At 42.8% G+C, this 71,859-nt stretch overlaps 1 protein-coding gene across 4 annotated transcripts; it reads left to right on the top strand.

Annotated features, from left to right (window-relative positions):
- The first annotated feature begins 14,368 nt into the window (after positions 1-14,368).
- LCP1 (lymphocyte cytosolic protein 1) lies at positions 14,369-64,590 on the top strand. Of its 4 annotated transcripts, none has more exons than XM_058045225.1 (17): positions 14,369-14,429; positions 43,643-43,732; positions 45,623-45,774; positions 46,468-46,597; positions 47,571-47,703; positions 48,303-48,384; positions 50,446-50,611; positions 53,662-53,804; positions 55,459-55,485; positions 55,835-55,930; positions 56,433-56,628; positions 57,086-57,164; positions 57,365-57,479; positions 58,321-58,454; positions 59,429-59,552; positions 61,643-61,767; positions 63,146-64,590. In XM_058045225.1, the coding sequence occupies exons 2-17, from the start codon at positions 43,666-43,668 to the stop codon at positions 63,276-63,278; spliced, it is 1,902 nt and encodes a 633-aa protein (XP_057901208.1). In that variant the 5' UTR covers positions 14,369-14,429; positions 43,643-43,665; the 3' UTR covers positions 63,279-64,590. The 4 variants fall into 4 exon arrangements, with proteins under 4 accessions (XP_057901208.1, XP_057901209.1, XP_057901207.1 ...); XM_058045226.1 differs by lacking the exon at positions 14,369-14,429 and adding an exon at positions 34,108-34,256 and having other exon boundaries at positions 55,462-55,485; XM_058045224.1 differs by lacking the exon at positions 14,369-14,429 and adding an exon at positions 34,108-34,256.
- Positions 64,591-71,859: the final 7,269 nt, after the last annotated feature.

Genomic DNA, 71,859 nt, shown 5'->3' with positions numbered 1-71,859 from the left:
AGTCTGCCCAGCTGAGCAGAGGTTGGAGCACTCACCAGGAAGGGAAAAGCCGAGGTGCTTTCACTCCCTGTGACCCTACTGGAGCAGAGCTCACCAGCCACAGGTCAGTGAGAATAAAGTGATACATGCTGGAAAGCAGAAAGGGTGCTGGGGACAGAAATGGGAGCTACTAGGCTGTTGAGTTTGTGAGGTCCCCAGGATGAGGTGAGAGATGAGGAATCTGACTCCATGTTCTCAGAAGGCTGATTTATTATTTTATTATATTATATTATATTAAAGAATACTATACTAAAACTATGCTAAAGGAAGAGAAAGGATACTTACAGAAGGCTTAACAAGAATGATAATAAAAACTTGTGACTGACTCCTCAGAGTCCGACACAGCTGACAGTGATTGGTCATTAAGTAAAAACAATTCACATGGAAGCAAACAAACATTAACAGTTGGTAAACAATGTCCAAACCACATTCCAAAGCAGCAAACACAGGAGAAGCGAATCAGATAATTATTATTTACATTTTTCTCTGAGGCTTCTCAGCTTCCCAGGAGAAGAAATCTTGGCCAAGGGATTTTTCAGAAAACATGACAGTGACACTAGGCTACACAGCCATCATCAGGCCTGCAAGATTTGTGGGGCCAGAGAGAGAGGTCAGCAGAAGGCACCTGCCTTTTGTGGCCCAATGTTTAGACAAGCAGGAGGCCCATATGTAGGACTCTGCCCTTGATGCAATTTATCCAGCAACTCTTTTGGGATAAATACTGTGTTATTTAATTACTGATGCAATTGATCTAGCAACTATTTTGGGATAAATACTGTGTTCCCATTACTGGGACAGGGAATTACATCTGTGCATAGGAGTGTTTGGATACAAAGAAGACCTGTGTCACCAGTTTTTCATCTCTCCCTTAGCATTTCCCTCTTCTGTCTCAGAGTCCCACCTGCATTTATAATGCTGTGTATCCAGCATCTGTGAAAAGCCATTTCCAGACTTTTCAGCCTCAAGTCAAACAATATTGACTGTTGAGACAATTTACATTATTGACAATCAAGACACATAACAAAACCAAGGCACTTCCAGCTGAAGGTTATGAAAACACCAGGTTTGGACAAGTCCCATAGGGCCATTCTGGGAAATCCCTTTCTCCTGTTCAGTCCTGGTTGTAGCTGCAGGTGTTCCACAGCCAGAGAAGACTCAGGCACTGGATTCAGTGCATCAGGGCCCAAAGTCTGTTACAGACCTATGGTATAAATCCTTCAATACAGAAAATGTTTGCCTTGGAGTAGGCAAAAGTACAATGTTTATTACAGAGATCAGAACAAACCCGTTCAACTGTAGTTGTGAAATAACGCTGGGTCTTGAAATTTAACCAAAGATATGAAAATCTGTCACACTTAATAATAATGTCTTGTTAAGTGCATTGTAATAAGATCAGAGGATTTTGATTTCTTTAAATTAAAAAATCATTAGAGTTTCACTATGTTTGTGTGTTGTACCACTGGTACAGATGCCATGTAGGAAACAACAGGGAGAACCAATAAACTCTTACTGAGCAGTACAGTAGCAGATCAGAAGCTGGAGCTCTGATCCCTGTTCTGTTGCAGGCCATCTTCATCATCAAGGCACTTAGGCAAAGTGCTTTTGTTTGTTTGAGGTCTTGGAATGTAGAAAAGCATCAGACATTTCGGATTTGGGGACTGCAACTCATGAAAAATTCAGGTTTTCTTCCTATAATAAACCAAATGTATTTACTAGAAATGCAAAGATTTATTTGCAAGACCTTCTAAAGTTTGCAAAATGTAGCAGTTTTGACAAATAGGTCCTATATGTAATTTGTGGTCCAGGAATAAAGTAATTGTTTTGTTTTGTTTTGTTTTTGCTTTGTTTTTTATTGTTGTGGGTTTGGGGTTTTTTTGTTTGTTTTTGTTGTTGTTGTGGTGGATTTTTTTTGGACAAGACTTATTATGTAAAATGACATAGTGCTAGCAGGAAAAATCTGATCCCTCTCCAAGTATCACTGGAGGAAACACAAGGTCAGCATATAACTTCATTGATTTTACATAGGGCTGAGTCTGCCTTTCCTTTTGATTCAACAATAAATACACTGATAAAAGAGACCTTTCAGAGCTGAAAGCACTGATACCATCACTGCTCCAGCTGAGTCCCAGGTTGTACAACAGAATAACATGAGATCTTGTATTTTTAAACTATTTTATTCCATTCACAGTTCCTCTGCTGCAATCCAGATCACTTTTCACAAGGTACAGGAGACAAGACTCAGTCTGAGACGTGAGGTTTCTGCAGTATGATGATGAGCAAGTGTGGAAACAAAAGCAAAGTCTTCCAAATCTAAGCATGTTCCTGAAATGATGAGCCAAAGCCCTTTGCCATTCCAAGGTCCACTGCAGCAATCACAGACAGTAAAACTCTGCTGGAGAAGAAACTGGGTCAAAACCTTGGCATCATCCTTCTAAAATTATGTACACACACCCACAGCAGCTCAACCTCCTCACTCATAAATGCAGATTAAAGAAATCATCTGGCCTCAAAATGGCTGTGGTTCATCACTAGAGAAGGTGCTCAAACTTTCCAGCTCCACTTCAGTGTGGGCCCACACCACTGCAGAGGAGTAATTACTGTGGCCTCAATGCACAGTCTGCAGGGCTCCCGTGGGGAAGGAGGCAGGCATGCCAAAAATAGAAAGATGTGCTCGACAGGGCTGTGAGGTGAGGAGAGAGGGGAGAAAATGATTCTGCAGTTCCCAGAAATGGAGCTGACATAATTTTGTCTCAGCTGTGAGCTTCAGGTCCATCCCCCCTCTGCTGGCAGACTGCTTGGCACACGGCCACAATGTGAAGCTGCAAGGCACATTTGTCTGGAGGACAGGTGGCAGTGTAAAATCCTAGGAAACCTCAGACACACAGAAATATTTGCATGCCTGATAAATCTCCCTTAAAAGTGATTTCACATTCATTCAGTTACAATTGATACCTGAATTTGAGCAAACCATGACATGCCCCATACACGATACCCCTCATCAACGTTAATTTCATGTGAAAGAGCGGACCACTTGTGAACTTCCACTCTCCTAGTACTTGTACAATTACTGATTGGGGGTCATCTCTGCATATTTCTTGCTCAAAATACTCCTTGGAGGAGGCAAGAAAATGGGACATATTTCTGTATTGCTCATCTATTTTTTTTTTTTTTGTTTTGTTTTCTGTCTTTAATGTCTAGGCATTTTTCCTTTGGGTTCTTTCTGGAGAAGCAAATGGTAGCCACATGACCAAGCATCTCTGAATATTCTGAATATTATTATTCCAGAACAAGGGGTGCAAAAAGTAATTTTTTGTTTGGAGGAATTCAAACAAATTGGAAGATTCAAAATCCCAGGTAGCAAAGCAGAGAGCCGGTTCTCTTCAGTGTTCAAGCACTTGATTTTTAAGTAGCTTGAGGAATCACTAGGCATTTATAGGTTCTTCACACCGTATCCAACCTTGACCACATTATTGTTCTCCTAATTCCTATTTGGTGAATCAATAAATCAAGCTAGTATGTACATTAAAAATGCTATGTGTTTCTCATAGTGCACTTTACATTCTAGACACAATTGTATGTACAGTACTTTTCTAATGATACTTTAAGTACCTGGATTACCTGGAAAAACAGGAATGTGAGCATCTGAATGTATTAGACATGTATATACAGATAACATCAACATTAAGGTCAGCAAAGAACAAGTTTCATATTAATATTTTTTTTCCTACAGATTCTTCCACCAGGTGGGTCTCCATTTCAATTTTTATCTCGCCAACATTTCACACTGCTTGAAAACAACCATACATGGTTTAGAAATACATCTTCTCTTTCCTTGTCATATAAAGTAACAGTATGTAAATGTGTATGGTCAGTTAAGAGAATGGTTATATTTTGCACAGGAATATTTGACTTATGGCTATCATCAAGGTTCTTGCAAATAGTGGCTGTTTCTGGTATGCAGTTATCATCTACTGGTTTTGTTTCAATGAGACTTTCCTATAGGACAGGAGTAAGAAGAGGGAGAAGGGGGCAGTGAATCTTTCCAATGTATTCAGTGGCATAATTAATTTCCAGATATGGTACAGAGCATTATGATGTACATATCTATTTTCATTTTCTTTTATTTAGGTACCTGAGGTTCTTGATATCATCAGGAATAAAGTTAATATCATTATAGGCAACATCCAAATACTAGAGATCTTCCAATAAAAGCCTACAAGGAAATAAAATAGAAAGATGAATTAGAAATTAAAAATAGAAATTACAGAGAACCATGGAGTCAGAAAAATATAGGCTGAAGGGGACCTCTGAAGTCATCTAGTTGTGCTCTGCTCCACAAAAAGAGAAGTGAAACTTTTCAAAAGAGAAGTCTGACTGCTAGTAATACCTTCATTTAAGTCACTTATCTGACATTTTGTGGCCTCATGTAATTAGCTGCATACACATGATGAGTCAGAAAAGTAGGGAGGGTGAGGATCACATTTTTAAAAAGTTTGGGAAAATACTGGATTATTTCTTTAGGTCAAGAGTCCCGTGCTCCTGAGGGAGATATCTGAAGGTCTAAGCTGCTCTGAGCAGGCTTGGCCAGAACTCCATTCCAGCCTGCATCTACAACTCTGTTGTCCAAAAACAGTCTTTGCCCAGGCAAAAGCCTTATATCTAAGTATATAACTAAACTGGGAAATTTCAGCTTTACATCCCTTCAGTGAAGTTATGGCAAATAAGCAGCACGGACCTCTAGAGGAAAGAAGAGTAAGTTACTGGCAGACGAAGGTAACTATTAAAGGGGTGGAGTCTGGAAGGTGAAACAGAAAGTAGGCCCAAAAGAGACATATAAATTGAATCAGCTTCATAAAGTGACACTCTCCCATGTTGTTCAGCTGTGCCAGACTTCCCTCTGCCACCTTCCTAAGGCATACTGGGTATATTCACTCAAGAAGCCTAGTCAGGTTCTGCACTATACTCGTCCTCTAGAGAAGATCCAAACCATTCAAACATGCAATCCAAAACATCTCCAGAAACCAGGCAGGGAAACTCTTTTGTTGCTCTTTTATGAAATTCTTTCTTTCATTTCTAACCTAGGAAGCTTTATACAAACTCCAATAGGAGAACACCAATTCTGCATTCTTATTATTGTTACACACACTGTCTCACGCTACATGGGTCCTGAGATAATATTTAACTCTTGCCTTATATAATTTCAAACACTTTAATATATAATCTGCCATCCAGTTCCATATAAACCAGAACTTAATAATTTTCACAACAGATACACACTAAAGTGTATCTATGCAATGTACACTACCTATTAATCACTGTAATATTATCAAATATGAATCCAATAAATATTACAATATTAAAGGTTATAATAAATACATAGATGAGTGTAAATAATGAAGAGGACTATAATGAAAGAGAAGTTACATACTGCATTGGAATTCAGAATTTTCTTAGATCCCTGGCATCTGCTTTGCAAGGAAAACAATCCTTCAGTGCTGAAGATTTCCCAGGGTAGTAACTATAACTATAGTCAAAGTAAGAAAGCATTGTCTGTATTTTGTTAAAATTAAAAACCCAAATGAAAATCCTTTTATGTGAAAACAAAAACCTACAACGTGATTGTAAAGATGAAAAACATTTCCAGCAAAAATGAAAATCCAATTCAGACATTCTCATAGGTAGCTGTGAAACATTCAAGATATGTAGTATGAACAAGACAGTCTGAGGAAAAAGTGATGTCTAGGTCCCTAGTGGAAGCTCTGTGTTGCTTCTTGTAGCAGAAAACTGCTTTTAGCCTTCAGGGTACATTCCTTAAAGATGCAATGCTCATGTTGCTGTGTTCAAGAGTCAACAGCAGCTTTTATTTAAAGTATATTTTGGAATTGTAACCTCATTGACAGTAAAGTGATCTTGTGTTTCTTACCCTGCCACTGCATGAAAACAAAGTGCTTAGAATGATTTAAAACTAAATATTAATGACTTAAAATTTAGTATTAGAGTAGCTGTGGGGATAACTGATTTGCATGGGGTTTTTTCCTGTAGTATCCTTGCCTTAAATTTTCTATTGTTTATTTCTTCTTTCCTTTGTCTCACCTCCTTTTGCCATTTCCTCTGTAGCTTTACTGTCTCGTGTTCTTTCAGATGCACCCTGAATAATTTTCATGGCACTTGCCCAGCATTTCACCTATTGTGAAATTGTAATTCAACCCAAGTTATGTCAGCACCATTCAAAGTAGTTGGTTTGGCATTTTGTTGCCTGAGTAGACCAGAAGGCTTGCAGCTATGCCTGGCAAATACCAACATCCAGGATTGTTATTCTTCTGAACTAGATCTGGGAAGAATCCATCATCTTTCTGCTCTGTTGGGAAATTTGCTTTGGAAGAATCAGACCTCTCATTAATTCATGCAAACCTGTAGTTTTTGGGCTGCAAGTGTATTTGCCCATGGATATCATCTTGGCTAAGGAGATATAGGCTTATCTTTGTTGGAAGCACATAAGGCAAGAACAAATGTGGTTAAACAGGCTGTGAATTGCCAGGGTCCAGCTGGGTCTGAAGAAGGGTCCTTTGAGCTGGATTTGCATTGACCATGGCAAATCTGTTGAACGGTCTGGGTTGTATCTTTGCATTGGACTTTGAAGGGACTAAATGCTCATTGCTGAGGAAAGTGTCTGTTTGCCTGACTAACCCTTGAGCACTGCCAGACCCTTCTTTTCCATTTTTATTATTTGCACTCTTTACTGCTCTAGCTGGATATTTGTCCAAAAAGCCTTCCTGCTGAAGACAAGAGAAAGAAATGTATTTATAATGGGGGATCCTCAGGCATCCTTTTTGATTAAAAGATCATGTGACAAATTCTTCATGCCCTATATGCATTTTTCTTGTTCAAATTCACCAACAATTGAGACCAAGCATCTCAGTGTTGGCAATCACAAAATGTGTTAGGGTTTTTTTCAATACAAGTGCAGTTCTCCTGCACACTGTTCTGATTGATGTGCTGTATCCAGTAGAGGAGCTGGCTCAGAAGCAGGACAGAAAGGACAGGTTTTCAGAGGTACCTTGTGAGTTTAATGAAGAATGAATGAGCAGTGTTTGTTCTCCTGTGTGTGAAATATGGCCACTTGTATCACTGACAAGTCCCTGTTTAGGGATCCTGAATCCATTTGCAAGGTGCCATGTGCCAATACAATGAAATCTTTCACCTGAAGTAGATGGGGCTCCTTTGGTGAGTGCTCCCTCCCCTTATGCTCCACAGTGTTCCATGTATCACCTAAGCCTCATCCTACATGGATCTCCTAATCCTACTGAATAGGAAAGGCAAATCAGACAAATACCACATGAAAAAAGCACCACGGAAGGGACATGTTTGAAGTGTGATGGCAGAAGTGAAGTCAGTTGTGGTCAAGGAACAGGAAATTGTGAAAGGAACAAAGGAATAATCTTCTAGAAATTGTCTCAACAGTGTCTGCAGGACGGGACACTTCACAGAACTTCAGCCACAGGCAGCTTCACAGAATTTCCTGTGCTTTTTATAGGTATTGTTTGCATGTTTGTGGTCATGAGGTGGATGATGCCTTAAATAGTCAGACATGACTTAAGTCTATGAAGAACTGATGAGGATGATTGGGACAAACTTGAGCTGAGCCTCTTGCTCATCTAGAGCCTGGCTCAAGCAAGGGCTGACAATGAAACAATGCCTGCCTGGAGTGACCTCTGACTGAGATCACACAGGCTCTACAGCTGCCTCAGCAGGCAGAGGATCATCAAAGTGTTCTTTCTGCCTCTGGTGGCAACTACAAATTCTGGCAGGAAGTAACAAACATCCTCATAAAGCTCTATTTGCATACAAACTTCTGCTCCCATAAGAATGCAAATGAAGAGAAAAGTGACCATATATTTGAGACCACAGTCACCAAAACCCCACCTATAATATGCGATTCTTCCACCTAATTGGGAAGGGCCAAAAGGTATAGTACAGGCAAGAGGAGTTCCAGGACCAGAAAAAAAAAGAAAAAAAAATGGAGGGCAGGGGCAAAAACCTCTGCCTGCTTCAGATTGGTCAAGACTGTGTCTCTCCTCTGCCCCTGAAGGGATGCTTAGGTGAGCTTTGCACCTTCCACTACATTGGAGTGGATATATTATACAGGAATTATATATATATGTCACTGATAGATCTGTTACTGTGCCTTGGGTAGCAACATCCACTAATATTCTGTGGTTAGTGCATTTATCACTGACAATTCTGAACCTGCTTTCCTGTTGCTTCAATAAACTGCACTGGTTTTGAACCTGGATTGTACAAGTTCTTACTGAATTTGACGAGGCCATAATCAGAAATTAAATTGGCTATAATCAGAAATTAAACCCAGCCACACCCAGCCCCTCTGATCTCTGGGGACCAGCTGGAGTGCAAGAGGCTTCATTTTCTGCTAAACTTCTATATTCTCAATGCAACAGTTGGCACTGAGCCCTGGTGTCCCACACCACTGGGGGGGTTGACCCTGGCTGGATGCCAGGTACCCACCAAAGCCAGTCCGTCATTCCCCTCAGCTGGGCAGGGGGAGAAAATATAACAAAAGGTTTGTGGGTCAAGGTAAGGACAGGGAGACATGGCTCACCAGCTACCATCACTGGGAAAATTTGACTTGGGGAAATGAACTGAACTTATTACCAACTGAACCAGGGCAGAGTAAAAAGAAAAATCTCAAAATCTTAAAGCATCTTCTCCCCATTCCTCCCTTCTTCCTGGGCTTAACTTCACTCCTGATTTTTCTACCTTCTTCCCCTTAGTGGTGCAGGAGGACAGGGAATGGGGACTGTGGTCAGGAGCTACCACAATCACTGAAGGGCTTGGCCTTGGCCAGCACTGGGTCCGTCCTGGAGCTGGTTGGCATTGCATCTGTCAGAAGCAACGGGAGAAGCTTCTGGCAGCTTCTCATGGAAGACACCCCTTTATCCCCCCTTCACAACCAAAACTGTGCCATGGATGCCAAATGAAAACACTAAATCAAAAGTTCATTTCATTCACCTCTCACTGGAACTGGGCTCAGGGCTTTGCCACCAGGGCCATCTCCAAAGGCCTCATTTTAGAGGACCATTGGGTCCTGAGCTACTCCTTGGTTTCTGAACACCACTGCAGACAGAAGCCATTTAATTGTGAACATTTTTATTAACAAAGAAATACTTAGTAAATTATCCTTCACTCAGTCTCTTTAGCTCCACAGTGTTGATGCTCTGTTTCCTTAATGAGGGATGCTCATTTCTTGGAACCTGCTGAGGGAGAAGTCTTTACACATCTCTGCCACAGCTTAGCTCTCAAAGAAAGCTGGGACCATTGGCTTATCTCCCTGACTTTCCTGCCCTCAGCCCCAGTGTCTGATGGCTTCCAGCTCTCAGGTGGGCACAGTCCACCTTCCATGACATTTCTGCTGCCTTTTTAATCAACAACCTCATTTTGTTACAGCCCCACTTTCTACACTCCTCTGTGAGGGAAAAGATAGTGACAACACAAAATATTGTCTTTTTTCCAGCCCAGGGCTTCTGCTCTTCAGTCTCAGTCTCACACTCGGTGAAGCACAAAACAATTCCATCCACCAAGATGATGGAAGTACCACTACTGAAGAGTTGCCTGCTGATCAATGGGCATGCTGCTGTATAAATATCTTTCAAGTGTGATAGTTCCATTTGGAGAAATGATCCTTGAACAAACTTTACTGCCAGCTCTTAGATTCCTGTCATGTTTACTATATAAATACACAATCTCTAAATAGCATTCATCAGTAATATGTACTACTAGAATGAGAGCCAGCACAGCAGAACTTTGATTCCTGATAAAAGATTTTTCTATAATTTTTTAATTGGCTTAAATCATTGAATCACAGCTCTGGTAGTGAGCCAGAAATATTTACATCTGTTTGGGCAGCTTCAGACTGGAACTGTATTGCACCTAAACAGATTTTACCAGACTTTCAAAATAATATTAATCAGGGATTAATAATATTAAGGGATATTATATTATCTGACTTTTCATCCTTACTTCTTTAACTGAGTTTTCTTTCCTGTTTTTCATACTGTTAGAAAGGTATTACTTTTAATATATAACTGTCACTCCTTTTAATTTAATATTACATAATGAGGATCAGTACAGTATGACAGTATTCTAACAAAATGAATATTCAAATTGCTTACCATTTCTCTCAGACATCAAAAAAACCCTTTCAATGTAATTTCTTTCTCTTTGCCTGCTTCATAGACTATGTGAAGATTGAGGAGTTTTACCAGATTACAGAAGCTGGATGGAAAAAAACCTAAACTTGATTTGGTCTCTTTATCTCAGTCATAGGGACATCATTGTTTTTCCATGCTACAACTTATTCTACTGAGCTAATCTGTAAAAAAACACTGTAAAATTTCTGCATTCTATTTTTTTACAGCAGCTCCTGGGGCCTGAAGTTGTTGACAGAAGTCAGTGAACCTGCACAGATGCCAGGGTTCTTCTCCACAGATCTGTTTTCGGGAGTGGTGCCTAGTTTCCATCTCATTCATATATTACTTAGGTTAAAAATGTTATAATTAGAGATCATGTTATTGTTTTTCACATTTATTTTTAAAGGTTGTTCCTTAAATATTTAATCAATAGCTACTTTATAGAAACTGGAAAGAGCTTTTCATTCACATATATAAGCAGCACACAAAATGACTGGCTATTTCTAAAGCATACTGCACAGAAAGTTCTTTGTTTTAATTAGAAATCCCTGATCCCTGTAAAATAATATAAGTCAAGATACTTCTTTTCACAGGATTGCATATTCTGAGAAGAGCATGCCCATCCTCCAAAATGTAATTTTTTCCATTTTTTCTGAATCCAAGCTGTATCTCACTTCCCCTATGGTCCGACTCCATGTGATCCAATTTTATTTTTCTTGACACCAGCAGTTTTTCCTGCTATGTCTCATATTTTCTGATGAGCTAAGGAGAATGCCTCTATTATCCAGTGGGTAGCATTCAAATCTGATAGGTGGAAGGCTCAACTCCCAGGACCTGCCAAGAGGGCTCTTCCCCAGTTCACGTGAGGAGCCTCCCAAAGAGCTGCAGGTCATATGGGTCATACTGCACTCTCCTTCACACTGCTTTGCACTAGGAGCTGAATTGCCAATCTATCTTCCTCTGTGTTAATTTTAGAGACACATGGCATTTGTAACTACGAGCCACAGAAACTGTCTGTGCAGTTTACCTTGGTCAACCTTCTCCCTTGGTGCAGACAATTTAGACAGCAGCTTAGGAGGCTATGGATCTGTGGAGCAGCTTTGGCTGCTCAGCCATTTCCTGCTTGGCCTTTGTTCCTGATAGATAAATGAAGATATTTCAAAAACCAGAACAAATCTCACAACACAAAACAAAAGAAACAATCACCTCTAGTTTAAGGTGCTGAGCTATGAACATCTGCTAAGATAAAGCAGGTGATAAAAGATGAGAAGTGGCCAAAAAGGGCATTTGTTCTCTTAGTGATAGATTTAACAGGTTTTCTAGTTGTCATTAGTGTTTCAGGAAATAAATCAGCGACACTAATTAAAAAAAACCCCAAACCCAAACCTGTTCTATTAACTCCAAATGCTTGCATTAAACAATGTAATTCAGCACTTAGGGTGATCCTGTGCAGGGCCATGAGTTGGACTTTGATGATCCATGTGTGTCCCTTCCAACTCAGGACATTCTATAATTCTATGATTTATAATTCTATAGTTCTATGACCTCTGTCACAAAAGGTGAGGATGCAATCAGAGTTTTTAATCTCTGAGCCAAAGGAGGAACAGTAAAATACAGAAATGCCCCATGACAGACATTGCAAAAGCTCCCAGAAACAGTTTTCTGCTGGATAAACAGATTTTATAAGAGCAACTATTAACCCTGGGAAAAGGCCGAATCTGCTTCTTTCTAGTTTCCTATTAGTTTATGAATGCATACAATGACACTAATTTCAATCAAAGAATCTCTGATTTGGTTTCAGAAATTCTCTTATTAGTAGCCAATTTTAGCAAATCTCTGAGTCACTGTAATTTTCAAGATTATCTATATCCTAAATTGCAGAATGTGTTGGTTATATATTTTTTTCTTTCCTGTGGGGCTGAAAACATCTTAGAAATCATACAGTATAAAGACTCAGTCCTAAAGAACTGGAAATCAGAAGGAAAACACAGAAGAGAGAGCACTGATGAAGGTGACTTTGAAGAGAAACTGAAAGTGCCATCAGGAAGCCAATGGCTTACAGAAAGATTTAGAAAGATTAAGAAAACTCTCACATACACCTAGAAGCATGGACACCTCTAGGCAATTTTTCCCCCCAGTAATTTGATTTGAAAATAGATAAACTTGAGACTTCAGTACAATTTTGCACGTGGACAACATTAATTTAAATCAAATGCAGCATTATATAAAACCGTGGTGGAAAGAAAAACAAATACTGTGATGAAAAGAAAAAAGATAGTCCCGAAGCGAATAACAGGTTCAGACCTGACATTTAGCTATTGGGCTTGGATGGCACTTAAACAAGGAGCTGGGGAAGGGAAGAAACAGGGGAAGTTTAAAAAGGAAGCCTGGAGTTCAATTATAGCCCTGCTGAGTTTGAATAAATGGACAAACATTGCAACAAGATGAGGCACAATGACACAAAAATGGTTCCTGATGTTAACCAGAGGTTGGGGACAGTACCCTTTCAATAGACAGGAGGCACAAGAGGAAGAATATATATTATTAAAATATATATAATATTAAAAGACAAAACCCAAACCAATTGGGTTTTGTCTCTTCTACCAATTTTCCCAATGCAAGACGTCTTAGAGACGCAAAGAAGTTGAATTTGAGGATCAGGAACAAAACACTCTATAATTATGTTTGTACTTGATAGAGCTTAGCATTCCAGTCTTTTCCTCTTTAGGGTAGCATTCCTGGCACCTGCCACATGGTTATGGCACAGGGAGTAATTCAGCTGGGAAGGTACCTCAGGAGCTCTCTGGTCCAAGCTCCTGCTCACAGCAGGGCTGAACTATCAGCTCTGAGCAGATTACTCAGATCTGTAAGCAAGGATGGAGACCCCACAACCTCCTGGGCAACCTCTGGGCCTCCTTCCAACCCTGATAAAAGCCAAAACATAGAGTGCACACCTGACTAGGGCACACATTTAAAGATAAATGAACTTGTTTTCTCTCATTTATAGGTAACCTCTGTGGAAACTGGCTGACAGATCAAGGATGGTGAGAAATTATCAATGCCCTGAGGAGCACTGCCTGCAAAATTCCAGGAGGAAGAACAGACTGGAAAAGAATTGAGGGCTTAGGATGGAAGTGGAGTGGAAGAATTCCTGCAGTGAATGTACACAGCACAGCTCAGAGACGGGGAAGGAGGTGAAAACACAAGAGGAAATCTGAAGTTACAGAGGTTGATGACAAGAAAACAGGAGGCTAAGTGGGGAGAGTGGAGGAAATACAATGTAGAGAAGAAACCCTAGTGCTTCTGGCAGAGAAGAAAAGTAGAGGTGTTCAAGCTAGTAGAGATGGAAAGGATAAAAGCACATCAGAGGGAGAGGGAACATGATTTTCTCATGAGATGAAACTGACCATTATATTTAGTGAGATTTTAGGTAAAAATCAAAATCACATAATATTCTGAGTTGGAAGGGGCCCATACAGGAATTGAACCCAGTGCCGTGGTGCCACACAAGCATGTCTGTAGTTGCTGCTGAACATGCAGTGCAGTTCAAGGCACCAGGCAGCTGAGCCACCAGAACTCTTAACTGCTGCAGGCATGAGAACAGAAAACTGCTACTGAGGAAACTGAGCGTGGTGAAGGATGCAGGAGCAAAAGAAGGATGTGTCTGGCATGGACCCTGCCAGTTTGCTCCTTACTCTGGGAAAACAGCAAAGTCAGGGTTTGAAGAAAGGGAAAAACCAATTCCCAGCAAACATGTGCATCAAGAGGAACCTGGATACAGCTGTATCCTACTCTAACCATGCACAAGCACCAGGAACTTTCTGCTGAACAGTACCAAACCCGGGCTAACACGGATGAGGAGAAAGCACCTGCTCTGTGCACCAGCTTGGAGCAGAACCCCCCAGAGGTACCCTTGGCAGCTTATTCCACCGAGCAGCGCACTGACGGGCAGCGTCGCACACCAGGCCGCCCCTGGGGACACTCCAGTGCCGGGGCGTGTCCGGGGCGTGTCCGGGGCGTGTCCGGGGCGTGTCCGGGGCGTGTCCGGGGCGTGTCCGGGGCGTGTCCGGGGCGTGTCCGGGGCACGGGCGGCGGCGCCGGCGGGAGCGGGCGGAGGGGCTGCGGCTGCGGGAGCGCGCCCGGCCCCCGGCCCGGCATCGCCTGTTGCTGCGCCGCTCCTCGCTGGTAACTATCCCCTGTAATCGTGGTTCTGCATGGAGCAGGTGGTGATGGTGGTCCTTGTTGTTATTATTTTTATCGTTATTATTGCTGCTATTATTATTACTTTTATGTCCCCACGAAGAAAAGATTAAAATTAAAGTTGCTGTGACGCGGGCTCCTCCGGGAGCAGTCACCGCTCTCTCGGGGGGAGCGGCAGGCGGAGGGGCGCGGTGGGAACCGGGGCCGGTGCGGGAATCCCGGGATAACCCTGCGGGGAGCGGTGCGGAATTCCCGGGATAACCCTGTCTGCTGCGGGGAGCGGTGCGGGATGCCGAGATAACCCTGTCTGCTGCGGGGAGCGGTGCAGGAGTCCCGGGATGACCCTGCCGGCTGCGGGGAGCGGTGCGGGATGCCGAGATAACCCTGTCTGCTTCGGGGAGCGGTGCGGGATGATCCTGCCGGCTGCGGGGAGGGTGCGGGCAGCAGGTGTAAAGCTGGTGCTGCTTCGTGGGAACCAGGTCGAGCTGAGCCAAACCTTTTCAAATTCATCTCGGCTATATAATTACTTTGGGAAATAGGCCCGGCACCGCAGTCCTGATTCAGGCAAGTCCCTTTTGATAGAAATTTTAGCTGGGTACAAACTCTTTTGAGAATGAATGACACATGCGGGATAGGGCAAAGAGAGAGACAGGAGAGGGCAGGGATGAGGGTGGGATGCTGAAGTGGAGGCAGTTTTAGCACCTCTGATAACTTAAAATATTCTCTTAGGGACTGCTGGGTAGTCTGCGTCCGTATTCTGTGAACACTGACCACCCACTACAGTTTTCTCTCTCAAAGAATGCTTGGCTCATACATTTAATTTTAGTATTTATTTTTTAAATTCACTTGTGTCCACAGGGTCCCACTAAAGACAACTCCTTTATAGCTGTAATAGTTTTGAAAATTTCTGAAGGGCACTTGCTGTGCCTTGCTATGGAGATGAAGAAGCTGGTTTGCATGTTGCAGATGACTCTGCTGTTTGGCTCCTGCCTGCAAGGTTAGCGTTTCCCTACCAGGCTGGCAGCAATCAATTTCCCTCTTTCCTCTGCTTCTCTCCTTCCTTTGCATGTTTTCCACTGCATAAAGTGAGTGGAATAGGCTGAGGGGAAAATTTGGATGTCTTTCCTCCAAAGAAGCTGCGTAAATGAAATTAAAGGCATGGCTGCAACATGCATAATAGGTAGCAGAGAGGAATTATTTAATACACCAAAGCATTTACATTTTTCTTTATGTAATTGTCATTCCAGGATCAATACAGTGCCCGAGTGATTTATTTCATCATTGGCTTTTGTGCTTAGCGGTGCGAGGTGGAAGGGAAAACGTCACCACAAACAAATCCAGCCCATTATCTGTGTGCCATGTGGAACCGGGGCTCTCCCCTGCTGGGCTGTGAGCCCTTTTGGGCAGGAGTTGCAATGCTTGTGTCTGCACCGTGGAGCTGCCCTCCCCTGTGTGGTGCTTGGGGCTGGGGTGCACCTCACGTGTCCCCACCCTGACACCCCTGTCTGTGAGGAGCAATAGGGGCATTCATGTCTGCCTTGGGGTGAGCATCCAAACCTGGGAGCCCAGGCACACTTCTGAGTGTGCTGGTCAGATGTAGGTACATGCACTGAAAATAGCAGCCTCAGGAAGGCCAGGAGGACACCCAAAGGGTGCCAGAATTCTCCTAATGAAACATTTCACATGTGTTCCTGCCATTGACAGTGAAATACTGGGTTGCAGACTTCCTTTGCAGGTAAATGTAGAATTGAATACAGGAGAATGACTTAGGCTTCCCTCCCTGAGGAACTTTTGCGTCCTGTATTTTACAAGGAGGATGAAATTTTGCTCTTATATGGATTTCTAGCCAAACATTTCCAGGCTGCTGTGGGATTGTTTTATTTCTCCTTTCAGATGAGAGGAATAAGGTGGCCTTTGTGTCTGCAGGATCAAAACCTGTCTTTTTTTGTTTCAGCATAAAAGACAATTGCAAGAGCTGTGCTTAAACCACCATCTCACTCAAAGGCTTGTGTGAGTTTTCTGTGGTGGGAAAGGAGCCCTTTTCCACTTTCTCTTGCAGAGCCTTCCCACAGTGATGGCAGGGGCCATGACAGCAGGTGGATGATGGCACTGCCATCTCAGCAGGAGTCTGGTGTGACAGGACACATGGGAGGATCTGTGGCCTGGCCCCCAGCAGTCTCTGCCATTGATCTCCACTGGAGCTCTCTCTTGGCTGACTGGTGGGATGCTGCTGCTGCCACCAGCTGCTTCCAAAGTGTTCCTGTAACAATTGGTGAGATGTAGTAAATGGGAATGAGAAGATCAGCAATAGTAGCAGTCCAGCAAGAGAGTTTGCTGTACACATTATTCCTGAGTTAGACAACAAGAGGAAACTCAGATGAGACTTCCTTCACCACACTACTGTGGCATGCAGGGTTTCCTGGCCATTAATGCTTTCTCCCTCACAGCCCATCCCTATCTCCATGATGGACCTGCAATTCCTGAATTTTCCCATGTGCAATGCACACTTCAGGTAGCCCTTGATAAAAAATAAGTCCTCAGAAAACACTTGCCCGCTGATCATCCATTCAAATTCAGAGAAAGAAGCAGTGACAGGGAATGTGGACAGGGTTTTGTGGGAGCACATGCTTGGAGACCAAACGGAGAAGCTCAGAGCAAAATGTATTTTGTTTCTTCACAGGTACATGTGTAACCTGTACTGCTGCTAAATAATCAGATTTATTTATTTATTTGTTTATTTGATAAACAGCAGGTTTTTCTCAGGAAAATACAATAATTCATCTGAAACAGTAGTTTCTTCCTCGTTATTAGAGAATCCACATTTTAGTTTTGAGGGGATGGATGAAATAAGTACTAATTGTAACAGTGTGGGTTACCAAAACGGAATGAATTTCCCCCAGAAGCTAGGACCATGCTTCTGGTCTTCCTGCTGACCTTTAGCACTGGCAACATAGGGAGCACTTGACTGGAAGATTCACAAATAGGTAACAGCATTACAAGTTGGACTCAAAGGATGGAGTTCTAAATTGATCGTGGACTCTGCAAAGAAAACATTCTTCTTTTCTCTCAGCATTTTGCTTTTATCAGGCTCTCCCTGTGCTGCTGTAGGCAGAGCCCCTGACCCAGCCAGGAGCCCTGATGTTGGTCCCACTGCATGCAGACCTGGAAGCCTGAGTGGAATGACACATCCGCAGCCTTCCTCTTTTCCTTTCTCCCTTACCTTGCAACCTGTGACTGAGTATTTGCAGTGCATTCATTTCCTTCTCACTTACAAGAACACCTCTAGTCTATTTAGTTCTTATGGGAAGAAAGCAGCCCACTTAATCAGCATTTTAAATAAACCCCATTTTGTATTTTATTCTGCTTTAGTCATATTTAATCAGTTTCTATTGTGAACATCCTTATACTTTTTTTTCCCCCTAGGGTTTTACTCTGAATCAATATTTAACGTATTTGCCTGGTTTAAAATTGATGTCTCTTTGTTGGTTTTCATTATTGAACCTTCAATATTTACTCTTCCTTTCCTGTTGTGACATTTTAGCACTAGTGGTCCTTTATTAGATTGTGACTGTGTGCCCTTGACTACTGCTGTTTCAGGAAGCCACTGAGGTGGTTTGCAGGGCTTTTTCTTTAAAGAAAGTCTCAGAAGAAGGTCAACACATCCCATTTTGCTCTTGCAAGCCCTTTCCTGCAGAAAGTGGACCATTTTAACTGGGAACACTCATAGGAATGAGCTAAGTAAGCATGCATTTACATCAGAAAAGTTTCCTTCCTCGTAGCATTGAATTTTAATGTGACTCACTGCGTATGAGGTTTGGGTAGATGAACTCCAAAGTTTCCATCCCACCTACATATATACAGTCTTTTCTCTCAGCATATTTAAACTGTACCACAAGATGGAAAAGTATGGTTAAAACTCAAGTGTCAAAATATTTGGGGAGAATTATGTGGCAGCACATTTAATATTTACGTCACATTTTAATCAGCAAGTCCAAAAGCTTTTGGAAAAGGAGGTCACTGTCATTCTGGAATTGATTTTCCCAAAGATAAAGCACTATAAAATCAGTGGTAAAAATATTTGTTTCCAAGACCTGAGTACTTTACAAAATGTGTTTGTTCCTCTAGACAGAAATAGCCATATTTTTTATAATAGTGGAATTTCTTTCCTCATTATAGTTCCTGTCACCATGCTGTTATGTTGCCTAACCTTGAAATGAAAGCAGTTCTGTTAACTTTTTACAAATGCTCCTTGCCTTGTTGGGATTGAATTGCCTATCCCTCGCAGGGCCGATAAAAAAACCCCAAAAAGTTTCATTTTCTTGTGTGTAGTAGTAAAAGGGAGCCAGTGTTCTGGGTAAAAGAGGAATTGAGCAGGAAAAAAACTGAAAAAGAAGCCAGTTACTGCCTTTGCCTTTTTTTTTGTTTTGTTTTAATAGTTTTATATGGTCACTGTTTTAGGTAGCAAGGAAACAAAACCCAGTGTCTGTTCTTAAGCAGAAGTTTCATGTTGAATCACTGAAAACATACCTTAAAATAGTATCTTATGAGCAACTTCTGTGTTTCATGATTTTTTGAAGAAACATGAGAACATTCTCTGATTTTTATAAAGAAAAGGTCCCGAATGATTGACTTTAGGAAGTTGTCAATGTAATTTTTCTTTTGGTAATTGGAAGAACTCCAAAGACAAGATTTCAATGTATATCACAGACAAATTCTTCTTTGCATTTACAAAAAACTAAACAATTTATGTCATAAGTCAAAATCTCTCAATAAACTAAACATCTTTTACCCAACTTTTTAATTCAGAAGCATCTGTATTAAGCATCAGCAAACTCTTCTAGCATTTTTGCCCTGTTGTTTTCTATACAGTCCTTGTTTGCATGACATTTTGTAAAGGGATGATTTGATGATTTTTTTCTCTCCTTGCCCTCCCCATACGTTTGCTGTCTTTTTGTACAGGTGGGTGTCATGAGTTCACTCTTCCATTTCTTCACCTTTATCCAGGTCAGAGGTTTCAAAGGAGAACTTAGGTTTCAGATTACCTGGTTTAAGACATCCAGGCATCCTAGAATCTCAGTTCAGCCAGGGTTAGAGAAAACAGCAAAGGAGCACAGCATAAGTGGAAATAGCCTGGGTTGCATTTTGCAGTCACAGTGAGGTCTTTTGCATGTCAGTGACTAGGTCAGCTTGGCTCTAATGAGCAAAGTCAGAACTGTGATTAACACAGGAAGTGTGAGCAGGGACATGCAATGAGCAGCAGCATCAGTTCATTTTTTTTTACCCTAAGAATTAAAATGAAGTAGTTTATGTATTCTTAAAAGAAAACAAAAGAACTAGTTTCCCCTAATAGCTCATCAGGAGTCCTCACTGAGTGCTCTGCTGTGAGGTTAGGCAGAAAAGCTCCTGGCTCCTCTTGCCAAAAAAAGCAAGAATCAGAGGAAAGTGTCCCACTCAGCAGGTACCCAAAGCCAAATGCCCTGTCCAGGTGTCTGGTGGGGTTGTCCCTCCAAAGAAGCCATCTCTGACTGTGGGAACAGGCTCCCCTGTACCTGTGGGGATAGGGGGGATACCTGAAGTGCCATCAGTTGATAATCCTGGGGGCACCTGCTGCCTAGGAGTGTTGCAGTAATAACATGGACCTGCATGGACAGATGATGCCAGGGGAAATGAGGCAGAAAAAGAATCACCATGCTGCTCCCTTCCTGATGAGGAGACGGTGATGCCCACTGAAGGTCTCCCACGCTTGTGAAAGAATGTGTCTCATAACCATCATCAGCCTTTAAAAAGCTTTTATTTTTAAAAAGAAATTGTCTTAGAATATGTGTGTTGGTAGGAAGCCTGGGTTTTGGGTAGTACTGAGGTGTCAGTATGCACAGGGCATTTGGGACAAATAATTTAAAAATTCCCGCAAGAGAAAAATACTATTTTGCACAGTTTGCTTCTTGATAATGGAAGTGCTTTACACAATGAGGCAGTTATCAGTTTCTTTATTCTTATATTGCAAACACAGTTCTTACATTGCCTGTTTGCCTCAGAGAGATTGCTAGGTCATAAAAGAGATACCAAAGGAGAGATACTTCCCAGAAAATGAGGAAGAGATTTATAGTTAATTAGAGAGAGAAAATATCCTTACCAGAGATCCCTTAGACCTACCTTCAGTCTCCTGTAAGTTACAGGACAGATGACACTTTTTACTTCTGGTTTCTACTATCAGAAGGAATCAAAATATTCGTTAATATGAATCACACTTTTAAAAACAAATAGCATCCTTCTCCTTCCTTCTTTTCATTTTGGGTATTCATTCAGTTAAAAAGGCAGTGCAGTCTCAATATTGTGATATGCCAATGAGCCCCAGTAATTTTGTGTGAATGCTACACACTTAGATGAGCAATCAACTTTTCAAGCAAATTCAAAAGCAGCCCTTAGATGAAGGCTGTCATTTTACACTGGTTGTCAGATAACCCTTGCTTGCTGCAAAGTTGTGAGTGCCCAAGTATTTGCCTGGGTATGCAGTTCTTACTTAAATCCCAGTGTCCAGACTTTGTCAACATCCCCTTTCAGAATTACGTGCCCAAGATAGACAGGCAGAAGGTCAGAAGAGGAACAACAACCAATACTTAGAGTTAGGCCTCTATTTCAAACAGTGAAAGGTCTCTTTTGGAGAAATATTTTGGAAATATGTCTCCTTTTTTTTTAAATTTTTTTTTATGGAAAAAGTGGAATAGATAAGTTAGCAGCAGTTGAGCTAGCTTCTTAAAGCAAACTCAGATTTTTCTCAGAATCTCAGAATTTCTGCACTACTGTGCCTTCTTTGTCTACATGCACATATTTAAATGGGCCTTTGCAGCCAATGGTAACCAGAAATCCTGGTAGCTGACCACCATGTATCTGCTTTGTATTTATCCTCTTATCCTTCCTCAGAGACTTTCTTGTGGTGGGATGTGTGGGCTCACTTGTATAGAGAGAATCTATGCAGTGGCATTGTCCCAGATATTTTAGACAGAATTATGGAATAGTTTGGGTTGGAACAAACATTTAAACATCATCGTGTTCCTACCTCCCTGCCATGGGCAGTGACACCTTCCACGAGACCACATTGCTCAAAGCCCCATCCAACCTGGCCTTGAAAACTTCCAGGAATGGGGCATCCACAGCTTCTCTGGGCACCTTGTGCCAGTGCCACACCACCCTCACAGTAAATAATCTCTTCCTAAGATCTACTCTAAACTCATCCTCTTTCATCTTAAAGCATGCCCTTGTGAAAATTTCTTCCCCAGCTGTCTTGTAAGCCCCTTTAAGTGCTGGGAGGCTGCTAGAAAGTCTCCCTGGAGCTTTCTCTTCTCCAGGCTGAACAATCCCAATTCTTTCAGCCTGTCTTCATGGGAGAGGTGCTCCAGCCCTCTCATCTTCTGTGTGGCCCTCCTCTGGATTTGTCCCTGCAGGTTCATGTCCTAATGTAGGGGTCCCAGCTCCATAGCTGAAGCAGCAGCAGGTAGGGGTCTATAACAGTGGAGTAGAGGGAGAGTGTCACCTCCCTTGGTGCTTCTTTTGATGCAAACCACAAGCACACGCACCTTTCCTTAAATGCTGACTTATTTTGCAAGGGCTGGTAGGAAGACCTGCTGAAAATATGTCCTTTGGTAAAAGCTGGGGTTTGAGAATGTAGGCACATTCTGTGTGCTGGGAAGGGAGGCCATGAAGTGTGGGAACCCAGGGCATAGGGAATATTTCTCTGTCTGCTCTGGGGTGCCCTGACCCCCAGGGGAGCACTGACTTTAACCCTCATTCATAGAGAAAGTTTCCTAGACTTCAAGATAGACTAGAATCCACAAAAGTGTGACTGTAGAGAGTAGTGTAGGTGTACCATTTGGTGAGAAATTTAGGTTTTGGGATTTTTAGTGAGTTGTGGATGGAAGCAAGATGGAGGGCACAGGGGGTCACCCTGGGTTTCTTCTTCACGCTTCTTCCTCCTTCTTCATGGGTTTGGGTGGCATTTTGTAATTGGGCAGAAAAGTCTGCACTGTGGGCTCTTTGGGATCACTTATTGGGTTAAAAGGGAAAATAATCTAGGTGTCAGTTCTTAATTGGATAGTTTAGTCTTAAAGGACTTTGTAACAAGAGATTGTTAGCCATTTTGTGCCTTCTTATGAAAAGCTGCCTAACTCATGGTTGTGAGACTGTTTTACTGATAAGAAATAATAAACACCTGAGTCCAAACATGAACTACCATCTCAAGTGTCTTCAATCCAGACCCAGAGAAGTTGATAATGAAGTTTTGATGCAAGGCTGCAGAGCAGCTGCTGCAGGGGATCTCAGTAAATGGACAATAATTTCTTTCTCATTCATGAGTCTCCATCTCTTGCACTCACTGGAGGAACACACCCTCGGGCATAGGGCAGCTGTAGCATCATGGTTCTCGTGCCTGCTGTTCCCACAGTGCTGTGTCCAGAAATTAACTTGGCAAAGGCATCCCTGGGCTTTAAGCAGAGAATGCCCAGGGTGCTGGAATCCCACTGGGATATGGAGGTACACTTCCTTTTACAATCAAAAACCACAGCTCCTCAGCAATGGAGGAAACAGAGCTTGCAACATACAGCTGAGACTACTGTGGAAATGTAAACAAAACCTAAATCTAGTCTTTGCAAAGGCACCTGCAAACCCTCTTGTTTAAGTGGGATTTGCAAGCCAGAATGTGCCCCGTGCACCTGGGGATGCATTACAGGGTGAGTGTAATGCAGGAGTGTGGTGGGTCTCACTTCTCTGTGAAGGAGTCAGGAAGAGATGGGTGTGTGGGGATTGTTGCAAGCCATCAGAGGCAGACCCCAGTTCTTCTTCCTCTTCCTGTTGCAACTGCAGGAACAGCTCACATGCACAGGAGAGAAAGGAACCAGGCATATTGGAGGGATCTTCTTCAGTGTGAGATTTTTGGTGGCTCTGCTATAGTTCGGTGTTTCTGTCCAGTGCTTCTGACAGCTAAAATGGATGTTTCATGGCACAGCTACTCAGTCATGTAATATGTAATGCTGTGAAGAGCTGAAGAACACCCCTAGTTAAACCTAAACCTTAGATACTTTCCAGAGTAATCTTAGAAAAGGATTTAGAGTTCCTGTCCTGTCAGAAACTCATTGCTGCTCACGTGAAGATCATAACTCACCAGGTGCCCAAGGACACAGAAATGCCTGAAGGAGTATTAAACAAGAAAAAGCAAGTTTAACCATCAGGCAGACTGCTCTTGCCACTCTTGCCACTGAACCCTGTTTCCCTTGAGCTATTTGATGATTTGTGCTACTCTTTTATCTCAATTCACCCCTCCTGTGTGTCTGACCTTTAGCCCTGGCTAGCAAAGTGGACTGAAATAAAAAGTAAGGATGTTCCTTCCTTTTCTCCCACGCTTTGCAACTCTCTGAATGATGGCAGAGCCAACCATTCTTCTGTCTGTCTGTTATGTCTGGTTTCTCTTACCTGCTTCTGTCTGTCATCTGGCAGAGTGCAAGACCTTTGGGAAATCTGTCTTTCTTCTCTGTCTTTCTTCAGTTCCTGGAACCACAGTGCCTGGAGTCTCCAGGATCTTTTGTAAAAATCTGCTATAGGAAAAGAGAAGACAGAAAGATGTGAAGGCAAAAGCGAGCACCCAGGAGCATTCTGGAAAAAAATTCTCAGCTGCATTACACATTCCTCCATGCTTGATGTGCCAGGGAGAATGGCCAGCACTTCACCATGGCTGAGGCCATTTTCACCCTCAAGCAGCAGTGTGGCTTCCCGTGCCTGGTCCCAGGTTTTGGGGTGGACTCTTCAGCCAGTCTGTGCATATTTCCCATGGCAGGGCTTGCCAGGCGCTTCAGTGGGAACGTGGCCAGCAGAATGGGACTGGGGCAATCCCAGCCCCAGGCTCCCCGCATGCCCGTGTCCTGTCCTTGGCACAGCTCCAGCTGCCTGGCCAGGGGCAGGGATGGTGGCCGTGCCTCAGTTGCCAAACAGGCCAGTTGTCCACTTACAGGTCACATTGGCCAGTGGTATCATCTGCAGAGATTTCCTTCATCTTCAATGTGTCCAGGAGTCTGAATCTCTGCTGTTTGGGAACAGCTGAGCTCAGAGTTGATGGAGTTTGCCATTCATTGCATGAGGCAATAAAGATAAATATCCAGGAAGGGGCTTAACAGATCTGCCTGAGCTCATCTCCAGAGCCATACTGCTCACTCGCTCAGCTGTCCAATAAGGAATGGAAACTGGGCAGCAAAGCCAAGTGGGAGCAGTGACACTGGCCCTTTTGGGGTTTTGGTTTAGGAGATGGGTTGTGTGCACCTGTTCCCTTCTGGTCAGTGAGTGCCTGGGACAGTGGACTTCACTGATGGCTTGGTGGTGGCCTACAGAGATGCCATGGTCTGGGCATTTATTTAGTGGGATGCAGAGATGGATTGGGCCAAAAACTTGCTCCTTGTGCCTTGCTTCTTGAGTTGTTTATACAGGGGATTTTTGGGGCAGCTCTCTGGAACAGTTTGGGGTTTTTTCCATGCTTTGTGACAGCAAAGAGGGGGAAAGTGACCACTGTGTGTGTCGCTTGGATAGCACAGGGCTTTTCTCCTGGAAGGCCTTGGTTTCTAAGTTTCTGACACCACACACACACACCAAAAAAAAAAAAAAAAGATCAGCTGTGGAGTTTTTGTTTGCTACTGAATTGTTTAACATTTCAGTTTCCCTCGTGCCTCTTGAACACTTTGTCAAAAGAGCAATTAATGCTTGTTTCAAGTTTGTCTTTTAGATAATGCTTCAGCTAAAGTTTTATTCTCTTTTTCAACAACAGTCCTTTAGTCTTCTGACATTTGAAAACACACCTGATGTCTTTGCTTCATTAGCTTCCAGTTGCATTGTCCAGAGCAGCACAGAAAATGGAGCAGCTAAGCAAGGATGCAGAAATAAGGAACTCCTCTGCTTGTTTGTGGATTTGCTCTGGATGCTCTGCCCAGGCAGCTCCTGGATGATCCCCACAGGGAGCAGCACAAGCAGCATCTCTGGGATCAAACTCATGCACCTGACACGTGTCTGACACCTCACTGGGGTACTTGGTTTCGAGTGGTGGATCTCCCATCTCTCTGTGCTCCCTCAAAAATCTTTCACTTCTGCAGTGAGCAAAATTCAAGCCTGATCTTCTCTTTTGTAACATGTGACTTCTGTAGAATTTCTAACTTAACAACTATCCCAGTATCAAGGGTCTTCCTGACTATATTCTTAGTCAGGTGCTAAATATATTGTTTTCTAGAACTTGTTCAGGCTGCCTCAAATTTTTGCTCAGATGTGTCTTGGCCACCATTACTGTCAAACCCTGGCTGCTGCTCTAGAGAGACACTTAGAGAATAGGAGCATGCCTTTGGGTGGATACCCTTCAGTTGCCTTGCAGGGATTTTGTATTCACATCTCTTCCAGCCTTATCTCAGTGGATCTTCCAAGAAATATCAATGCTGACCAGTAGGAGAGGAAGGTGTTTGACCGGTAAGATGAATTTTAAAAGAACAAACCAAAAAATCAAGGAAAAGCTTCTTTTTGCTTACTTGAGGTAATCAATGCTGATACTAAGAATATAAAGGACTCATAACTGTGTTTTTTTTGTGCCAGCTATAATCAGTGTTTCTCATTGCTAGAGGAGGCCTCATTTTCCCCTTCCAAAGCCTTTTCCTTTTTTTTTTTTTTTATCTATATGTGTCATGGAAGAGATTAATCCCAAATACAAGCTCTGACTCAAAAGTCTAGTTAATCACTAAGTAAAAACATTATGAGGACTAGATTTGTTTGCATTCCTTTACAAAAATAGACATGCAACAGGTAAGAGTTTGTTGGATTCAGGGCCTTTGTGAAAAGCCTGACCTCAGATCACAGAATAATAGAATCACAGATTGGAAAAGATTCTTAAGATAAGATTAAGTTCAGTGGTAAACCAAGCACTGTCAAGTCCACAATTAAACCATGTCCCTGAGTGCCACAACTACGCATCTTTTAAATATCTCCAGGGATGGAGATTCAGCCACTTCCTTTAGGTGGCCTGTTCCTGCCTAGAGAAGAAATTTTTACTAATAACAAAATAAATCAGAGACCACTTAGTCTTGTCCTGTCACTTGTTACTTGGGAGAAGAGACTGACCCCAGCCTGGCTACAGCCTCCTTTCAGATAGTTGTAGACAGATCCCTCCTGTGATTTCCATATGATGCCTCCACTAGAGAAAACCCTCTTTTTTTTTTTCTTTTTTTTTTTTTTTTCCCAAAAAATGCAATCTTTTTTTGTCATCCTGCAGCTTCAGTAGATGCAGGGCACGTTCCTTCTGAACAAAAGGCTGACACCCAGCACAGGGCATGGATAACTTAGTGCTGGCTTTCACCCTTCACCTGCAGGAGGATGGCAGGTGCCTCTGGTGCAGCTCCAGAAGCAGGACTGGCTCTGCAAACACAGCCATGGCAAGGCTGGAAACAAAACCCCTTCAGTTTGGCAGTGCAGGGGGAAATATTTTTTTTCGGATGTGCTGTAGAAACCCAGCAAGTTCCTTCTGTGTTATGCAAAATTTCCCCTCCTGACAGGGAACTAATAACTGCTTGTAAGTGTTTCTGGGCAGCAGTTTCAGGGCAAAACTTGGGTGCCAGGCTTGCATGTGAGAGGTTGCAAACAAGAAATGGAGATTCTGATCAATTACAAATTTTATGAGGAATGCTTGCTTTAAAGCTTGACACCAAGCAAGCAGAAAATGCCAGGGTAGGAGTGAGGAAATGACCAGAGGTAGATGGAAAAACAGGGAAAAAAAAGAGAAAATGTGCAAAGGAAAAATGAGATAATGAAGGGAAGCATGCCAAAAAAAGAGGAAGATATGCAAGAATATAGCTTTTAAAAAAGCTGAGAAGAAAAAGAAGGAAACTAAGGTAAACACAGAGCAGACAGACTAGGATGTAAAATTTCTAACATTTAAAATCCTATAAAGTCAGAACATAATGATAGAGTGTTCAAGGAGACACATATGCAAGTGAACCCATGTGCATATGACATTTTGTTCAGTCCTACGGGAATTTTCTGCAAATTTTCATCTGGATCCAAAGGAAATTGAATTATTGTTTTCTTGGCAAAAAGCTGCCTGCTGTTCAGGAGAGCAGTGTAATTTATAATAGTGGGGTTTTTTTCTCCTGCCATGGTTTGCAGCAGAAGACAGGTACTTGAAATTCTGGCAGTGGGCTGGCAGTGCCTGAGTTTGCAGCAGAGCAGCTTTGTCGTGGCTGTGACAGCCACCCTGTGCAGAGCAGGGGCCCTGGGAAAGCCCATCCTGCTGCTGTGTCAAAGCTGACGGTGGTTCACTCACCAAAAAATGAGTGCGATTGAGGCTGAAAGTACATGAGAAGGTTGGTTAACCATGAGTCAGCTTCTGCCAAATCAGATTGTCAAAAATCATTACTTTGCTTCCTGACAGTTTTGCAAAAATAACTGGTATAACAAGTTTAATTAAAAATAAAATATTTTTTTTTGTCCCATCTGTTTCTCATGCTTTTTTACTCCTGTAAGCCTCTGGCCAGCTGACCCACCAAAAAATCACATTTTATGTATTTCCTTCCATCACAAAGTCAAATTATTTCCTGAAAAAAACCCAGGAAGAATAGAAAACACATTGAACTGTGTTAGGATCTAATCAAGGCACTGGTTTTCTTTCTTTGTAGGAGTACCAAAACAGGATAGAGAGTATTGTTGCAACAGCCTCCATGAATGACACTTCTAGATCCATCTCCATCTGGGAATGGGTTTATCAGCTGGAAGAGTCACTGCCAGTTTCTGCTGGAAATGTGGGACTTGCAGCTTTCCTGGGGGAGCCTTGGAGGTGTGCCCTTCTCCCACTGCATCCAAACCTGGGAGCTGACAGGGGCCAGGCTTCTCCAGCCTCTTCTTGTCACTCTCTCACCAAGTAAAACCTAAGATTAGCTCATGCACTGTTATTAATATTTCACTGCTACTCCCCTTTGCCGCAAATGGATGGTTTTGATCAATAATTCATGGCTGGGCGTAGCCTATGAAATTTGAAGTGGGGTGTATGCTTTCCTGTTATTTATTTATCATTGCTTTTGTTTTGCAGGGTGTTTTTTCCCCTGCTATTTCATTTTTCACTTGCTTAAATGCCTCTCCTTCAAAGTTCAGACTGCTTGCAGGAAATTAATCTTGTGCCTTATGACTTTTAAGTAAGAATAAGTTCTCTGCAAGGGCCCAAGACTGAGCCACAAGGAAAACTTTCAGACCCACTCAGCCACTTCAGTGCCAAAGATCTCTTTGAAACAAATGACTTGGGGAATTTGATAACAAATCCAACTGCTCAAAGCTGATCCCTGGCCTCAAGAGCTGCCTGCTCTTTGTTTCACAGGGATATTTGGCTACTTCTGCTGAGGGAACGACCTGCTCCAAGACCAGCAATCAGGTGTTGCCCTGTCCCCTCCTTTGCCACTGGGGGCTGTTCTATTGGAACCCTCCTGAGCACAGGTTTTTGGGAGTGTAAATCTTCCTGGGCTGGAAGGTTGTAGGTTGTATCCCCTAGATACAAGTGGCCTTCTTCTTTGTGAAAACAGTCTACTCATGTCTCATTTGATTTTTGTGGCTCATCTTGATTCCCAAATAAGACAAATTGTAGTGAAACTGAGATAAAGATTTCCTTAGAAGATTCTAAGACAGATTACTGAGTAAAGGGCTTGGAAATTGAAAGCTGCACAAGCATGTGAAATCATAAACCAGTCTCCTGGCCATTATCCTCCTGGTCATTCCTGTGCCCAGGTCCAGGGGAAAGGGTGAGGTTTGGAGAGCTGCTGATCTGAGAATTGCCCTACCAAAATCATGCTTTTCAGTATGACTGAACTTCTTTCTACATTCCTCTTTCTCCAGCCTTGCCAGTATGCAAGCCTGGGTGTCCCTCCCTGACTGAGCATAAATGTCCTGTTGCTGATGGGCACTTGGGGTTGCCATGTTTGCTGTGTGGCACAGGCTTCTTCCCTTCATTCACACCTGTGTGCATGGCATGGGCCATCACTTTCCCTCTCCTCTCCACTGGAAATGCTCACACCAGAGGCCGGCGGGGCTGGTGACTCCTGCCATGGGCTGTGGTGGTTGAATGGGGGTTGAGACCAGGTTTCTCAGGGAAGGAGGACATGGTGGTAGATTCCAGCTGGAGGCAAAGCTCTGGCAGGGGTAGATCCACCCTACTCCTTCCTGCATGGACAGATTCAGACAAAGAATGAGAAGCTCTTGTTGCACCAAGAGATATTTCACAATATCATGATTCCACTCTCAACAGACCCCAGCATCCATGTTGGGACAGGTTCAATGGGATCACCCAGCATTGCTTTGCATTCTCAGGGCTTTTTCTGGCATATATAATGCAGGAGGAACACAGTGTAAAAGGTCTGAGTTTCACATGCATTCTGCAAAGCCCCATCTGTAGTATTATCTCTCCTGCAGAGATCACAGGTGGCATTTCAGGGTACACTGCTAACACAGATCCAGCAGTGGGTCAGATTACCAACTGAGCACATGCCATCAGAATAATGACTCCTGCTTCACAAAGCCTCATTTACCTTTCATCAGCTTTGAGGTTCTCAGGGTCCATATTCAGAGGCAGTTCAGTGCCCAAATCACTAGTGGTTACAGAAGTGTCACTGACTTTCATAGAAACAAGGACAGAGTCACACAATAAAGGCACAACTCAGCATCAAGCTGTAGTGGGAATTAGACCAGGTCCTCTGTACTTATATATGAGCAAGATATTATTTGTTAAAAAGAGATAATTTTAAAATAATTTCCATTATTTTGATTTGCCGTAGTTTTTCACGGACCAGGATGTTCCTCTCAAAGGGCTAATTTAAAATTGTGCTGGCGTTTAGTCAGACGCTTTGCAAGGTCCACAAGAAGCTTTCATTCAGCTTGGAAGATCTGCGCTGCAGTCCCCACTCTGCTCCCTACCACACACTCCCCACCCCAGAGCGTGGCCTACAACCTGTGACTAAATCAGCTGGGCCGAGGAGCACATGGCATTATATCAGTGTGATTTTGCAAAGTAATGGCTTTTGGAGAAAGACATTTCCTGAAGCAGAAGCAGCCTGCAGGAAGGCAAAGTTCTCGGGAGATTGCAGTGGGCAGTTAAAAATGAGAGCACCAAGAGGGGGATGTGCCAGGAAAGGCCCACCCAGGAATACACAGCCCGAGTGCCCATAAGGAAACGACTGAGCTACAGCAGAGCCCACTCCCTCCTCAGCTGGGCATCCCTGCAAACCCGCTCCTGGCTGCCAGAACACAGCACTGCCAAAGCTGCTGGACCTCTTCTTAGGCAGATGCCCCAGATCCTTCAAATATAATTCCCATTCTTTGGTGGAAGTGGGATTACTGGTTCCTACTTTTTGGGTTGTCACTTTGCCAGGAAATATCCAGGCCTTGTGGCAGGAGAGCACAGGCAGTTTCTTGTAGTGGGATAGAAGATAAGAAAACAAAGATAGTGTAGAAAGTAATCTTACCCCTAAGGAGTTGCAGCAGGGCCAATCACCAAGGGTTAGGAACAGGCCTGACTTTAACAGGCCACAGCTGTGACCAATGAGAAGAAGAGTGCTATAAAAGAGTGATGTGGCTGCATGAGAAGGGAATTGGAGTCAGTGCTCTGAGGAGCTGACCACAAGGAACACCAAGAAGATATGAAACTTTTGTGATAAGGAGACAACAGTATGGAACACCTGTGATAAGATGACAACAGTTTCTGCCCTCCCCAAGGCAGCTAGTGTGAAGGGGAGGGAGGTGAGAGGCCTTTGGCAGGTGAGGAGGCTGAAGTGAAAGTGCTTTGTCACTCAGCTGTGGCCCTGGCTCAGGGCTGGAAGCAAGGAGTAGGTAACTCATGGAAGGCTTTGGAGCCTGTGGTAACACAGTCTGGCTGATCTGCAGTGAAGTGTGACTGCATTGCACAGGCAGCAGGATGGGAGTGTCAGCACTGCCAAGAGCACTTGGAAAGAAAGGCCCTTCAGGCACAGGCACAATAAGGGACAAGACTTGTGAAGTGGTGTAGTGGTGACAGCAGCAGGGAAAAGATTGGTTTTGACCTTTTCAGCTGTGTCTCAGGGGCATGGTCTGTTAACAACTATAGTCCTCCCTCTGCAAGTGATTGAACACAGTGCATGCAAATTTATGGTACTTAATTTATAGACAATCATCTTTGATATTTCCTAGTGTCTTTTCCTGTAATTGGAGGACCACCTCTCCTTTACTTTTTTTTTTTTTACCTTTCATGCACATAAATCTCAAAGCAGTTGCATTGATATTTTGGCCCTAAGACTGAAGCTGTAGGTCAAGTGTATTGTTTTTCTGAGGTGGGACAGTAATGGTAATGGACATTTAAGTCAGTCCCACAGCACAGCCTGTCCTAACACCAGCTGGCCTGTTCCTAGCCATAAGCATTCTTTATGGCAAAATGCAAGCTATTTTATATTGTAGAGTTACAATTCAACACCCTTCTAGTAAACCAGGACTATAGTAATATCATGCCCTGTATAAGAAATTACTTTAGAGACATGATTCTCATGGAATCCTACATTGTCAGCAACAACACATCATGGAATCCTACATTGTCAGCAACAACACAGAGGTCCACACATAGGTACAAGTTAACCAGGTACAGGTAGGAGATAACTATTGCACTGTCCCACTGAAGTGTGTTTCAGTGCTGCCCAGTAAAATTGCTATTTGTGTGACACTTCAAGGATGCACAGGGCAGGGTGTAAATACTGTGTTATGACAGGACTTCAGCTGGGGTTGTATCTAAATTTTAATAATAAAAGGTTTAATAATATTTGGTGAGACAGCATTAGCTATACAGGGACAATCCAGCAGATCTTGAAATGAGGCAGAAAAAGGGATTCATGATCCACGTGTCAAACATGTGTTTTGTTTATGTCTGCCTCATAAATCCCTCATACTTTAAATCTCATCCTTGCTCTCCTTGTATTTCCAAGCTTGTTTGAATGCTTCTTTAACACAGCTGGTGCCTATGGGATGTGCTGGTATTGAATCAGTGCTGAGAACACAGTGTTGAGCTCAGTCTAGGTCATGTAAATATAAAATACCACACAACATGGTGGAAACTCTGAGTTGCTCCCCTGCCTTCTGCATAAACTGTAACAACTCAAGAGACGGTGCTAAGAGTGTTAAGCAAATATATCTGATAAGGAAATACCCACCCCAGTTTTCCTGTTTGAGTAGGATGTTAGATTTAGAGCACACATCCCTTTGGTGCCCTCTTCCTTGTCTCAAAAAAGACATTGCAGCATTTAATGGGATATCATGGAGACCAACAAAAGTAATTTAGCATTTGGAAAAGGTCTGTAAGAAAAAAGCTGGAACAGACCATCAGGCTCATGCAAAATATCCTGGAAAACAAAGAGGAGCTGTGGCACACCTTATCAAATACTATAGAGGAAGTATTTTTTCAATAGAAGTGAGTAACCAAAAATGCCTGGAAAGTGTTTCAACGTACCTCTGAAGAGAGCAAAAGTATGCTGATTCAAGGATGGATCTTAATTATGGAGATTTGTTCATGAAAGGGCTTCCTTAAACCTCTTTAAAACAGCATGTAGTTCATGGGCAAGGGAATGACAGCTTTTTCATTAAAGATATACAGTTTGGTTATTGTTTTCACCTGCCTGTTTTCAGAGGTAAAAGAACAGAAGTTTTGAAAAATCTGAAGGATGATTCTTCGGCCTGTGGAAAGTGGCAAGAATCTTGCTGTTGAGGCAGAACATTTCTTAAAATCCCTGTGGCACTGATTATTAACTTTTCTCTCTTGATGTGTTTTCAGATCTAAGCCTTCTGTACTGCTGCATTGTTGGGGCTTGAAAGATGGTTTATATTTGCATCCATCGAGCACTTTTACACGTGGCCTCAGTGCATTGGGAAATGTGTCCTTGAAATCTGTGTTAGTTGTGAGGTGGTGTGAGGAGGGCTGTGTTCTTTCTTAGGCTTCCCTGTTCAATAAAGGATTGGGCAAACTGTAGGGACACACCAGGATGTTACTGGGATGGAGCACAGCAGGTCAGAGGACAGGGAGAGAGGGCTCAACTTGTTCAGCCTGGAGAGGAGAAGGCTCAGAGGGATCTTGGCATCCACACCACCCTAATCAGAGCTCACAGAGAAGATGGAGCCAGCCTTTTGTCGGCGATGAACACTGATAATGAAAAGGTAACAAGCTGCATCAAAGGAAATTCCAAGCACTTGCACGGAAGAAGTTTTCGCAGGGAGGGCAGTCCAACGTTGGCAGAGATTGTGTGGCAATGCTGAGGAGTTTCCATGCCTGGTGACTGTGCCTCAGTCTGGCCTGGCAGCCAGCCCTGCCTGGTGGGTGAGGTGTCACTCTGTTCCATGCCTCAAGTGTAGCCACCCTTACCAGTGAAGAGAGGAAGCGTTTTGAGGTGCCTGTATTCCATGAACAAGAGTGGTACTAAGAGGAAAATCAAGAGCAGTGGCCCTATTGGAGGAGAGCTGAGGTGAAGAGGCAGAGACCAGAGCATGCTTCGATTCCCTTATAAAGACATAAATCTATTGCACTGTGAGGTTTTGCCACCGCTCACTTCCCTCTCTGGGCTCAGTTGTGGGCTTGCACTCTTGGGCTTGCCTAGCTGTGCTGCAGAAAAGGAAGAGTTTCTTTGTCTGCAGTGACAGCTGCTTTGCAGTCCCTCCACCCTACAAGACGTTTGGTTTCCTTCAGAAGTTCTGCCCTTTCCGTTGGATTTGCAACTGCTGAGCTCTTCGTTGCTCCGACCCACTGCTTGAGCCCAGGAGGTAAGATCACAGCATCTGGTGGTTTTTTGGCAGGCTGCTCTCACTGAGAGCCCCAGCAGTTTAACTGCACAGGAAATTGTGGCTGCCATGAAAAAACAGCAGGTTCTGTATTAGCATGAAGCATTTTCCAGTAGTCTTGTGCACAGCATTTCTACTGACCTTCAGGAAAGTGTTTGATAGATTTAATTTGGCAGAGTGGCTTTTGGCTGAGTAGAATGGTAGTCTTGGAGTTGGTATTGGCTTAGAAGGGCATGATAAAGTAAGAAGCCATTATTTTGATTGAAGACTAGATCCATGTAAGAAGGTAATTTTAATTTCAGTGATGAGAAACACTGATTCATAAGTATAATGTATTTTGGCTTGTAGTGCTTACAATGTAATCTGCTGCTGTTAAGACATTTATATCAGGTTTTTAGAAATGTAATTTTACTTTCCAGTGGATAAATAAAACTGATTCATATTAGAGTCTGATTGCAGTAGGAACTTCTGCTTTTAAAACAGTGACATGGGGGGGGAGTCCTAATGTTATAGTTGCCTTTAAAATCTTGACTGGTGAACCTGGTCAGGCCAGTCCCTTGCCTTCTTTGGGGTTTCAGCTCAGGCTCTGGATGAATTGAGAGTTGTGAATGTCTACAGATATTTTAGGTGGTACTATTGTGAACAGGAGCCTCCAGGCTTAACTATCTTCTTTGTAAGAGCAGTGGCCTTGCTGGTTTTGTCATATAGTGATTCTCTCAGCACATGGATTTGGTTTGAACACTGGAACTTTAGGTCTTTCTTATCGCAACCAACGTCTCAGACCAGGCTGGCTGACTGATCTCATACTGCTCCAGGTGTCAGGTGAAGATTATCTCTAGCAAATGCAGCTGGCTGCTCAGCAGATGGGGTTTGACCACCTTGCTAAAAGCAGATCACACCCTGGCACCCTTCCCACAGAGGAGCTCCAGCATGTTTCACCTTCCTCCCCTCTTGCCCACCCACAGGAGCAGTCTGGCCTCCTGAGCTGGGGAAGATCTCATGAGTAGACAGGAGATGTGGAAACCCCCTCTGCAGTGGGAAACCCCACTGAGAAGCAATGCCAGAGCCAGGAGGGGCTGGGAAGTACCTGCCTGCTTGCTGGTAACATGAGCGGGAATTTCTGCTTCCATCCTGACCATAAGGTCCAGATTTACTTAGCTCAGAAGCTGAAGGTCAAAAAAGGGATGTATTATCTTACTGGGTTTGAATTTGCTTCCTCAGCTTGACCAGAGTGTCTCCTTGGACTGAATATTATTATGGTCATAAGATGTTTGTACTTAAACAAATCTAGTGGTGTTGCTCTTCTTCTCTTACTCACAGAACCTGCCACACGCTACATTGTCTTGTATTTTGCTCTCAATTTTTTGACCCCATTTCTTTCTGATTTCAGTCATGAGCAGTTTAAAACATCTGTATAGCTTGAAGTAGAGTTATCTTGATAGAGAAAGTACTGTAAAAGTCATTACCATATGTTTTTTATAAAGCATGAAAGAACTAGGAAGAGATTGAGTAAAGGGGAAGGAAGGAGACAGGGAAGATCAGGGGAGTAAAGTGCATTCAGAAATGAAGCTCATTTTCATACCCAGCTCCTTCATGCAAAACAGCAGACTCCAGTGAAATGCTGATGCAAAATGTAAAATATATATCAAAATGAAAACTATGTAGGAAAAAATCTGAAACAGTGTTTAGGTGCTGCAGGACAGAGTACAGGAGAGTCTGTTGGATGCTCTGTGCATTTCCACAGCTATCCAAGGGGAATGTTGTAGGACGGAAAATAAATTCCTGCCCCTTGATGAAACAAGTAGGGTGTCCTGGACATGGAGGCTGTGCCAACAAGCAGGAGGGTGGCATGTGAGAGGCATGAGAGGGACATCCAGTGACCAGGCTTGGGGACCATGCCATAAAGCCAAATCATTCTTCAGAGGAAAGGGGAGCAGGAGGGCTGTGCCTTCTGCTGCTCTAGTTGCTGCTTGAGTTCCCCACTGTACACTGTAGCTCCCAGCACAGCACCATCACAGGATAGGGTCCAAGCAACAGCACAGCGGTAAAGGAGGGCTGTGTTCAGATGTGCTTTTCTTTTCCTGGTCTGATTTTGTGGGTGGAAGGGCCTGGTCACTGCTGGAATCACTGAGGTGTCCTGCAAAACTGAGGACAGAATTCGACTCCTGGCATGGCAGCAAATTCATAAATCCTTGTGGAACCAGGCAAATGCAAATGTGTCTTTCTATCTAAAAACCTCTTTTTTACAGCTGGAACATGTTTTTAATATTTTCCGTGCACAGAGGAACTGTTTTCCTGCAAATGAGCTGGCACCAGAGGCTGTCTCCTCTCTTTCTTGCATCAGTTACCAGGCTGCCTCAGCACATTTGGGTCAGTACTTCACGACCTGACCCCTCACCCTCAGGCTGAAGCACACAGGAATAGGAAGAGAAGATTCTATCTGTCCCTCCAAGGTTTTATGCCCATCTGCCAGCCCATCTGTACTGTGATAGATTCTCATACCTATATCCAAAGCAGACCCTGCAGATGCTCTCCTCCCACCTTTGTTAGTGAAGATGGAACTGGGTGGGACAGGGCTTTCCATGCCAAATGGGACACCTATAGAATGACTGAAACTGTCAGTTTGAGAATCAAAATGTTCCTTTATCTATGGAAAGATGTTCTCACTTTAAAGCCAGCTAGCCTGTGTTGATAAAGAGATGAGAAAGATAAGTGACTCAACAAGAAATGTAGGGTACTGGATCAATTTTTTTTTTAAAGAAAAATTGTACAGACTCTGATTGAAAACTAATATACACCTAAATGCTATCTCCCTAGTAGGGTGTATCTGATAGATACAAGACACATAAGGAGAGTATTTATAGGTTCAGAACTCTGCTTTTTCAATGTCTTAATTTTCTGGAAGGATTAGCCCTCCCTGCCACTGAGTGGTATATTGGAAAGAGATCTCCATCTCTTTCCAGACCCTGTGGATTTTCTCTTCCCTTCCCTACTGTTGACCAGTATTTGATTTAGGACTGAGGCATCACACTGGCAAATAAGGTCCTTTATGAAATGGAACATTAACAAATAACTCATGGGCATTGCTGTGTTCCTTCTGAACACTGATAAATGTATTTTCTCGGTATTTTTTTTTTCGAATTGTATAAGAAAAAAAAAACAGATAAAGTGCAACATCTTAATAATCCCAGTGCCTACATACATGGCAAGATTTGCTGTTGCAGACACCAGTCTTTTAAAAAACCTTTGAGGCGAAGATTGTCATTTATTGTGGGCTAACTCATGAATCTTTGTAATGTACTAGGGAGGAAGTATTTGCCATATCTGCACAAAGACTCCTCTTGCTGTCTTGAATGCTGATTTAAACAGCAAGATGCCACCCAAACTGAAGGTACTGGGATCCAAGTTACCCATTGTTAACAGAGGATGTTTCTGTCTACTTTAGGATTTAAAATTTAGGTCAGCATATCTGAGGAAATTTTAAAAAATACTCTTATTTATCTGTAGTTATTTCAGTAGGGAAAGTGTCAGAGCCCAACATGCATAACATGAAAAACTAACTTTTTTTCATGTTATGCATGAAAAAGTCATCTCATGTGTTTGAAATATTGCAGTTCATGCTTCTTAAATGATTTTCAAAGTCCTTGTTTAAGACATGTGTCTAATTGGCATGAGGTTCCAAATGTGTTTGTGTTTGCTGATATTGTCAGCCATAGTGAGCAGCTGTCTGAGTAACTCACCAGCATGGAAGAGAGATATGAACTCTGGTTTTCATCTTGCATCATGAGCAGAAAAAAAGCTGTCACAAAAAACCAATCCACTCTGTGTGCCTGGAAGCTGTGACACCAAACAAGGATAAAGGACATCGATGGGATTGTTTGTTTGTCTAAGGAGGCTGGGTACCCCTGAGCTATCACTGCAAATGATCACTGGCACCTCACTTCAATTCAGCATTAAAGCTGCTATCCTATTTTGCTGTGGGTGCAGTGTGGATCACCCTGCTGGTGTAGGGATCTAAGTACATTATTTTGATCAGAACTGTAAGAGAAATAACAGCTAATAATAAATATGTAGGAGAAAAGCATGATAGTAGCAAATATGCTGAGGCTGAAGTTTAATTGAGAGATGAGCTATTCTGGACTATGCTAAAGAACATGTTTGGCTGATTGCCAACAAGATGGCTTTGCCTGCTGCGTTTTAGTCAAAGATTTTTGCTGATGAGCACAAGATGAAACTTTCAAATTGAGGAACTTCTAGGCCACACTGCTGTAGTTTTGTAGCCTAGATTCTTCTTTCAACATGAGATCTACTGTATCGTTTATCTTTTTCTCACCCTTTAGTAACAATTAAAATGGCAAAAACTTGTCTTCAGAAGGAAAGAATCAGAATCTAGTTCAATCTCCTCTTGTCTACTCCTCAGCCTTCCACACTGTAAGAATCAGCTGAGACAAATAATTTGAACAAAAATGCATATGGATATATGGACATATGTGTGATATCTTCTGAGAGAAAGGTAGAGGGAAGTATTTCTGGGGAGGAATATCCTATCAGGGGTATTCTGAAGAGTGACCAGGAATAGGCAGGTATGCAAAGGTGCAATAAATGTGGGATAAATATTGAATATGTCCGAGATAACTCGTGTTTTCCCTTGTACTTTTCTGGCCTTGAAGATGCTTCAGATCTGTCACAAGAGTTTCTGCACAATTCTAAGGACTCTTCTCTGAATCCTCCCTGCTGGTGGCATGATCCAGGGCAGGCTGTGCCTTGGGGGAGGATTGCTAGGGCTGCTTCTTTTATGTCAGCTGGGAGGGAAAGTCTATTGCAGAAGAGAGCTGGGGAAGTATTCCCCATCCCTACAGAAAGCTGGATGTTGGAAATTGAACTTGTGAGATAAGAAAGAGAAAAGGAGCTAGAGCTATGAGCTCTGGCAAAGTGAAAGGCAGTTTTGTGTGTGCAGGGGGACAGTCTCACATTGCCCCATGAAACAGCTAACAGCTGTTTTGCAACAGCCAATGCCTCTTATTTCATCATATTTCAGAAAAAAATAAGCAAGTTTGAAGAGATGATAGCAGGAAATTTATATATGCCAGGGAACATGTGTCATGCCCCTCTCCAACAGCCAGACAAGTTATCATATAATTAGCAAAGTACCAGTGCCTTAACAAAGCAAAGCCCTGGTGGTAGAAAGTGAGTAAATTTTAGTAATGTCTTTGACTTTCTTGAAACCAAATTCACAGTTAAGTTGTTCCTAACTAAATATGTTTCTGAAAGGCAATGTTGTTTCATGAAATGTACTTTTTTGCTTTGGGGAAAGGTACAACTTTATGTCTATCTATGAAGTGCCATTTCATGTCTTCAAGGTTTTTATTGCCTTGCTTGCAACAAAGCTTAAACACCAGAGCAGTGGAGAAAAATATCAAACAAGGTAACCATTTAATACAAGTCTTGGAAACCTTGAGGTTTTAATGGCTTTGCCATTTATTATTTATAGTGCATGGTGGGTGTACATTTTGCCAAGCAATGCATAACCAGGCAGCTCCTCTGAGTAGGGCTTCAAAATTGAAAAGAAAATGGAAGAACATCGATATCCCTGTGTTTCAATTTAGCAATTATGTTCAGGTTTAAGATTATTTTAGTTCTTCCTTTATATTCCAGTCCAAAAATAGTTTGTTATTAGAGCTCTTAAAACATCAGTGTGGTCATGGGTTCTTCTGAGGATAAGGTCAAATACAAGGAAGCTTTAGGGCATGGCTGTGACATATTGGAAATGATGGCAGGGAAGGGAATGCTTTGCTAGTGGCTCTTTTGGTACCAGTTTGCTTGTATTCTCAGCAGCTTAGGTGAGAACCTCTTCCCTTTTTTACACCAACTGGTAGCTCAGCAGTCTTCTGGGGAGGAAAGAGTGTATTTACACAACTTTGTTTTGCTTTTGCAATAGTGGGTTTATGCTGCTTGCCAAACTAGAAAGAAGTATTGCTTCCAGGCAGTGTTGTAATCCGGATGTCCTGAAGCCATCTGAATCTCAGACTATCTCAGGGAGTTTTCTATTTTCCTTCTGAATGTTTATGACCTTCCATTTATTTCTTGTTGGCAGTTCCACTGCCTTTCTTGCACTGACCCAGGGAGGTGTCTTCCCCTCCTCAGCATCCTGCCTCAGCATCTAAGCACGTGCTCACTTTCACCTCATTCTCCCTGAGACACTTCATCTCTTTCACTGATCTTCCATCACACCAAGTTCAAGATCTTTCCTCCCAGCTGCTCCTGATCTTCAATATCTCATCTGTGCTGACAGCTAAGCTGTTTGTCTTCAGTCTATACTAAACTCCCTTCTGTCTTGCCAAACCTCTCCCCTGCCCAGCTTTTCTCTTTGCTTCTGGCCATACATTACTTTGCTCAAAGCCATTGTCTGGTTCTCACCAGCTGGTTTTCCCTTTGCTCCTTCCTCAGGTGGCTCCTCAACAAATGTTCCCTCCAAAGGAGCTCTTTCAACTTGTTCACGTGGCTCATCATCATTGCTCATCTGCATATTCTCCTTTGCTCTTATATCACCCTCTGCATTTTCTCTCTGCATCTGCCTGGTCATACTGATTTTGCAAACAGTTTGGAATGGAGCAGTGCATTGTGTGCTTAGAATGCCTTGTGAGTTATCAGTGATTGGACTATTCACCCAGGACTGTTGGATGCCCAAAGTATTTTCAGTTTGCATGGGGGATGGTGAAGTGCTGAAAGAGGTTGAACTTTAGAAGCATGTGGCTCTGCTCTTGGCTGGTTAAATCAGTAAAAAATATTGGGCCTGACCTCTCCTACTATTATCCAGAAGCATTTTACATCTCTCTGTGCCTCAATATTACCATTTAATGATTTAAGCAAAATAAGCATTTTAAATACTGAAAGGTGACTTTTTGAAAGAGGATTTTCTCCTATTTTGCTGTGTGTTGCTAAAGCTTTGAACTTTCACTCACTTGATTTCCTTATGTTTTGTTTTTCCTACTTGAACAATTTAAAAAGTGACAGTGATATTTTGTTGGGAATAACTCTGAAGCCTTTAAATCTAAAAATTCTGGTGCCTTTCTGAATCTCATTGTTGTGAAACCACAGTGGGGTATTAATCAGCAAACCCAGTGGATTTAGATACTGGAACTGACAGGCTGAAGTCAAGAGGTGCTGTGAGGGTGAAACTGTAGGAGAATCTCAGTTGTGTGTTGGAGCAGGCAGTGACCATCCTTCTGTCACCTGAGGAGAACCACCCCTCAGGTGATGGAGAACCAATTCTCGTTCTTGGTGTGCACCTGTGATGAATCTGATTGCTCACCTAAGTGTGGTTACCTTCACAACCTTAGTTACCTTGATTTCTTTATGTCAGTAGATAATACTGACATAAAGAAATCAAAAGAGGCCATTACAGCAAAGCCCTTCATCCTATTATTATTAGTATAAATGTAAACATATGTACTTCTAATAGGATTCTCTGTGCTTAACAGATTACTTAATTACATATCAGAGGTCACAACTTCTTATGTAAGCTGGAAGATGCCATTTTATGTTGGTGATACTTTTTTCTTGAGCTTACTTTGCAAAAGTAATGTTATAGGCAAAAGCCTGTAATGTTTCCTACCTCTTAAGCCTAGAACAGTCTTTGTGCTATTAAAAGTTGTGTTACAAATTATATTACTTGATCAAGTGACTGGACTAGAAAGAATGACCTTGCAGTGGAATATGGGCTTGCTGGCTGATAGTGTAAGATTTTCACGTGTCCAGCTGCATTTTAGTTAACCCACAATTTGTAAAAACACAGAGCAGGCAACAGAAAAAGATTGGCAGTGAGAAATCAGAGGCAGGAAAGATACCAGGACAGACTGGGGGAAGACTATGGATGTAACTTTACCCTAACATACATAGCTCACATTGCTAGTGGGTCATAGGGGTTTTTGAAGGCAATCCTTGAAAGTAGGGTGGTTAGAACCAACTGCAAGAGCAATGGCATCATGGATTCTGCTGCACTTCTCTAGTTATCAAGGTCAGAGTGAATGGACAGATTTTTTTATTGCTGTCCTCATCCTAAAACTACAGTGATTAGACAGGAAAAGGGTGCATGATACTACTGGGAGGCAGCAGACAAGGAGTTAACCACATGAGTTGCTTTTGGTTTATTTCAAAGCCATGTCCATAGTGGTTTTCACAGACACAAGGAATCGATGCATGAGTTCTGCAAAGCATTGACTCTGAAGCCCAAACAGGCTGTACATAACTCTGTGTTTTTACACAAATTGCAAACCTAGGGGTTTTTCTAAATTATGCAGTGTGAATTTTAGTTTGGAAATGGCACATTTCTGATTTTTTTCCCCTCATTTGATTACTGTATCTACTGCAACTACTTCCTAGGATCAGCTCAGGTTTCCATTCTATTCTATTTAAATTGTTGTTTGGTTAATTAATACTTAAAGAGACATAGGACACTATAGTCATTCTCACAAATATAGAATAATAGATAGTCTGTCTCCTGAACAGCTTCCTCATGAATATATGCAAGGGACAGTAGGTGCATGAAAAGGCAGATGGGGATAATGTGCATCTTCTGGCAGTGTATTTAGTGATGCCATAAAGAAAGTGAACTTTCCCTTCCTGGTTATTAAGGAAAGTGCCTGTAAAGTGAAAGTCTAATCCTTGCTCCTGTTTTATATCTTTGATGAGAGGAAAGACAGGAAAACTCCTTCTGGCCACACATTCCTAAAGCCACACAGCCTCAGGCACTAACTTAGGCACCTTGGGAGGAAAATCCTTAAACTCCCACATATCCAGGGAGAGAAGTAGCTGACTTTTGGGAAGCCAGACCTGGTGCTCTGAGCACCTTGTGAAGGAGCTTCTCTCAATCCCTCCACCTTGTCAGGGTGAGCAGCCTCCTCATTAGGTACCCAAAGGTAAGTGGTGCAAATGTCCCCTGAGGTTCTGGCTCCATCCCAGAGACCTGGGAAGCACCCAGGGCTGCTTCTCTGCCAGCACTGCTGAAGAAATGTCTGGATAATTGAGTTTCCAAGGGGGAATAACAAGAACCAGCACCATTTAGTCAATTTTCTCCATGAGAAATGAAAGTCAGCAGAGGTAGGATTTAATTCCAGTTAAATTAGTATAAATAAAACTGTTGTAATTTTGAGCAGGGCCTGGCAAAACAACAGGAGGGACATGGAATTGTGTCTCATCTACACAGGATTTTATCCCTTCGCTTGATTTCAGGATACAGAGAGGAGCTGGGTTAGCAGCTTTGGCGAGCAGCTCCAAAGCTTTGAAAACCCAAGTGAAAACCTCTCTCTGTTTCATCACAGCTGCAAACTCATAAAGCACCAAATGAAACAAGTGTCTTCTCCTTGCAGACCTGCCCCTCACAGAAGTCAGGATGGCATCGGCAGCACATTTCTCCGAGGAGGAGATGGCAGAGCTCCGGGAGGCCTTCAGCAAAGTTGGTGAGTGCAGCCAGCAGCAGAGGCACTGCTGAGGTGTGAACCTGTGGCCAGCTCTTTTCTCATGGTCTGACTGGCCAGCTGTCAGGAAATGGAGTTTGTTCCAGCACTGGTCACACATCAGCCACAGAAAGCCCTTTTCCTGCCACTGCAGGCCTCCCAGATGAAACCACATCAGCTCACTGCAGAGCACTGGCCTCTTGCACAGGGGGTGTTGGGGCTCCAGCAGGATTTACAAAAAAAAAAAACCCTCAAAAGCTGTACAGCAAACCATGTTGGAAATATTCTCAAGTGTTTTCCCAAGAATATTGTTTATTCACAACAAATTATTTGGAAGGCAAAAAATGTTTTATTTTAATGTAAATTGAATATTCCCTGTGGGAAGGAAGAATGTGGAGAGGACAAATGTGCAAATGGATAAAAAACTTGTAATCCCTTCACAATGACCTTTCAAGCCCCATATTTCTACTGTGTGTTTTCTTTCCAAACCTTTAGACAGCTCATTTGATCTGTCTCCTTTAAAGTCACACAGACCCATCACTGTCTACCCAAATTCTAAGAAAATGACTTTGTGCTTCTCACAGCTCACTTAACTCCTATCAGCCTCACTGGATTATGCACTCATCAGCTGTCCTTGCTGATTCAGGTTGATTTCTGAGCACACAATAGTCTAGTCTGGCAATCTTAAAAATCTGGTCCCTCTGAGTGTCCCGTACACCCAATGCCCTGAGAAGGCAAATCACAAAATCCTGGCATGGTTTGGCTTGGAAGGGACTTTAAAGATTATCTAGTTCCTACCCCATAGCCATGGCTGGGACACCTTCCACTACATCTGGTCGCTCCCCCAAAGGCTGGAAGGAAGCTCTCATTCCTCTCCCAGACATTTCCCTCTCCAAGTCCAGATCCTTTTGTTGAATGCCATGGTGAGATGGATGGGATGTTCTTTGCAATCCCTGTTAATCCTGCTACTGATGCTGAGAGCTGAGTGTCTTTATGTAGCATGTGACTCAAATTGCAACTTCCTATGCAGGAAGTCAGCTCACACTGCTCTGAAATCTCCTCAGCCTCCAGGATGGGGCGAAGAAGCCTGCAGAAAAAGAAGGACACAGATACTTAAAAGCCAAATATAAATAACCATATATATATATATACATGTATATATACACATATATATATACCATATAACTATATATATATTTATATGTGTCACAACCACAGTGTTTGAACAGAAACTCTCCTTGTGATAAACTAAAGTTTACTTTTTATCTGTGGAGTTTTTCACTAAGTGGAGGATAAAGGATTGTGAACCTGTATTGTTTATCTTCTCATTGAATACTACCCTGTATTGGTGATCTTCTCTACCAAATACTTGCAGGGAGCTCAGCAGGAGTATTCATGTTAGCACCATCCCAGAGAAACACAGAAGTTTTAATTTTGAGGATGAATGCAGTTGCATATGCAGTTCCAGCCTATTTCTGATGTAATTAGATCCAGAAAACAGGCTAAAATCACAAATTACATCTATGGATAAGTGCATATGTGTATTGTGTCAACTTTACTTTCTTTAGCTGTTCTGTGGACAGGATGCTTCCTCTATAGATCACATTTGTCAGTGTGTAAACTTTGGAATGGCAATTATATCCATTTAAACCTAGCTTTAAGATATTTATATGCCTAAACATATCAATTCATCACTGTGAGGTTTTGTTTATTAAAAAGGGATTGTAATTCTTTCTTGAGTGTGAATAACACCAAAGCAATTGAAAACACCAGATTTCAAGACAACAAATCTTTGTATAAAATGTACCTTTCCTTGGATCAAAATCAGCCTTTATGTGCAGAAAATGTCACTGGGCTGATGTAGAATGTAAAAGTTTGCTTTAATCTTTGCAGATATCAGCGGGAATGGCTTCATCGATACCAATGATTTAACAGAGGTGCTGAAGGCTGCCAATCTCCCTCTCCCAGGATACAAAGCCAGAGAGCTCATTCAGAGTCTGACAACCACGGGGAATGGCAGGATCAGTTTTGATGAATTTATTTCAGTAAGTAATTTATTTCAGTCACTCAGAGTGATCCCCAGGGCACAGCAGAGGCACAAGCACAGAGTCTCATGGGCACCTCATTAATCCAATGAGTCTCCTCTCCGGAAAAGTTGAAATCAGAAAATAACCAAACTAAAAATTCTGCAATTTACTGGACAATTTATGTGAATACAGCTGCTCATTGCATAAATGTCATATCTTTCAGTTTGGTTCATGTAGCAAGATACAGTTTTTCAGTTATACACTGCAAAAAGATGATGTTCTGGCTAGATGATTACAGAAAGTGTAAGCAGATTGAAACTGAAATCTTCAGGGGGCACTTTTTAATCAAAGAACTTATTTTTCTGGTCTGAACTGGGTCAAAAACAAATTCTAAAAAAGTGGAATTTCCCTTGGGATGGAGAAATAGATTTTTCCTTGCTCTTTCTTCAAACCCAAACTGCTGTGCTCCAAAGTAACATTTTTATTACCTAACTGATCTTTGTTCCCTGATTTGAAAGCATAAAAGCTGAGTTGAATCCTTTTGTACCCTAGCAGATGATATACAGATTATACCCAGAAACCCACTGAAAATACTCAAGCTGCCCTTCCCTATTCATGAAGCAGAGAGAATGTGTCTCCTGGCCCAAGAGATTACTCTTTTAGCTTGGTTTAATTCTCCAAAATTCTAAAATCCTCTCTCACGCTTGAAAGATTTTCCAAGACCTGAAGAGTGAAGATGTTGCCAAGTCATTCCGGAAGCAGATCAACAAGAAGGAGGGGATCTGTGCCATTGGTGGCACGTCGGAGCAGTCCAGTGCTGGCACCCAGCACTCCTACTCAGGTGGGTGCAGCTGGCCCTCCCTGACAGCAGCAGCACAAACACCTGCCCACTGCTGCCTCTGCTCACCAGGGAGGCTCCCCACTGCTGATAACCCATTTCACTGCGCATTTTAGCAGGCACTCATTCTGTAAACTCTCCTTGCAACCTGATAGCTCCTGACTTTTTCCCGTGGAGGGTACAACTCCATCAGGGCTTTTCTCCTAGCCTGTTTCTCCAAGCTGAAAGTTGGTTGCTGTTACCTCCTGGGCACAGCCCACTCTGAAGCAGTTCCATGGGGAGGAGGTTCTACCCTTGGCAATCTTCTGCAGGGACAGCAGTTGGGGACTCTGTTCTCCCTTCTCTCTGGGGAAGGGAGAACAGAGGATGCTTCCAAGGGCTCCATCCATCCTCATCCCGGAGGGCACCTCCTCTGGGAGCTACTGGAGCCATGTGAGCTGCTGCTGGTACAGGATAGCTCTGCTTCAGCCCTGCTGAGCTACAGGCACATCTGCCCATTACCCTCTGAGTGCTCTTTGTCAGAGCCCAGTCCTGGCCAGGCTTTTCTAGATATTCCACATGAAGAGGTTGTAATCTGCAATACAGAATTGTTTGAAGTTATGTGGGGTTTCTGTTTAGCAGAGTGGTACACTGCATTCAAATGACAGTGAAAGCACAAATTACCACTTGCAGAGCTTAACATCTGCACCACACATTAGAAGCACATGGACTTCATTACCAGTCTCTGTAATATGCCTGATCTCATGACCCAGGCAACCCCCAGTGAGTGAGAAGGGGTATTGAGGGAGTATTAACCAGCTCAAGCCCTTTGCTGTCCTCAGCTCCTTTGCTGGTCTCCTGAGAGCCTCTTCCATGCAGGGTTTTGTTGATCAGTCACACTGGTGGGAAAGGCTCCCCCAGGAGTTCTGCCTGTGTCAGTAAAATGATGGTAGAGGCACTGCACAGCAAACTGATGGATTTGACGTTGTGTCCACAGAGGAAGAAAAATATGCCTTTGTCAACTGGATTAACAAAGCCCTTGAGAAGGACCCTGACTGCAAGCACGTGGTGCCAATGAATCCAGAGACAGATGACCTCTTCCAGGCGGTCGGTGATGGCATAGTGCTTTGGTAAATGATACCTTTCCTTCTCACAAATGGGAGCCATGAGTCTGCAAAAACTCACATTTCTGTTCAAAGTGAACAGAATTTACTGCTGAATTTACATTAAGCTCAGGAGTGTTTGCAGACTCAGGGCATTGATAATACTAGGGTTTTGTGCTTCTTTTATCTTCAGAAATATAAAGCATATTTCATGCTTAATGAGAATTTTTTCTTGCCTCTAGACACTTACAATTAGATGAAGTAAGTGAAATTTGAGGAGCTGCTTGGTTTTATTTTTGCCCAAGGACTTTTGGTGTTTCACACAAAACAGCACAAAATAGTGAGTGCTTCCACAGACATTTTCTGCACAATAAACTTCTCATACAACTTCACCTTGTGGCATTCTTGGCCTCATTGTACCTATAGTACAATCTGTGTGTAGCTCAAAATAATTGCTTAAGTATTGAGTGTGTGCCTCTGTGTATATATGTAGAAGCAGAGGGTGATAATCTGTTTTTGTCAAGTAACTCTCTAGCTCTTTGACTTGTCCTGCAATGTAGAGAACTTGTATTTTGTGCACATATAGCTTAATGTATTTCTTGTTATTTTTTTTCTTTTATTTCCAGTAAGATGATCAACTTTTCAGTGCCAGATACCATTGATGAGAGAACAATCAACAAAAAGAAACTCACACCCTTCACAATACAGGTACTTAAACACAGCAAAATCCTTTGCTTTTCCCCTTAGGATGCTTTTGTGTAATCACTTAGAGGAAAGGCTGGTTCTGCCCAACACAGGCAAAGTTGTTTGTGGCACAGTGAGATGCTCAGGTCCATGTCATAAAAACACTAAGACTTATATTCACATTTCTTTCCACACATATGAGCAACCTGACTAACAAAACACAATGAATAATGTTCACCAGATCAGAGCTTTAGATGCTTTGTGGTAGATGCTCTATGAATGCAAGAGCACAGAGATAATAGTGACCAATTGCCATTGGAGTATCTCTCAGAAGGCTGAATCCCTCTTTTAAGGCATGGCAATGGACCTGAACTCACAACTGCTGTTGTTGCAGTCTGATGTCCTCACCAAAATACTAACTGTGACCCTGGAAGTGCCAGTGCAACATGCCTGGGATTGGACCATTGTTGTTGCATGCCTTTTAAAAGCCAGTGTTTCACCTTGAATACTGAATCCCTCCTTTATTTCTATCACATGCACATATCTATGATTTTTAAATGGACAAAAAGGGTGTTAATTTTCACTACTTAAAGTTTATTGTGCTTCTCACACAGCAGTATGTAGAGAGATATTTTTATATGAACAACATCTATTACCTGGTACAGGGTATAAATAGATATATGGAATAGATATGAACCTAACCCAGTTTAGCCCTCAGCTACTCTGATTTGATGGAACATTAGCCAGACTCAAATAAGCTCAGAAGCCATTAAATTGGATTTTTATGCTGTATACCTCGTTTTTCAGTTCTAATCATTTTGGTCAGCAGCATAACTTAATGATGCAGCTCAGATCAATCCCTGTCACATGTAGACATGATTTGATCAATATAGCTTCCACTTTAACTTAACCCTTTTACAGCTGTCTGCTGGAGAAAAGGCAATTAATTTGAAATGGTACCATTTTTCTAGCTTATGAGAAGTTACACTATGTCTCTCTCTGCATTTTATATCTAATCAGATCTCCCTGTCATGACAGCAGTGATGAAATTCATGTGAAAAACTGCAAATCTGTGTGATAAATTATATTTTCCTGGCCTCTTTGCCTGCCTTGCTTGCCCTCTGTTTACAAAGCCACCTTTTTGTATAGTGGTAGACCTGAGGATCAGATTTTCTTATTCCCTTTATTTTAAATGGACAGGAAATGGCAAAGGAACATAATGTTCCTGAAATATCACTTTTATTTCTGCCTGTCACTGTGAATCACTGAATCCCTCAGCTTCCTCTGCATGCTCCCAAACCAGGAGTCCATACTCCAAAGTTCAAAAAGAAAATGTCCAGATATTACCAGTCCTGACCTTGTCTGAACTGCAAGGCTAAAAACTCATCAGGTTTGTTCACACTGATTCCTGGGACAGCGTGTTCTTTGCAAACACTGCCAGCCAACAGCTTACTTGTGTCTTAGGTATCAGGGCTTTTGCAGTGCTCAGGGAGAGGAGAGCCTGGAATATCTGCCAGTTGATGGGGCTGTAGCTCCTTTCCTCCTCCTTGTGTGCAGCACTGAGTAGAGGAGAGTTTGCCCCATGCTGAAGCTACATCTGTATTTGAGCATGAGCTCGAGCAATAGACCTGGGGAGAGCCTGGCCTGGGTAACCAACATTGAGCCATGACATCACTGTGAATGTAGCTGTATGCCCTGAGCTCCAGTGCCTTGTGACCTGACATTGGCCACTTCTGCCAAAATGAGGTCCTTTCTGTCTTTGTGTTGAGACCCAGAATCTGTCTGTAAATCCCTAGGGGAGTCTGCATTCCCCTGCTTGCTGTGGCCAGACATGTATCCTGGGCTGAATCAAAAGAACTGTGGCCAGCAGGTCATGGGAAATGGTTCTGTCCTTGTATTCCCCTCTGGTGAGCACTCAGAGCACCCACCTGGAGCACTGCCTCCAGAAAGGCATGGTTCTGCGTGCTTAAATTGCATTAAATGCAATGAAGTTGCCTGCAGATTTCATTCATTTTGGCTGTGCTCCCTTCCTGTAGCCTCAGCTCTCAAGTTCTGCATCATTCAAAAGTTCTCATCTTTTCCTAGGAAAATCTGAACCTAGCCCTGAACTCTGCTTCAGCCATTGGGTGCCATGTTGTTAACATTGGAGCTGAAGACTTAAAAGAAGGGAAACCTTACCTGGTTCTGGGTCTTTTGTGGCAAGTCATCAAAATTGGACTCTTTGCTGACATAGAGATCAGCAGGAATGAAGGTATGTATGGCTCTTCCTTTCAGTGCCCCACTGTCATCACTGCAGAGTCTTTAGGATAAAGCTATTAAAAAAAACCAACTGGATTTTAATTTTTTTCTTCAAGTATTTGTTGTCTGTTTTCTTGACTGGTCTAATTTTCCTTGCTTTTCACAAGCTTCAGCACTCAGAAGTCCAAGGCTTTCTGCAGAGTTGTGTGTTCAGAACCTTTCCATGCTCATTGGGTCAGGAATGGTGGTCTGCATCCAAGTATATTGGTGTATTGATGCTAAATCTGGGATAAGCAAATCTGCATTCAGGAAGCTTGACTCCTTCTTGCTCTTGATTGCCAAACATCTTTCTTTGTGAAATCATAATTATAGAATCATAGAATAATTTAGGCTGGAAGTAACCTGTGGAGGTGCACCTTGGAGATCTGACTCACCCATCCAGCCACCTGCTTTCACCCATACAACATCTTAAGTACAACATCTTAATGTCAGTTGAGGTAGCTCAGGGCCTTTTCTTGTGTTTCCTGGGCAGCCTGTTCCAGAGCCCAACCACTCTTGCTCTGATTTTTTTTTTCCTAGTTAGAATCTAGTTGGAATTTCCCTTCTGGCACCTTGTGTCCACAGCTCCTCATCCTTTTCCTGTGCATACTGGAAAAGTGCAGATCTGGCCACTCTATAATAGTTGAAGACAATACTTGCTCCCCTCTCAAACCTTTTTCCAGGCTAAATAGTCCCAGTTTTCTCATCCTCTTCCATTATATCACAAACTTCCATCCAAACATTTTTGTGTCCTTCCACTAAACTCGCTTCAGTTTGTCAATGTCTCTTTTATACTGGGGAGCCAGAAACTGAACCCAGCATTCCAGGTGTGTCTCACCAATGCCAAAATTCTCCATGAAGTAGCTTCATCACGAAGGCTGCGGGTGTACCTGCAGCCCACACAGCACCTCATCTTGCTGCTTTGTTCCCCATGCCTCTGGACAGTCCCTCACCCAACAGTGACACTTCTTTCCTCCAGTTTCTGTGCAGGTGTTACCTTCATTGCCTCACCCCTTTCACATTTCTGTCCCTTTCATTGCCAGAGCTGCCAGTTCCCATTCCTTTGTAGGTAGCCTTGCCCTGCTTATTTGCTATTTTTTTCCTTTCTGGTATTTTCTCCTTCACTTCTCATCTAAGACTTCATCTAAGGCTAGACAAGCCAAGAAAATTCTGATTTTTTTCAGGTTCTCTCTTTCCCTCATAGCCCTTTTCTGCAGCTGTTTCAGGTAGAACTCCCCTTTCTTGAACATGAGACCCTGTATTTCCAATGAATTTTCATGAGCACATTATATCAAGCTAGTAATACATCCCAACCTCTATGGGAATTACCTAGGATGCACTTAATATCATGTTGGATTTTCCCCATGTCATATCAAATAGTGGCTCAGAGTAGCTTAGAAGACATCTAATCCACTCAGGTTCTCATCCTTCGTTCATATAAGCTTTTAGCTAATAGCAGTTATTCATATTAATTCCCCAGAGAAGGTCTTTGAACATGGCACTATTAAATTGCATTCCATTTTTATTACTGTCATCTAGTTCCTTCTGTCTGGTTTCCTGATCATCCTCTGTATTGACTATGCCACCTATTGACTATCATCTTCACATTTTTAGCATGTTGTAAGTATTTGTGCCAAGATAATTGATGCAAAAAAAAAGGAGAAAACATTAGTCCAAAAATCAATCCACAGTCAACTCCACAAGAATCCTTCTTCCAGCCTTCTGGCAGTGTCAACACTGTTCTCTTCATAAAATCCTCTGTCTATTTTCAAATGCTTTTATTATCCCCCTCTGGTCCACTTTAACCCCATTGCACCCTATATCAAATTATCTGTGTAATTATCTCCAGTTATGGTCTGTCTCCACTGTTTCCTTTATGTAGCCAATCCATAATTCTTTCAAGGTCTGACAAAAGATACTGGAAGAAAATCAGAGCAATGTAACACACTCTCCTTTTTTTACCACATTAATAGTTAGTTTCCTTGTTAGTTCCTTTCAAAACTCATTCTAAAGCCTTTCATGATCCAAGTTTCAAGGGTCAATCCTCCCATCCTGCCTGTTCCTCCTTTTGTGAACATAATATCAATTTGTCTGTGTAAATAGAGTATCTCCTGAATTGACAGATGAATTAGCCCTGCTGGCCCACAAGCCCATGAGGTCATGTGCAAGTGTTCCAGAATGCCTGTGTGAATCCAGTTTCAGTGTGAAGGTCACTGAGATTTCTTCCATCTAAGCTGCAAAAAGCCTGTGTTCATATTTTCATTCCAAGCTTACCCCTGTGCTCAGCATCACTGCATCCAGCTCTGCACTGCTCAGCACAGAAAGACTTGGACCTGTTGGAGTGGGTCCAGAGGAAGGTCACAGAAAGGCTCAGGGTGCTGGGCACTCCAAGAAGTTGGGCTGAGAGAGCTGAGATTGTTCAGCCTGTAGAAGGGAAGGTTCCAGGGAGATCTTATCACAGCCTTCAATGCTTCAAGGGGCTTATGAGAAAGATGATTACATAATTTTCAGTGGGGCCTGTTGCAATAGCAAAAGGGGTAATGGTTTTAAACAAAAGAGGGTAGATTTAGACTGGATATGAGGAAGGAATTTTTTGCAATGAAGGTGGTGAAACACTGGCAGAGGTTGCCCAGAGAGGTGGTAGATGCCCCATTTCTGGAAACATTCGAAGTCATGTCAAATGGGGCTCTGAACAAACTGATTTAGTTGAAGTTGTCCCTGCTCATTGCAGGGAGGGTTGATAAGACCTTTATACTCATGGGCAGTTCTTAGACCACACTGAAATTGTCTTCCACTTGAATATGATCCATTACTAGATACACAAATTGCAACCTTGGACTCTATTGGTGAGACCCTTTTTCTGTTTACATCCTCTTTCATGCTAACCCAGCTTGAATTTTAGCAACATTTTGGCAACTCACATTTTACAAACTAGGGCAGGAAAACATGAAAGAGAGAAAACAGTTATACATTTTCTTCGACAAGTAGTCACATCATTATTTTTATTTATTTTTTCCTGCTTAGCCTTGATTGCTCTTCTGAGAGAAGGAGAGAGCCTGGAGGATCTGATGAAATTGTCTCCAGAGGACCTGCTGTTGAGATGGGCAAACTATCATCTGGAAAATGCAGGATGCAATAAAGTCAACAACTTCAGCTCAGACATCAAGGTATGAGAAATACTGACCAACAAAAGCAAAACAGCAGCTCTACACCCAAATTCCTGCCCTCCACACGGGCTGTGCACTGAAACACTCCAAGCAGCTGAACAAATGGAGCTGGGTACATAAAATGCTTCCATTGGGGTTTACCTTTGCACTTAGTAGTATTCCTTCTCTTCCTCCTGACCTCCCAGTTATCACTGCCAGCTCCTGCACACCAGATGCCTGGGAAAGGAATGGCTGCTGGCTCTGGACAGGGCATTAGATGCTGTATTTTCAGTTCCCTGCCTCTATTGCTCAGCTCCTTTCCAAATCTCCCTAAATTACTCTTGACCTGACTTTTGTTTGGAAAAGCCTGAACCTTACTCAAACACGTAGAGAAAGATGATTGAGCATTTCCAATTCCCCTTGATCTTTCCTCACTTGATCTTTCCTTCACCTAGGCTATGAGCTCCTCTGTCCCAACATTTGCTATAGCCCTGAATGCAGTTTTCTGTGAGTTTCAATTCACTGGGACTATTGAAATAATTCACTGGGGCTACAGCTAGACAGGGAGACTCGTGCAAGGCTGGGTCTGTAGTCTGGCAGCATTATTTCATATACTCAGGACCTCTTGAGCTTGTGGGTGCAGATTTCAGCAGAGCTTTCTCTGTAGGACCTTTGTTGTTCCCAGACAGATGTAGCTGAGCCTCAGTGGTGCCCACTGATGAATTTCAGATCCTAAAAGCCAGTGTGAGTCCCAGACAGCATTCCAGATCTGTAGAGGGTGTATAAGGGAGGGTATCTGAGCTGGCTTACAAGAAAGCCAGGGGCTGGCCAGCACACCAACCTCACCTGACTTCTCTGCTCCCAGAATGGCTTGGGAAAAATCCAGCTCCCATGGTACCTGGTCATAGGCTTCACTAGGGACTGAAACATAAGCACAAGCATTTAATTGAAATACAGAAAAAACCCACCAGGGAAGGCAACAGGAGGGGTAGAGAGTCACATCTGATAGTACAGTTTTTATTGTAACAGATTTTTGGTTGACTGGGTGGAGGTGACTGGAGAATATCCATAAAAAGGGAAGGGAATGGAGTCTTTCCCATCTTTCTGTGTGCTGGCCAAAAAGACTATGGTTCAGCTGGTTAAATCTTATCTACAGCTGAAAGCTAAATCACAATTCTGGTGTTTACAGTTAGAAAAGAAGGCACACATTTACAAGATTTCAGTGTTTACAGGCATTCTCTAACTGAGAATGCACCTCACTTCTGTTGTAAATAACCACTTCCTAGATACAGTACATAGTAATACAGATGTAAAATATTTAAAATAATTCAGGTAGTCTGCTTAATATTTTGAAGAGCATCAGTTGGGTTAGTTAGTCAAGTCCCTAGACATTAAAATGTAGCTTCATTTTCAGTTCTTTGAGCTCTTTTTGAAGTGAGTTAATATTTTTCACATATGGAAGCAGCGTTGTATTTCACAAAAGATTAAAGACACAACATGATAAACCCTTGTCTTGTTCTTGCCCTTTTGCCTGAAAAATGCTAGTATTGTTGTCAGTGTTAACTTTTGTCCTTGAAAACTATGCTTTCTCTTCCACAACTGTTCCAGCCTTGCTTTGAAATCTACTTTAAACATCTGCTTTCTCCTTCTGCATTTTCTTTTATTAAATGCTCAGCAGCCTGACTTCTACAGCATTATAAAGGTATGCATTTTCTTACCTCTAATTTTACCTTCAGATTAAGTGAATTCTGATATCATTTTGTTGTTGCTGTCCTTTCTGTAAGTTCCACACACAGCATTCTTGTCTCGTGTGTTGGGCATTCTCCAGCACATATATATTGTGCTGGAGAAGGGGAGAAATAGATTTGGCAAACACAGCATAAAGTAGGAATTGCTAAGTGCTTCCAGCTTAATTAATTTAATTATGTAGCCCAATGATCGATGTAATAAAAATGAAGCATGCAGGCACATTGTTCAGGGGAGCACTGGCAAGCAAAGGGCTGAGCTTTAGATGTAATTTTTCTTCCCTTTAATTTCTCTGTCTGTCACAGGACTCAAGAGCTTATTACCATTTGCTGAACCAAGTTGCCCCCAAGGGAGATGAAGAAGGCATTCCAGCTATTACTATTGACATGTCAGGATTAAGGGTAAGATGAGATAAGTTTGGAGTAAATGCCAATATTTTCTGTCCATTACTTGCATTCATGGCCAACACAGGGCTGGGATGTCAGAACCAGCAAATTCTTTCTTGCATTGCAACACGCTTGTAAATCAGAAATCAAAGCTTCCAAAGAATTAAAGAAGAATTAAGAATTATGTGTTTGGATTTTTGTTAGCTAGTAACTCTGAAACTTCAGCAACCATTTAATCATACTGATAAACTACCAGCATGTAACAAGTGTATTTAAATACATTTATCTGTCCATCACATTTATATGGAATTTGGCTGTAAAAGCAATATAGTGAGGTGGCTGAATCGTTGGCAAAGCCCATTTGAAAACACAGACTTGCCATCAGTAAAAGTGGGAACGGGAATAGCTGTAAATCCATCAAGGAGCTGCTTTAGCAGCTAGATGCCCACAAGGAGACCCAGGTGGGCTGGGTGCAGTGCTGGGGAGATGAGGCTGACATCCCATTTGTGCTGGGCAGGAGAAGGATGACGTGCAGCGAGCCGAGTGCATGCTGCAGCAGGCTGAGCGCCTCGGCTGCCGCCAGTTCGTCACCGCCACCGACGTCGTCCGCGGCAACCCCAAGCTCAACCTGGCCTTCATCGCCAACCTGTTCAACAAATACCCTGCCCTGCATAAGCCAGAGAACCAGGACATCGACTGGGGCTCCATTGAAGGTCAGGAAAATGCAGATATCTCACGGTGCACTGTGGTGTTTCCCTTGCATCTCCTTCTGTTCATGGTTCAGTGCTGTTGGGGGATAGAAGATAAGAAAATAAAGATAGTGTATAAAGCAATCTTACCCCTAAGGAGTTGCAGCTGGGCCAGTTATGAAAGATTAGGAGCAGGCTTGACTTTAACAGGCCACAGCTGTAACCAATGAGAAGAAGAGCGCTATAAAAGAGTGGGGTGGCTGGTTGAGAAGGGAGCTGGAGTTGGTGCTCTGAGGAGATGACCATGAGAAACACCAAGAAGATATGAAACTTTTGTGATAAGTTGACAACAGTATGGAAGCCCTGCAATAAGATGACAACACAATGGGCTGTAAATTCAGTTAGGGTTTCCTCTCAAGACACTTACATTACTGAAGTGTGGTGTTCTGCAGGCCTTTGATTGATGTGTCTGTTGTTTTAGGTGAGACAAGGGAAGAAAGGACATTTAGGAACTGGATGAACTCCCTCGGTGTTAATCCACGAGTAAATCACTTGTACAGGTAAGATGAGGTATTGCACTTCCTTCAGATGATAAATACAGCCAGCAAGTTGATTGCAAGAATATAAAAACTTCTGGGCCCTATAAGAATATATGCTGCTTTGTGTTTCCCAGGGAACTAAGTTTACCTCTGCTAATAGTTGAATCATGTTTCTTTCCTCTGTTCTTTGGACAATAATGTACCTTTTTTGTTGTTTTTAGTGACCTGTCGGATGCCTTGGTTATCTTCCAACTCTATGAAAAGATCAAAGTGCCAGTAGACTGGAACAGGGTGAACAAACCACCATATCCTAAACTGGGTGGCAACATGAAGAAGGTACAAAAAGCTAGAATATCTCCAGTAGTGATGCCTTATCCTCAGTGAATGCCTGAATAATTTCAAACGGCAGTGTGGGTATTCATGTTGCTCTACAGTCCCAAGGAGAGCACCTTAAATATTTTTGTGCTTTGTCAGTGGATAATTTTTCATTCTGAAAAAGAAATCTACATTAGACTCACTCGCTGTGTTGACAGGTAAAAAATATTTGTTGCATAAAAAGACTTGACAACTTTTGTATCAGTATTTAGAAACTGTATTTGCAGATCCCTTTTACTACTGCTTTAGGCACTGATTGTAATGCATCTGGACTGTGAGATGCATGGCACCAGCTTAATTGCAGCTGTCTGGATCACTGCCCTCCACTTCAAATGAAGACAGTGATGATAAGCATTCTTGATCAGATGCATCAAGAACCAATCATACAGTTGCTGCTAAATGCAAAGCTTTCTCCCAACTATCTGGATGAGTAATTGCATCCAGTTAGGCCAAAGTGATCAACCCATCTAAAATATTGGCTGGGACACTAATCCTTTGTCTCAGTGCAATGCCACAATGCTGGAGCTACCCATGAGCCATACACTTTTATTTTCCAGGCTAATCTGCTTTTCAGGCCCTAATAATGAAGTATAGCATTTTCTTCTATGTTAAATGTTCAGAATGGTATTTTTGGGATGGATCTGCCTGCTGGTAGTCAATCAGCTGTTCTATCACAGAGCCCAGTGTTCCTGTTTGCCCAGGAGGATCTAGGCTGAGTGATCCAAAGAATTTAATGTAATAGTGTCTTGTCCTCTTTCTTTTTCTTTTTTTTTTCCCTATATTTTTGACCCTGCCATAACAGCTTGAAAACTGCAACTATGCAGTGGAACTGGGAAAGAATCAAGCCAAATTCTCCCTTGTTGGCATTGCTGGGCAAGATCTGAATGAAGGAAACCGTACGCTCACACTGGCCTTAATCTGGCAGCTGATGAGAAGGTAGGTCAGAGCATTTTGGTGTGCTCAGTTTGCATTGCAGTTGTTTCCTGATGCTCTCACTGAGGAGGCTCCACAGGCTACAGCCTTCTCACTCCTCTGTTTGCACTTCAGTTCCAGGGCACAGTGACCTTCTGCTCACTCCTTCTTAAGGATGTGATCAGAGCACACATCTTGTGGGCAAGGCCATTACAGTTGGCTCATGCAGAAGATTATTATTGTCACTACCTGCATAGCAACAAGAAATGTTTGTTGCATAGAAGAGAAGAAAAGAAGTTAAAAGGTCTCTGTATCGGGGAATGGGGACAGTGTCCCAGAAACAAGGAATTGATGCAGCCGTTTTGTAAGCTGCTTCCTGAATGGGTGTAACTCAGTACCTCTCCCCATTTTAATATAATTCTCTGTGTGTGCATGTTGCTGTGTTTAAGAGTGCCATAACTGAAAGTAAAGAGCCCCATTAGTTAGGGACTGAATACAAACTAAATTCAGACTCTAGAGAAAGGTACAGGCTTATCAGTAAGGTAGTTAAAATACGGATGAGGTGATTATTTGCCATCAGTTTGGGATATCTTTCCAAGGTGTATGCTGATATATAAGCAAAATACTCCAGGCTTGTTTTTTATGCAGGAGGTCAGTCTTAGGTGAGCAGAAGGATTCCCTTCTATCTCTGAAATCAGTGATTATTTTTTAAGCACTATGAGGATGAGTAATTTTACAATGAGATACATTGAAAGGAATTCCAGGAATTTTAAGTAACCAAAACTTTTAACATTCTCAAAACAGTGATTAATGAATTGGAGATGAATTAAACTCTTTAGATTAACAATTGTGTTATAATATAAATCATATGCACCGTGAGTCTGTGTGAGGCAGAGGAATATCAAATCATTGAGATGATCCCAGACAAGCTGTGCACATACAGGACAGTTCTGAGCTTACAGCAGACTTTGAGCAAATATCCTGGCTTCCCTCTTAAGGTACACCCTGAATATCCTTGAAGACATTGGTGGTGGAGAGAAGGTCAATGATGAAATAATTGTCAGCTGGGTCAATGAAACACTCACTGCAGCTGGGAAGAATTCAACCATCTCCAGTTTCAAGGTACAGGATTTTTTTTCAGAAATCTCTGCTCAGGAATCTTGTTCAGAGTGCATGTGTGTATGGTATGTAGATGTGTGTATGCCTATACACACACACTCTACATTATGATATAACTCACTGCATAGCTGGATTATTTTTTCATTCCCTTTTAAAAGCTTGTTCAAATATATAGGTTTTATTCAAGGGACTTTATTGTGAAAAAGTAATAGAAATATGATATGAACACTACAGGAAACACCTCGAATTCCAGTTTGGCTTGGGAAATCAAAGGATGGAGACAGGAATGATGACTGGAATTAAGAAAGAACTGCTGTGTAGTTGGTTGTGAATCAACAGCAATTACAAATGGCAGTATTAAAATGAACAATAGCAATATATTTATAACCTGGTAGTACCATCCGGGGGTACCTTGCCCTATTTTGCAAGGTACCACACAAACACAGAGATGGACAATTTTCTAGAAATTCCAATTCCACTAACCACACAGTATCTATGACACTTCCCAAGCTACGGAACACTCCATGGATATAAATCAGCAGTTTGCACCAGGCAGGAACAGATCCATCAAACTTCATGTAATGAGTTCAGGAATCACACAGCTGGTCCCTCTCACCCCTCCCATCAGTAGATGTCTATCAGCATCATCTCCCCACAGGAAGCAAATGCACTAGCCCTGCACCCCATCTTTTGCTTTAATGACACTGTATTCTATGACAAGGTGACCTGCTTCTTGGGTGAGGGAAAGGCTGCGGATGTTGTCTACCTGGATTTTAGTGAAGCCTTTGACAGTGTTTTCCACAACATTCTCTGGGAGAAACTGGCTGCACATAGCTTGGACAGTTGCATTGTTTGCTGGGTAAAAAACTGGATGGCCAGGCCCAGAGAGTGTTGGTGAACAGAGTTACATCCAGCTGGCAGTCTGTCACCAGTGGTGCCCCAGGGCTCAGTTTTGGGGGTGTTTAACATCTTTATGGATGGTCTGGACAAGCAGATCAAGTGCATTCTCAGTCAGTTTGCAAAGGACACCAAGCTGGGTGGGAATGGTGATCTGCTGAAAGGCAGGAAGGCTCTGCAGAGAGATCTGGACAGGCTGGATTGATGGATCAGGGCCAGTTGTATGAGGTTCAATGAGGCCAAGTGCTGGGTCCTGCACTTGTATCACAACAGCCCCAGGCAGTACTACAGGCATGGGGAAGAGTGGCTGGAAAGCTTCCCAGCAAGAAAGGACCAGAGAGTGCTGGTCAACAGTGGCTGAACATGAGCCAGAGTGTGCCCAGGGGGCCAAGAAGGCCAATGGCATCCTGGCCTGGATCAGCCATAGTGTGGCCAGCAGGACCAGGGCAGGGATTGTGCCCCCTGTTCTCAGCCACGCCTTGAATCCTGTGTCCAGTTCTGGGCCCCTCACTACAAGCCGAGTTGTAGCTTGTGCCCCTCACTGAGGTGCTGGAGCATGTCTGAAAGGCAGCAAAGCTGAGAAAGGATTTATGTTCCAGAGCCTATGAAGAGCAGATGAGAGGGCTGGGGGTGTTTAGCCTCAAGGGAAGGAGGCTCAGGAGAGGCCTTATCACTCTCTACAACTGCCTGAAAGGAGGGTGTAGCCAGGTGGGGCTCAGTCTCTTCTCCCAGGTAAGAAGTGACAGGACAAGAGGAAATGATCTTGAGTTTGCAAACGGCTAGGGAAGGTTTAGATTTGATATTAGGGGAAGTTTCTTCCCTCAAAGGGTTGTCAAGCCCTGGAACAGGCTGTTTAGTGAAGTCACCATTACTGGAGGATTTAAAAAATGTGTAGATGTGGAGCTTAGGGATGTGATTTAGTGGTGGACTGGGAAGTGCTAGATTAAGGGTAGACTTGATCCTAAAAATCTTTTCAAGCCTAAATGATTCTGTGATGTTTCATCCCTTGGGTAAAACAAAAAATCCTAGAAAGAGTCCTTAGTCTGCCTTAGATAAAAAAATATTCTAAGCAGCCCTTTGCGAAGATCTAGATGGTATTTGACTGAATTGTCCATTGCTCTTGAGTCTAGACTCTGGCTTTGTGGGAGTTCTGTCATCCTGTTCTTGCATTTAATTTTATTTTTTTGTCTATGCAGGATAGCAAAATCAGCACCAGCATGCCAGTCCTGGATCTCATTGATGCCATTCAACCAGGGTCAATCAAGTATGACCTCTTGAAAACAGAGGACCTGAATGAGGAGGAGAAACTAAATAATGCTAAGTATGTTTCTGCCCAGTGACACTTAGCATGAGTTACCTGCTTACATTGTCGTAACTCTGTCTTTAAAAATGACTCTGCTGTCCTTTTCATCTGGCACAACCTCATGTGAGAAATACCAGCTGAGTTAGAAGCATGAAGGCAGGGAGTTAGGTAGTAAAAAGAGTATCAATGGAAATACAGTGTATAATGTTGTAGTTCCTGCTTCATAAATCCCTAGAAAGGATTGAAATCACTTGGTTTCACAAGCTCCTATTTTCTCATATTAAATTTAAAATTCTTTCAGATATCAGGGAACAATGCCAACCAATAGTGAAGAGGGATTAGTGACAGCTCTTTAGTCACCTACAGGTAGAAAAAGGGCATCTTTAAGAGAGAAGGGGCAGAACAAGATTCATGCCTGAAAAACTAGTTCTCTAGATGTGGGTATTGATTTTTTTTCCCTGAATGCAAATGATTTCCTAGCAGAGAGTCAATTCTGGGGGCATGTCCCTCTCCTTTCAGAGTTACACAGATCACCTCCTGGTCTGATCATCAGTTTAATTTCTCTTCTGTGTAGTAACTGCAAAGGAGAAAAGGATGACTGTAAAGCAATCAGAGCTGCCATTATTTTTGTAAAGACTTTTCCCACTGTTCTTTTCCCTTCTATTTCCTACCATCTGTTCTCCTTTTTTTTGCAATCCTATGTGTACTTTTCTCTGTACTTTATTTCTTCATTCCTCTGCTGTTCTTTCCCTCGTTTCTCACCCCTATTCCCCCATGTTCCCAATGTTTCTCTGCATTTTGGGGGAAATTTCACAAATGTATGTGCTCTGAAGTGGAAAGAACCTGGGATTTTCTAGCTTTTTAAAAACATAGAGAGAAGAGACAAACTCACTGGAGAACAGCCAGTGTCTCTGAGCGGGTAGATGGGAATGTCAACCTACACTTTCTGGGTATGACTGAAATAAGTCCCCAGATGTTGATTTCCAACAACACTGATTTCCATTGACATCAGCCTTCTGCTTCTATCCTTGCAAGTTTGTTTATGTACAAAGCCTGAGTCTCAAAGATTGAGGGGGGAGCAAGGTCATAATGGGTGGTTTGGAGGCTAATCTTTTAGGGGATGGAAGATTAAATGTTCTGTACCAGGACCTGCAGATCCCATCCTGCAGATAATCAGTGCTCTAACCATCAGGGAATGCACTCTGCCTTTTATTAGAAATGTAGTTCTTTATGAACTTGTCTAATACGTTCCTATAGAAAAGTTTAACTTTGCTAAATCAGTGAAACCCACTGTGGTATTGATCATGTAAAACACTTAACAGGGGGAAAATTATTGCTTCTGCACTAATTTCTGTCTTTATTTTTTTCCTTTTTTTCTCCCACCTCTGCAATGCAGATATGCCATCTCTATGGCAAGAAAAATCGGAGCAAGAGTCTATGCCCTTCCAGAAGACCTTGTCGAAGTAAAACCCAAAATGGTCATGACAGTGTTTGCTTGCCTTATGGGAAAAGGAATGAAGAAAGTTTAAAGCACAAAAGACTTGCACTGATGCCTGTTATTTGTCCTATAGATTCCTTCAAACTGGATGTTGTTCTCTGTATCAAATAAATATGCAGGGTGCTCATGCTCTTAAGGCATGAGTGTGATACATGGTTCCAGGCAGAACCATGCAGAAGTTGTGTATTCACATGTATCCAGGAAATATTTTCTGCTTGATTTCTTTGCCTTATTTTTCCACTTTGCTAGCTAAAGCCATTTCATATTCCTAAACAAGTTTTCGACACTGAGGCCTAAGCATATCCTTTCATTAATGGATACCAGGGTTTTCTGTGGAGGTCACCCAGTGACAGACAGCTTTTAGGACTGTGAAATGTTATACTCTGCTTCTGCCTGAAAATGTTGTCATGCTTTTTGTAGCATTTCTGCCATACTTACCTTCAGTTTACACCTGGAATAACAAAACAAGTTTCCTCAAGCCAATGTAAGTACTAGTGACTATTTCTGCAGAGGTAGGATCCTCTCAGGAAATTCTTGTAGAAAGAAATAAGTGTTTGGTGTCTGTGACGTGTTGCTGGTATGTAAACTGAGCAGTACTTTTCCCTGCAAGTTATGCCTCTGCCATCCATGGCATTACTCACAGATTACATTACTGCTCACCAAAAAAAACACACTGCAGCCTGGTCCTCCAAGAACATCCAAACTCTGGAACCTTGGCAACAAACATTCTCCAAAGGATAATTCATTTTTATGTCATAATATGCTTTAAAATGATTGCAAAGAATGATAATAATGAAAGCCATGTTAAAGAAACTAAGGGAATGTACTCAGTAGCAATACAATGAGAAGTGAACAAAGGGATGCAGAATGACATATTTATGTACAGAATAAACATTCAATTGTTAACTTCACAGACTTGCACTCAAGGGGCTGTTGCTCTGATTGAGGAGAGCATTTATACGTGTGCTAGCATAAGAAACACGTACTAAAATGCTCCCCTGAACCTGGGCTGGGATCCTCAACAGAGCTAAATCAGTTTTGCTTTGCAGCTAACAAGGCACTGTAAATTTGCCTCAGTTGAGGTCCTAGCCCTGTCTATGGATAGTTAGTGGGATATATTTGCACTGAATCTTTTCCTTGGCGTGAGACATTTACTGGCCTTTATGTGGATTTTACTGTGGTGAAATGCAAAAGGAGGGAATTTTGCCTTAATGCACTCCTGTTGACACAGTTCTCTCCCTCTCCCCCTACCTTGCCTCCAGCCCTTCAGAACTGCCTTAACAAAGAACCAATAGTCTATGACATGAGAAGTCCCCCCAAATAAAATGTTCTATAAAGCCAAATGTGTAGTCCTTGCTTTTAGTAGTGGATGTGCTAGTTGGTGTGTGTCATGGAGCTGAAATGGGGACAGAGGTAAAAATAATCTGTGGGCTCACTGAGAATGTGTCTTCTGTGTCGTTACTGAAACCACAGATTGCAGAGAATGGAAAGAATTCTTTCCTAGGCCATTTGTGAAAATTCCCCTCTGAGACACTGCCAAAGATGGGACATTGTTCTGGCTGGACATACAGTATGATTTCCCCATTTGGTGCACTGCCCATCATCCTCTTCCTTTGCCCAGGTACCCATAAATTTTGCTTCTTTAAGCATTCTGCAATGCAAATATGCTGCCTTGTTTCTGCAGGAATGGGCAGATCCTGATCTGATCTGACTGCCCTGTTCCTCTTAAGAATTTAATACAGGATGAGAAAAGTACAGCATCCTAAACCCCATTCTGTCTGGTCCCAGTATTTCCCAGTACTTCCAGAGGAGGAGAACATCCAAAGTGCTATACTATGGAGATGCCATCCCAGCTTCTTGCCCTGGAAGGGGAGTTATGAGACCATGGCCCCTGCACTACTCCTCCTCCTCTTTCCTGGTGTGGCACCTGCTGTTGCCAGAGAAGAGGGGTGGCACTGAAAAGGCAGCTCCACCTCCTTTGTGATTGACTTGGGAGTCCTTCAGAGGTAAACCAGAGAGAGGAAACTCTGACTGCAGAGCTTCTCTCGGGTGGGATGGCCATTTGTTGTGTGAGTCTCATGCACATTTGTGTGTTTGCAAAATGAAGGGGCCAATTTTTGTTGAATAAATGGTGTAGATCTGAAAGGACTGGGTAACCCTGCCTGAAGACAGCCCTGCTTCAGGTTCCTTGTTTCAGGGAGATGGTGTCACCCCAGACTCAGGGGCAGTCATGAGGGATGAAGTAGATGACAGATTGGGCATGGCAGCAGAACCAGGGTGACAAAGATGGCTTTTCCCTTGACCCCAAATGAATGCAGGTGTTTGCCATCCCCAGAGAGCAGAAGGGATTTTCAGGCATTTTCCATTCACCAGCTCTTAGCAACTCAGCTTTTTGCACAGGGGTAGGATTTTTAGAGGAGCCTGCTGAGATGGGCAGAGAGGAGGTTTCCATACATCATGCACTCCCACTAGGCAAGGCATGGGACTTCAGGGGCTCTGGGGACTGAAAGCTGCCTCTGCCTGAGACTCTGGCGAGGGGCCGGGTGATGTACGATGTTATTTGTGCCATGTTTTGTGGAAGGGGCTGCTTTTCCTCCTCCTCAGCATCCCAGCTCCCTGGCACGCATCCCTTCCCGTCGGCAGCGCTCTGCCCGCGGGCTTTGGGGAGCAGCATCCCCGAGCGCCATCCCGCGCTCCGCAGCAGGGACAGATAACCACGAGATGGCACTCCCTGCACCCAGAGCTCCCACACCGCCTGCAGCACTGCCATCCTCCGAGGAACGGAGGAACAAACCTGGATCCTGAGCCCTCGGCACAAAGCCAGCACTCGCCCGTGCACGAAAGGGAGTAAGTGCTGCTGGCAGGGATGCCACGGTAAATCCCTCCCAGACCTTCAGCCCTGGCTCTGGAATCTCACTTGAAAGACAAATCTGTCGTGGCCCTGAAGGTGTGGGAATAGCTGCATTCTGGTACAGGAGTAGAAATATTTTCACTTTTCAGTGCATTTCTGTTTAATCGAGTATTCTTACTTATTTGATGGACTTGAGGTTTTGCTCTCATGAACTGCTAATAGCAGCCTGTAATAAAGGTCTCTCTCAGCAGGTGCTGAAAGGGTTAAGCCTGTGACAAACATCACTAAAAATACCAACCAGGATCTGGAATTTTTTGCCTTTGCTTTCCTCAAACTTTTTCCATCCCTCTTAGAGAAAGCAGCTGTCTTTGGGATTCATTCCCAAATCAAGCTGGCTTTGTAAGCACTTCCATTATTGATTTTCATTGCACAATTAATCATAATTTTCAATGCTTCAAAAAGGCTTAGACACTCACACGAATAAAAATAAAGCATCAGCATTTAGACTAAATAGGAGAAAAACCATGAGGGCAATCAATCCACATGCCTCAGGGTACAGTCTGATCACCAGATGGACTTAGAAGGAAATGTCCCCCCACAGAGTAGTAAAGCATAATTAGGTGTATGATGAGGATTTTACACCTTCTTGTAAATCATCTACCCTAGCTAGAAATCATCTGTTCTAGCCTTAGAAAGGGGAGAGCAAGCAGTTTGGCTGGCTGCTGTGCTCTTGTAGAGATAAGGTTGTCTCTATTTCCTCCAGAACTAGGACTGAACCAAAACCCCAACCTGGCATCACTCATCCTTCTAAGTGCAGCTTAATTCTGTCATGAGCCTAATCACAAACTTCAGGTCTAGTGTCCACTGCTGCCTAAATGAGCAGCAGCTTTGATCTGGCTTCTGCTTGGAAAATAGAACCTTTGGAAAATAGGTCTCAGTCAGCTGTCTGCAAAAAGCACAGGAGCAGCACTGGTCCTGCAGCAAGTACCAGTGACTGCTGCTTTCAGCTTGATGGAGAAATGGATCCTGGCGCCTCCAATGCTGCAAACCCATATGCTGAGCTCCTCAGAGTCAGCTCTCTGTCTTGTCCCACTTCTGGCAGCCTTCTCCACCATATGAAGAACAGACTTACCAAGAATTTGGTAAGCCACTCAAGCCCAGTGCTTTTCAGGCAAGCAGACAATGCAAGCAGCAGAGAGCAGCACCACTGAATGCCTAACTCTCATTGCCTGCTGTGTGGTGAGCCACTTTGGAGCTAAAGTTTGCCCACAAACCTAAGAAGCTGTTCATTAAGCAGGGCATGAATCAGAAGAGCACTGTGTACTGGTAAGGTTGCATCTGTGGACTTTGTACAGCTTAATGTGAGAAAACTGTGAATTAGGGCCAAGCTCACATTATAATGCTCTACTTTATTTTTTATAATTGTCAATCAGTGCTCGGTGGTGGTTCTCTTCTGCCACCAGGAAAAATGTGTTATTCCCCTGGCAATTCCTTTGCTGCTCTGAAAGTAACACACTCTTAATACTCAGCAAGTAAAATTACTATATTTATAAAGGAGTGTTTTTCATTGCATCTTATTTACTTTTTGTGCCCTGAAAACTTTTCAAAGTGCTTTATGGCAAACTTAATTTGTTCCCAGAATGCAAACTACTATTACTATTCCAGATCCATGATAAATTGTCCAAAGCTTGGCCAGAATTCACACAGGCCATCTGCTCACTGGTGTTACTACAATGTGCCTGAAATTTGTGAAAAGAGCAGAAAGCTACATAACCAATCCCACCTAGACACATTGAACTTTGGGCATTTGTTAAGGATCTGAAGAAGTACAGAAATGAATATCTGTAAATGCACAAAGCACAGAGAGGAGCCCCACACATCCACTCTGGAATTCTCCTAGCAGGTGCTTCACATGTGTGGTGATGCTTTGATTCATGCAGGCAGAGAAGCAATGTGAAAATGAAAAGCAAAACACCCTGCATGTCTGAGAGGTGGTGAACAAGGCTTAGGAGCACCAGCCTTGCCATGACTTCTCCTCAAGGCCTGTGTTTGCTTGGGTGTCAGTGAAACCATCCTGTGGTTAGGTAATGTGCCTGTGAAAGGCTCACTCAGCCACAGCAGGGAAAACAGAGATCCTGAGGAGGGATGTAGGCCCTGCCCACCATTCCTACATCCACTGCTTGCTGCACCGTCAAATCACAATTGGCATTAGGGAAACGTGGCCTCAGTGCCCCTAATGCTTCTCAGACTGTCCTGGGCTGATGCTGTCCATGCAGTGATCAGATCTTGCATACCATCAAATGCCTCTAGAAAATGTCAAAATTTGTAGAAACTTCCCAAATTTGCAGTTGGAGCCAAATTCTAGAGCAGTGATGGTTGTCTCTGCAGTGTGGATCTGCTGGCACAGACTGATGGTGGTGGGGACCACACCAGCTGAAAGAGGGCAGAACCTTTGCTCTGTGGGCTTTCTCTTCACCAGCATCCTCAAACAGGCCCTGGCACCTTTCAAACAGGTCCCAGCATTCTCCAAGAGCCCAAAGGAAGGGTCCACTCTTCTAATCTCTGACAGACGCTGTGCAAGAAATGTGAGCAAGGGCAAGGAGTGCAATGAAGAAAGCAAATCCTGCTGATCCGTCCAGAGACAGGCAGAACACAGCCCTGCTCCAGGGCTAATTGCATTCTGGATATGTCCACACATAATCTTTGTACACAGAGGGGGAGACAGGTGTGCATGCATTCACGTGCAACTTGGCCAAAGTTGCTCTCTGAGTGTGCTCTCTGTAGGTGGCACTTGGACACCTTCCTCAAGTGCTCAGTAGTTCTGCTTGGAGTGCTCCTGGGAATCTCTTTGATATCCTTTGTTTACCAAAACAAAACTTGCCTGGCAAATAAGTCAAGGTGTACTGGCAAAAAACCAACATGAGTCACTTGGACAACGTGTTGTTTGTGTGGTGGTTTATAACAGACCTTCAGCAGGCAGAGCTCATGGAGAAAGTGTTTAAACAGTACAGACACCTCCCCACTTGCCCCAAACCTTGCATACACTATAGCAGCTTTCTCTCTGCTAACCCAGGAGGGCTGACTAGCAAACAGAGTAAAAGAAAAGATTTAATAAATAAAATAGGTTGGCACAACAGAGTCCTCAAACAAGTATTTCCAGCCTTTGCTCATACCTATCAACCATGATTGAAACATACTGCTGAGGTGTGTTTCCTCCCAGGTTAATCCATCATTTTCTAGCACAAGCAGCATCTGATTTTTATATTTGAGAATGATGTGAGGGAGAAATGCCAGAACAACAGAAATTTAGACATAGTCCAGATTTTCCCCTCCTGGTGGTTTCATGGGCTGCAAAATTGTTTCCTGAATGAAATAACAGAGGTTGGTGACATTGGCCATGTATGCAAATGATCACAGTGTCCTACAAAGATTAATTGGTTCATGAATAAAGATGAGGAGCTGAGGTGTGCAGGGAGAAATCATTTATCAATTATATGCCTTGGAAAACTGAAAGATGATGCAGCCTTAATGGCTGAATGGGTTTGAAAGGGGGACTTGTAAATTGAGTTCTAATTCTGTTCTGCCACATTCATAATAAAGAGCTGTTACACTAATTGCATCCTTGTGTGGCTCATGAGCAACAGCACTCAGCTGCATTGCACAGTGAGCAACAGAGATCAGAGTTTAGTTAGATTTTAGTCATCTTCTGCCTCATGTGGGAAGGATACTCACTGGTTACCTTTGGCCCCATCAGTAGTGATAATGCACCAAAAAAAGGGCAAGGGCCCATCAGCAATTTTCATGAGATTATTTTGCATTTGCATCTGAATTTAAAGAACCAGAAAGGACAGCACAGACTCACTTGGCTTTTATGTTCTGCTTCAGTCACACACGTGCATCAGCACGATTACCCATCCCTGGAGGGACTCCCTGATTAACTGGAAACAAGAGGATTCTGGAGGATCAAAACCATAACAGACTATGCTAATCCCAAACAAGGAAAAAGATCTGAGGGATATGGTTGCTGATAACAGCTGACCTCTGCTCCTCCTGCCCCTTGGGCGTGCTTGTTAACAGGTGTACTGTTACAAACAGAGAGCAGCAGCCTAGCATGGGCTCTAGCACACACTGAAATACAGACTCAGATCTGAGGATCTTGATGAGACTTGTTATTTAAAATCTTGCTGCTGGATACTGTGCAAGCCCCAGGATCAAAGAAGACAGTCACACTTAGGTCACAGCTGAGTATAAGGGAAATCTCATGACACTTGGGTTGCTGAAAACTATAGGAAAAGCAAAGTGACCCCCGACAAAGGGAAGAAATGATGCATCTGACTCCATTGATATCAGAAGGCTAATTCATTACTTTATTATACTATATTATTCTATACTTTACTACACCATATTACACTGAATCTGCACAAGCACTCCACTCAACTGCACAGAATCTTGCGACTGTCAGCCAACAGTCCCGACACACATGTAGGTTCAATTGGTCAGTGAATCAAAACACCCACACCAGAATCCAATTACCAATTCCCTTCAGGTAAACAATTTTCCACCATGCATTCCACCTGTGCACAACAAGAGGAGCAGCAATTGAGATAAGAATTGTTTTTTCTTTCTCTGAGGTTCCTCACTGCTATTTTCAGAAAATATCCTTGGGAAGTTGTGCCTTGCTTTTCTCTGTGAAGAGAAATACGGCCACAGAAAACCAAGGGTGACACTTAGGAGAGTCACTGGACATTACTCAGTGGCACTGCTGCAACTGCTTGAGACCATCTTGCTGCAGCAGTTCAAGAAGTTTCTCCTTTGACTTGCTTTATCTGACAGCTTTTCAAGGTCTGCTCTCTTTCACCAAAAAGAGCAGCCTGCAGGAGCCCAGGCACAGCCCAGCATCCCAGTGTGTGCAAAGGGACCTTGAGCAATGATAGACACCCTGACTTAGCAGGAACACGAGTGCTGGTCTCTGCTGCTGCCACCATTTTGGGCACTGATATCTTAAAGCACCACACAAAGATGTACCAGAGCCTGGTCTGGCTGAGGTACAGCACCCAGTCTCTGTGCAGGGGACACTGGTGTTACTACATGTGAATGTGCAGAGGGAGGGGAGAGACAGCATCCAGTCAAAAGAGTGAAGACATCTCTTTAGAACTGCCTTTAAAGTGTGATTACATTTTTTAAAGCAGTATAATTATGGCATCAGGAGGCTATATATATTACCAGTCCTAATTCCCAAATGCATATTTTTCAACAAAGAAATCAAGAGAATACTTAATTAATTATCTGCTCTGAAAACCAAGACCTGCTCATCCCTCTTTAAATGAAAGCCTGTGCATGTCCCAAAGGGACCCTAAAAGTCAAGACAAACCAACACAACTGGAATTGTCCCCCATTAGTACAAGGCCTCTGGTCACATTTGCTATGGCAACACTTGCAAGTATCAGGTCAGCACAGCCCATGGACTACCCAGTGGAGAAGGAATAATTAATCCAAGTGCAGCAAAATCTTTGAACTCTGACAGAATTTTTGACCAAGCAGCTCTTCACCAGGGAATGCTGAGTTAGCAGAAGTGAAAAGGGTTGCTGGGAATGATCAGTTTTGGTGAATTTCCTAATTAGAGAAAAATAGATTTGTTCAAGAAAGGAGGATTTCAAATCTCCTCAAATTCAACTAAAACCTCACCTTGCAACAGTTTCCAAATTGAGTCATATTTCCTCCAGGTTTTAAAAACAGTCTGTAGAAATGCAAGTTAATTTTC

This window comes from Melospiza georgiana, chromosome 2 (assembly GCF_028018845.1).
Source record: "Melospiza georgiana isolate bMelGeo1 chromosome 2, bMelGeo1.pri, whole genome shotgun sequence".
In the NCBI taxonomy this organism is placed as follows: domain Eukaryota; kingdom Metazoa; phylum Chordata; class Aves; order Passeriformes; family Passerellidae; genus Melospiza; species Melospiza georgiana.
This window is presented reverse-complemented; position numbering and strand designations above follow the sequence as displayed.

Bases quoted from the DNA above. Each gene is read 5' to 3' on its own strand.
- LCP1 (XM_058045225.1), top strand. From the start codon at position 43,666: ATGGCATCGGCAGCACATTTCTCCGAGGAGGAGATGGCAGAGCTCCGG. The intron at 43,733-45,622 runs GTGAGTGCAGCC...TAATCTTTGCAG, and splicing joins GGAGGCCTTCAGCAAAGTTG to ATATCAGCGGGAATGGCTTC. The intron at 55,931-56,432 runs GTAAGATGAGAT...TGTGCTGGGCAG, and splicing joins TTGACATGTCAGGATTAAGG to GAGAAGGATGACGTGCAGCG.